This window comes from Vombatus ursinus, unplaced genomic scaffold (genome assembly GCF_900497805.2).
Source record: "Vombatus ursinus unplaced genomic scaffold, bare-nosed wombat genome assembly UNPS02010461.1, whole genome shotgun sequence".
NCBI lineage: Eukaryota > Metazoa > Chordata > Mammalia > Diprotodontia > Vombatidae > Vombatus > Vombatus ursinus.
Window position 1 is genome coordinate 6,824,658 of NW_020950239.1, and position 72,089 is coordinate 6,896,746.

Below are 72,089 nucleotides of genomic sequence, written 5' to 3' on the forward strand. Positions count from 1 at the left end.
ATTGCTGATCCATTTCACCAAGAAAATGCCTCATGTCAATCCTAACAATGGTCATCCATGCACATAACATAGCAGAAGTTGACTCTAAATGTTGTAAATTAAATTGAGTTGTGTGTGAATTTTTTCTTTTCTTTTCTACTTTAATACTATTGTTGTGAGTTTTTGCCTTGAGGTGCCAATTAAAAAAATGTCTGGCAGAGGACTGCCCTATATGAACATTGGTTGCTCCTCCTTTTAAGTATAGCACCTAAAAAAAATCCCAGAACAAGCCTTAAATTTTTTTTTTAATCCCTACACTTTAAGAAGCTTCTAATTGCTCATGGAATTGAGGTTTAAAAACTCACTGGCTGAAATTAAATCAAGGTGGTGAATAAGGTTGGGCTTCTCCAGGTTCTAGCATCATACAGGACCTAGCAAAAGCAGTCTAATACCTCTTTCACAGAACAGGCTTTCCTATAGTTTCAAAACCAGATGTATATACAGATAAGCACCTCATCCTTTAGAGGAAATCCAACATTTGAGGATGTTTATGCACAAATATCTTTCCATACTCTTTGATAGAGGGTTTTTTTTAATCTCTTCTTTTTCTTTTCTTTTTCTGTTTCCCTTCTAATCTTGGCTACATTTGTTTTATTTGTTAAAACTTTTTAATTTAATATAATCAAAATTATCCATTTTATACTTCATTCTTCTCTCTCTCATTTATTCATAAATTGTTTGCCTATCCATAATTCTGATAGGTCATGTGTTCCACATTTTTCGTTTTTTATAATATCTCTTTTTGTATCTAGGTCGTATATCCTTTTTGACCTTATCTTGGTAAATGGTATAAGATATTGCTCTATGCCCAATTCCTGCCATGCTGCTTTCCACTCTTCCCAACAATTATTGTTTTTTTAACCAAATAATGAATTCCTATCCCAAAATCTTAAGTCTTTACGCTTGTCAAATACAAAGTTACTATATTTTTTGCTGCTGTAAATTGTATGTTTACTCTGTTCCATTGATTCTAGTTCTTAGCCTATACCAGATAGTTTTGATAATTACTGCCTTACAATATAGTTTAGGATCTGGTACTGCTAAACCTCCATCTTTTATATTTTTTTCACTAATTCCTGTCACATTCTTGACTTTTTGTTCTTCCAAATGACTTTTGTTATTATTTTTTCAAATTCAGTTAAATATTTGCTTTTGGTAATTTAATAGAGATGCTGTTGAATATATAAATTAGTTTGGGTAACATTGTCATTCTTGTTATATTGGCCCTGCCCATTCATGAACAGTTAATATTTCTCCAATTATTTAAATCTTATTTTAGTTTTTAAAATATAAAAAAAATTATAAAAATATGAATATAAAAAGTTTTTAAAAAAATAATTTTGTTTATATAGTTCCTGGGTTTGTTTTGGCAGGTGTACTCCCAGGTATTTTATACTGTCTAGAGTTATTTTAAATAGGGTATTTCTTGCTATTTCTTCTTGTAGGGTTTGTTTGTGATATATGGAAATGCTGATGATTTATGTGGATTTACTTTATATTCTGCTACTTTGCTAAAATTGCTATTTCAAATAACTTTTTAGTTTAGTCTTGGGGATTTTCCAAGTATATCTTCATATCATCTGCAAAAAAAGGATACCATCATATTGTCTAAAAAAAGAGAATTTTATTACTTCATTCCCTATTGTGATTCTTCTATTTTTCTTCTCTTATTGCTATTGCTAAGATTTCCAATACAATATTGAATAATATTGGTGACAGTGGGCATCCTTGTTTCATACCTGATTTTACTGGGCAGGCTTCTAACTTATCCTCATCACAAATAATGCCTGCTGATGGTTGTAGATAAATGCTTTTTATAAATTTATGCCTATATTTGCAAACTTTTTAAAAATAGAAATGAATGTTTTATTTTATCATAAGCTTTTCCTGCATCTATTGATATAATCTATGATTTTTAAAATTTTTAATTTTGATAACATCAACTATATTAATAATTTTCTTTATGTTAAACTACCCCTGCATTCCTGATGTGAATCCCATTTCATCATAATTTAGAATCTCTGTAATATATTATTGTAATCTTTTAGCTAGTATTCAATTTAGGATTTTTGCATCCATATTCATTAATGAAATTGGTCTATAATTTTCTTTCTCTGTTTTTGTTCTTCTTTGTTTAAGTATCAGTATCATATTTGTTTCATGAAAGGAGTTTGGTAGGATCCCTTCTTTGCCTTTTATTCTAAATAACTTATGTAATGTTGTAGTTAGTTGATCTTTACTTGATAGAATTCACTTGTAAATCTACCTGGTTGTGGTGCTTTTTTTTTCTTAGGAAGTATATTTATGGCCTATTCAATTACTTTTTCTAAAATAGGTCTATTTAGATATTCTATTTCCTCTTCTGCTAATCTAGGTAATTTATATTTTTTGTAAATATTCTTCCATTTTACTTAAATTGTTGAATTTATTGGCATATAATTTGGCAAAATAACTCCTTATAATTAATTTCATCTTCATTAGTGGCATAGTCACCTTTTTCATTTTTAATACTAGTGATTTGGTTTTCTTCTCTCTTTTTAAAAATCAAATTAACTAGTGGTTTATCTATTTTATTTTTTTCATAAAACCAACCCCTAGCTTTATTTCTTAATTCAATTTTTTTACACTCAATTTTATTAATTTCACTTTAATTTTTAGGATTTCCAATTAGTGTTAAATTGGGAATTTTTAGTTCTTTTTCTAGTTTCTTAAATTGCATACCCAATTTATTGGTCTGCTCTTTATTTTATTGATGTAAGCATTTAAAGATACAAATTTTCCTCTGACCACTGCTTTTGCTGTATCCTGTAGGAATTAATATGTTTTCTCATTATGTCATTCTCTTTAATGAAATTATTGATTGATTCTGTGATTTGTTTTTCAACCCATTCATTCTTTATGATTAGGTTGTTTATCTCCAATTAATTTTTAATCTATGTTTCTGTGGTCCCTTATTAAATAAAATTTTTATCACATTGTAATAGTTCTGCTTTTAACTATAAAATTTTTATGTCCTAATATATGGTTAATCATTGTAAAGCCATCATAAACTGCCAAGAAAAAGGTATATCTCTTTCTATTTCTATTCAATTCTCTCCAGATATCTATCATATCTAGCTCATCTAAAATTCTATTTACTTCCTTGACTTCTTTCTTATTTTTTTTTGTTAGAGTTTTGTTAGAGTTTTTTATGTTAGAGTTAGTTCTGAGAAGGGAAGATTAAAGTCCCCCACTATTATGATACTATTATTTATTTCTATGTGTAATTCTAACTTTTCTTTAAAAAATTTAGATACCATAGTATTTGGTATATGTAGGTTCAGTATTGATATTGCTTCATTGTCTATGGTACCTTTTATCAAAATGTAGTTACCCTGTTTATCTCTTTTAATTAAATCCATTTTAGCCATAACTTTGTCTGATATCATACTTGCTACCCCTGCCTTTTTTGCATCGGCTGAAGTATATTAAATTCTATTCTAACCCTCTATTTTAACTCTGTGTGCATTTCTTGTTCTTAAATGTCTTTCTTGTAAACAATGTACTGTCGGATTCTGATTTTAATCCATTCTGCTATCTGTTTCTGTTTTATGGGTGAATTCATCCCATTCACATTCAGAGTTACAGTTAATATTTGTGAATTTCCATCCACCTTATTTTTACTCACTATTGTCCTTCTTAGCCTCTTTTTACATTATTCTTTTTAACTTATCCTTTCATCTTACCCTTTTATTCCTTATTCTACCCACCCCACTGAGCTCCTCCCTTATTCTCACCCCACCATGCTCCTAAATTTGATCTATATAGCCTTATAAAAGTCCCTTACCCACCCTGTCCCCATCCTCTTACCTCTCTACAAGTCCATAAGACTTCTACACCTCTCCAGATACTCTTCTGTACCTTTTCCTCCCCAATTTTGCTTTTTAGAATCAATACACAGCTCAGCCTCAACTTTTCTTTCAAACTACCTAGCAAAAATGATAGTCTTAAGAATACTTACAACATTTTCATATATAAGAAGTAAACAGTTTGATCTTAATGAGTCCCTTATAATTAGTCTTTAATGTTTTCCTTATATTTCTTTTGGATCTTTTGGTCTTTTTTTTTTTGTCACAAATGCCTGAAAGTCTTTCAGCTTGTCAAATGTCCACTTTTTCATTCAGAATCATATTATATTATATTATATTCAACTTTGATGGGTAAATTATTCTTGGTCGAACCCCAGATCTTTTGCTCATCAAAATATAATGTTCCAAGACCTACAGTCTTTTAGTATAGAAGCTGCTAGATTTTGTGAAATCCTGACTGTATCTCTGCAGTATTTAAATTATTTTTCTCTTGTTGCTTGCAATATTTTCTTCTTAACCTAGGAGTTTTGAAACTTGGCTATAACATTCTTGTAAGTATTCCTCCTGGGATCACTTTTGGTGGTAAATGTCAGATTTTTTTTTCTATGTCTACTCTATCACCTTGTTCTAGAATTTCAGGGCAATTTTCCTCAATAATTTCTTGTAATAATACATCAATATTTTTGACCATAACTTTCAGGTAGTCCAATAATTCTTATATTGTCTCTTCTCAATCTGTTCTCCAAATCAGTTGTTTTTCTAACAAGATGTTTCAGATTTTCTTCTATTTTTTCCAGTTTTATTATTTTTGGTGTCTTATAATATCATTCAATTCCTCTTGCCAAATTCTAGTTTTTAAGGAGTTGTTTTCTTCCTTAAGATTTTGAACCTCATGTCTGAATACAGATTGAAGTATACTTTTTTTTAACTTTATTTTTCTTGAGGTTTTTTTGTCTATGTTTTCTTTCACAGCATGACTATTATGGATATGTTTTACATGACCACAGATGTATAACCTATATCAAGTTGCTTGCCTTCTCAATGGGGTGGGGTGGGAGGGAGGAAGAGAAAGAAGTTGGAACTCAAGGTTTTAAAAATGAATGTTAGAAGTTGTTTTAACACGTAACTAGGGAAAAATGATACTAAAAAAGATTCTGAACCTCTTTTTCCAATTGGTTAATTTTTTTCATAATTTTCTTGGATTGATTTTATTTTTTTCCTGATTTTTCCTTGATCTCTCTTATTTGATTTTTCAATTCCTTTTTAAGTTCTTCCAAGAACTCTTTTTGAGCTTGTGACTATTTGACATTACTCTTTGGGGTAGAAGTAGCTTTTTTTTTAAACTTCATTATCTTCTTCTGAATATAAACCCAGATCTTTTAACACCACAGGAGCTATCTATTTTTGAGTTCTTTTTCTTTGCTTACTCATTTTTATTTTGTTTTATTTTATTTTTAACAGCTTATTATTGTAATCAGGTTTTAATCCAAATTGTGGTTAATGGTGCCTAAACCTCAAATCCTCCTTACTATTAATTTCCAAATTCTGTCTGGGGGATCAACCTCAGGCCCTCTTCTCCTCCCCCACATCACAGTTAGGCCCTGCCCCCCAGCTATGCTGTCCTGAAAATGTTATTGCTCCCTATGGTACCACACGCACTGGGCATGCACTTGCTCTTCCTCATCCAGAGTCACAGCCTGAGATCATGACTGGTCAGCACCACAAAGCCTGGTTTCTAGACATAGGGGAGGGGAGTGGTCCCTCAATCTTCCCCTACTCAGTCATCTTTGTGAGGTGAAAATTCTTGAGATAAAAGTTCCTGAGGCTCTGAAAGCTTGGGCATGAAGCTTAGTCCACTTCCTGCGGAAGCTGCCCACAGGGCTTGCTGTTTGTTGATTCAATGAGTTGGCCTGCAAGTGTTTACACTTCACTCAGGCCAAACTGCAGCCCCTGGAGGTTGTTTCTTTCTTGAAGTCCTCTCAAGTTGTCTTAGGAAGATAACTGATTTACCCCTTTATTTCTGCTGCTCTATGTTCATTTTTGTGGTGATATTCTGTCCATTTGCTGAAGAAATTTGGAGAGCTTGGAAATTTCTTACCTACTCTGCCACCTTCCCAGAATGCTTCATGTTAGATCTTAATGGATAATACTCACAGAAACCCCTTTCAGGGACCTTTGGCTTGGGCTGTCTGGAATCTCTTTCTCACAAAATTGTAATTTCTTTGCATGTAGGGTCCCAAACTGGTTGCTTTAGCCCAAACTGCCTTAGTTTAAACACCAGATGGACAGGCCATCACTAGCATTTTAGGTCACTCTCTTTGGGCATTTCATTGGCAATAGGTTGATATGTCAAGTATCTGGGATTTCAAATTTATGGGACCACACTCCACTGACATTACAGAGCTGATGGATACCTCAGTCTTAGTTGAGTTTAAGTGACTTGCTCATACAGAGCTGATAAGTGTCAGAGGTGGGGTACCAATCCAAATCTTGGCTCAAAGTCTGTCACTCTGTGCCCTGTGCCATGTTGCTTGGCTTATGGGCAATACTGAAGCCTGAACTTAACTCTATACCACTGGGCTGCCTTAGTCAAAGTGGTTGTTGGTCCTAGAAAAATCATCCTTCTTAGGATAGAGGCTGAAAGGGATCTGTTTTGTACTGAATCTTACTATAACTGACATGATGTAGCATTGTACTATGCACACAAGGTGGGTACATATGAAATTTGTTCAGGATTTCTCACCTCAGGAAGACAAGACTCACTTTAAATTTCAGATCTTTATGTATAACTGTTTTCTTTGTACTTGCTGAATTCATTACTGCTTTGTAGTTTTTTTTGATTCAATCAATCAATTCATTGTCATTTAAATTAGGAGAGGCCTCTTTACCAAGGAAGGGAGACTATGGGTATGGAACCTTCTATATATAATTGGACCTAGTTGATGTGTTAATTAATTAATTAATTAATTTTTGGGGAGATCCTTTTTTTTTTTTTTTTTACTTTTTAGGCATTTGAGGTTAAGTGACTTGCCCAGGGTCACACGGCTAGTAAGTGTCAAATGTTTTGGTCTGAGGCTGGATTTAAACTCAGGTCCTCTTGACTTCAGGGCTGGTGCCCTATCCACTGTGCCATCTAGCTGCCCCTGATGTGTTAATTTAGTTGAACTTTCTTCTTTCAATTACCCATATAAAGAAGATTTTTCTAGGAAGGGGTGGAGGGAGGGATATACTGGGAAATGTAGGTGATGTAAAAAGAGAAGATATCAGTATTATTTTTCAAAAGGGATGGGGGAATATCAAACTACGCTTTTTGCTTCATCACCTTTTCCCATATATATATATATAAAAATTCTATATGTATAATAATGTATATATATAAATTCTATATGTATATATATATAAATTATATATGTATATATGTATATATATAAATTCTATATATCTATTCTAAATGACCAGAGGTAGAAGATAGAGACAGAACTGAGGAAACAAAGTCATCTGTTTTGTTTTTCTGTTGGTGTCAAACTAGCAGAGTTAAGAAAACATTAATTTTGCTTTATTTTTTTTATCCTTCTCCAGTGTTGCAATAAATAACAAAGAAAAGAATAAAGTATCATGGCAGTGGTCTAGTACTGATCTTTCTATGTTGTGTGATGATCACTTGTACCAGAGGATGTTATCTTCCTAGATCTACTGGTGCCTGAATTAGACTTTCTTTCCTACCTTAAGTAGTTTTCTCCAGACCAAGATCTTCAACTTCATATTTGAGAATTCATGATCATCAGCATTAATTTTAAATGGGTTATATGGATATGGACTTTTGGGTTCCCTTTTCTCTTAAATTTTATCATATATCTGAAAAAAATATCGAGGTGAGAGTCCTGTGACCAAGATGATCAATAGGCAAGTTCTAGTCACAGGGAGAGATAAGGTTTTCCTGAATGAAGAATGCAAAGAAACAGAAGAAAACAACAGAATGGGAACGACAAAGGCTCTCTTCAAGAATAGGAGATATCAAGGGAAAGCTGCATGCAAAAAATGGGCATGATAAAAGACAAAAATGGCAGGGACTTAATAGAAGCAGAAGAGATTAAGAAAAGGTGGCAAGAATACACGAAAGAACTACACAAGAAAGATCTTAACATCACTGATACCCACTTTTGGTTACTGATCTAGAACCTGACATCCTAGAGAATGAAGTCAAGTGGGCCTTAGGAAACATTGCTAACAATAAGTATAGTGGAGATGATGGAATTCCAGCTAAGGCTATTTAAAACCTTAAAAGATGATGAATCAGAACAAAAGGGAAAAAAACCATGAGAAAGAAAAAAACAAAACAACAACAAAAAAGAAAAATTAGTATATTTCCATCTGCATGAAGACTCCAAGGTTCTTTCTCTGGATGTGGATAGCATTTTCCATCATGAGTCTTTTGGAATTGTCTTAGATCATAGTATTGCTGAGAAGAGCTAAGGTTATCACAGATGATCATTATATAATGTTATTGTTACTGTGTACAATGTTCTTCTGGTTCTGCTCCCTTCAGTCAGCATCAGTTCATGTAAGTCTTTCCAGGTTTTTCTGAAGTCTGCCTGCTCATCATATCTTATAACATAATACCCATTACATCCATATAACACAACTTGTTCAACCATCCCCCAACTAATGGGCATCCCCTCCACTTCCAATTCTTTGCCACCACAAAAAGAGCTGCTATACATATTTTTGTACATGTGAATACTTTTTCATTTTTTATGATCTCCCAAATGAATTTTGTAATGTTGTATACATAATAGCAATATTGCATTAAGGAAAACTTTGAGTGACAAAGTCATTTTGACTATTATAAACACCCATATTAACTACAAAGAACCTATGAAGGAAGATGCTATCTGTATCTGGAGAAAAAACTGATAAATAGAAGTATGTATAGAATAATTTTATGTACATACATATACACACATCTCTATATTTGTTTCTAATGGTACCCATCTCTAGGGAAGAGGGAAAGAAGAAAAAAGTTACATGATGACTTTTTTACATATTAAAAGGAATAGCAAGTTGTATATAACAGATTTGTAGTTTCATATGTAATCACCTTTTTTCCCCCTATTTGGCTATGTTATGGAAATGCTTGTTATATTTAAGTTGAGGATACAGTAAATTGAATAAGAAAAGAAAATGCCATTAAAGTGCTGCACTCAACATGCTGACAAATTTGGAAAACACACAACAGCGGCCACTGGATTGGAAAAATCAATTTATGTCCCAATCCTAAAGCATGCCAATGCCAATGAATGTTCAAATCATTGAACAATTGTGCTTATTTCACATGTTAGCAAGGTTACGCCTAAAGATTCTTTAAGCCAGACTTCAGAAATATGTGAACTGAGAAATTACCACAAGAGCAGGTAGGCTTTTGAAGAGGCAGAGGAACAAGAGACCAAATTGCCAACATCCATGAGATTATGGAGAAAGCAAGGGAGTTCCAGAAAAAAAACACATCTACTTCTGCTTTATTGACTATCCTAAAGCCTTTGATTGGGTGGATCACAACAAAATGTGGTAAGTCCTCAAAGAGATGGGAGAACCAGATCATCTTACTTACTTCCTGAGGAACCTGTACATGGGCCAAGAAGCAACCATTAGAACTGAACATGAAAGAGTTGATTGGTTTAAGATTGGAAAAGAAGTACAACAAGGCTATATATTGTCACCTTATTTATTTAGCTTATATTCAGATTACATCATGCAAAATGCCAGGCTGGATGAATCAAAAGCCAACATTAAGGTTGCCAGGAGTAATATCAGAAAGTGAAGAGGAATTAAGAAACCTCTTAATGAGGGTGAAAGAGGAGAGTGTACAAGCTGGCTTGAAACTTAACATAAAATAATAAAAAAACCAACAACCAAGATCTTGGTGACTGGTCTCATCACTTCCTAGCAAGTAGAAGGAGAAGAAATCAAAGCTGTGTCAGACTTTATATTCTTAGACTTAAAGATCACTGCAGACAGCAACTGCAGCCATGAAATTAAAAGAGGCTTGCTCCTTGGAGGGAAAGCTGTTGTTGTTTGTCCTTTGTTCTCAAAGAGGAACAATGACATCAAGAAGGTGATGTGAGGGACTGTCTGATGTTGGCAACTACCAGGTGGGTGCTGTGGCAAGATTAGGGTAAGATCTGGGTATTTTTGGAAGTCGAGGCAGGGGCTGTGGTAGGCGGAGTCGTGGTGAACTGGGATGGGCTGGGTACGGAGAAGCCCTGAGGCAGTGGGCAGTGCTATGTAAGATAAGCTGGGTGCAAGGAAATAGCTGGAGCTTGTGCTCCTGAGGCAAGGGGCGGTGCCACGTGGGAGTGGGATGGCAGAGGACTGAGTTCCCTTTGCTTAGTCCCCTCCCTATATGCAACATCAACCCCAGACGCCTCCATCTTGTGACCTTCCTGACTTCCTGGGTCCCTTTGTGTAGCACTGACCCCAGACGCCTCCTCCCAGTATCTGAGTCTGACTTCCTAGGTCACGTACTCTGTCTATGCACTAATCCCAGACGCCTCCTCCCTGTATCCGGTCCTAGCCTCTTACGTCACTCCCTCTTCCTTGGTGTGCTAAACTCAGACAGCCCCTTCCGGTATCTAACCCTACAATCATTGGTTAGTAAGCGGGCTGGGGAGGAGGGGCTAGGTAGGTATTTAGGAATGAGCGTGGTCAGATCACACGCTCTCTCTCTCGGCTCCTGCTCTGTTGCTCTGGCCTTGCTGCTTGGGCTTGCTGTGATGGCTTGCTGTGATGGCCTCTGAATAAAGCTCTGGTGTTGGCACCTCCCGATGGCTCATCTCTGTGTGTTTATCCGGCTGAGGACCGAAGACTCGAGAGTGAGTATGACTCTGGCAGCCTGCTCCTTATAGGAGGAGAGGGTACAGAGCGGCCGGCAGAAGGTCGGCGCGGCCGGTACAAGGTGATGTCTTAACTTACAAGTGAATTGAATTTAAGTGAGCCAGATCTGTGCAAAGCCATTGGCCTCACTTTCTCCTCCAGAGTCATTGGAGTCTAGCGGCAAGATATAGGTCAGGATGACTGGCAATGGTCCAAGATGCAGTGAGAGACCTCGGCTTTCTTAAGCTAACGTCTTTCTCAGAGAGGTAACACCCATTCAGTAGTTAAAAACTAGGTAAGAATTGAGGTAAAAGATGGTGCATTTTGCCTTCTCAGAAGAATCAATCAGGGAGAGGAAGACCCTCAGAGTTTCTGGCCAGAATAGAAACATTGCTATTTATTTTCACTCTAAGCCATCCAAATCCAAACAATGAGCAATTGAGGCTGAGGCTGGGGCATATTATTGGCCAGTCAGTGCAAACCACACTGGTTTGGGTTTAAAGGCATCATCAAGTTGAATCCCAATGAACTTTATGGCAACTCTGGACAGCATACTAAAAAGCAGAGATATCATCTTGTGGACAAAGGTCTATATAGTCACAGCTATAATTTTTCCAGTAGCAATGTACGACTGTGAGAATTGGACTCTAAAGAAAGCTAAGTGCCACAGAATCGATAGTTTTGAATCGTGGTGTTGGAGACTTGGACAGCAAGGAGACTAAATCAGTCAATACTTAAAGAAATTAACTCAGGCTATTCACTGGATTGTTGTTGTTTGTCCTTCATTTAAAGAGGATTTTAAAGAAGATATCAGGAAAGTGATGTCTTGACTTGCAAGTGAATTAGATTTAAGTGAGGCAGGGCTGTGCAAGGTGACTAGCCTCACTCTGTCCTCCACAGCCATCTGTGTCCAGTGGCAAGCTATAGATCATAATGACTGAAGATGGCCCCAGATGCAGTAGGAGACCTTGGCCTTTTTTTTACTTACTGGGAGGTCAAATACTGAAGCTGGAATACTTCAGCCCCATAATGAGGAGACAGGACGCATTGGAAAAGACGCTGACGTGGGGAAAGATTGAAGGAAAAAGGAAAAGGAGATGGCAGAAGATGAGATGGATGAGTAGTATCATGGAAATAATGAATATAAACTTGGACAGACTTCAAGAGACAGTGAAGGATAGAAGGGCCAAGTGTGCTGTGGTCCACAGGGTCATGAAGAGTCAGACACGACTGTATGACTGAACAGAAACAAAGTCACTTAGATATATTAATTCATATTAATGTTTAACAAGTCTCCAAATAAATGTACTTAGGACATACTTTTAAATTTAATATGCACTATTAAGAACTTCCTCATCACTTGCTTAAATCTATACTACCTCAACAAAATAATAAACCAAGCCCTTATTTACAGTGTTTGCTCATTTCCAAGGTGTCAATGTCCACACTGAGAATTTAGCAATTGGCTTTTTTGAACCCAATGTGAGCTGACTCCAGCACAAATCTAGATGGAGTGGGATGCCTGGTGAATGGCAAAGGTTGGATGGTGTCCCTGTGAAGGGAAGGTGGGGCTGAGAGGTGGGATGGGCAGCCACCCACTGTGTTGGGACAGGTCATGGGAAGAGGAGCTGCCTGGCTCTGACTTCTCCCATCCTGCAATATGGTGCTGGGCTAGTCCCAATTGTGGGGGACTCCTGCATGCTTGGATGTTGCATTATGGGTCTCCTGCTTCCCAGCCTGAGGAGGGGAGGCATTCCTCCATGCTCAACTGGGAATTTAGGTGTAGCACACTCCAGTAAAACCATGTCACAGACAGGCTAAAGCAGGTTGACAGGCCTCAAACCCATCTGTGAGTTAGGCAGATGTACTGCTTTGCAGGGTTGGGTGCATAAATAAGTGCTCAACTTTGTCAAAGGTTTCCCCCCCCCCCATATCTATTGAGATAATCATACAGTATGGGATGCTTTTGTTTTTATATGATTAAACAGGTTATTTATTTTGTAATGTACTATCTTTGCATTCCAGGTATAAATCTAGCTAAATCATAGTGAATAATTTTTTTTATAAAATGTTTTTTGCTATGATTTTATCCAAAATTTAAAAATCAATATTCATTACTGATGTTCTCTTTCTTTGCTTTAACCTTCTCTAGTTTAGGTATTATGATTATTATTATTATTTTTTTAGGCAATTGGGGTTAAGTGACTTGCCCAGGGTCACACAGCTAGTAAGTGTCAAGTGTTTGGTCCAAGGCCAGATTTGAACTCAGGTCCTCCTGACTTCAGGGCTGGTGCCCTATCCACTGCACCACCTAGCTGCTCCCTTATGATTATATTTGTAACATAAAAGGAGTTTAGTGGTGTTCGCTTTTTCGAAATTTGAGAATAATTTATGAAGTATAGGCATCATTTGATCAATAAATGTTTGATAGAATTCATGTGTAATGGAGCAGGGCCTTTCCTACCCTCCCTACCCTCCTCATTGGTCATTTCTTTGCAACTAGCCCAATTTTATTTTCTGAAATTAGATTTACATTATCATTTCATGTTCATTATGTTATCATTACATCATCATATCATCAAATTTGGGTATTTGATTTTTATAGGTAGTGATCGTCCAAATTCTTAGCTTAACTGGCATATGACTGTGTCTAGCAGATTCTTTTTTTTTACTCTAGTGTGATTTCATCTAATTATTTTCAATTTTTTGGTTATTTGATTTTCCTTCCTCTTTTTTTAATTAGCTAGTACAGAAATTATAGTATGTTTACATTTTAATTTTAATATAACATGTTTACACTTCTTTACACATCTTTAGGAAATACAGACAAATTTCTCCATCAATTCAAAGGAATGGTAGGAAAGTTAACCATTTCATGGCTGAAGAATTAGCCATGTTCCTTGATGGGTTTTCTTAATCCAGCCTGCTCTGCAGACATGGCACCCTCTAAGGAGTTATCTGAGAGAGGGTCTCTGGCAGTCAAGAAGAGAGTCCAGTTATAGAGTTGAACTATGGAAAGGAGTGGGCCGAAAGAGCCCAACAGACCAACACACCCCGCAAATACACCTTACCCCAATGGGAGGAGATGATGACATTATGGAACGATAAAAGACATTAGGGCTCTGTAGTATTGGAGGCTTGTGTTGCCCTGCTCATGTGTTTTCCCTAAGTGTTCCTCTCTACTAATATACTCTTTATATGTGCTCATTCATTCTAGTAATTCCTTTTTAAATTTTTTAATTATTTTTAAATTTAAAAACTTTTTTTCATTCTAGTAAGTCTTGCGTGTGTTCATGACAAAGTGGATCTCAGACTTGTGGGGGAGATGCTTTCTCTTACTGTTGTTCTTCCTGAACAATTCCAGTAAATAATTTTGCTTTGAGCTAATTGTGTCAGGTTAATAATTAAAAGTAAATAAACTTACTGGTGGGGGCTTATGAAATATGGTTTTAGGAGTGCATACCCACAGAGTATGGACCTGGTATAGTTATGTCCTAGGGGACCCAACCTAGGAGAGGAAGTTGGTAGGGTAGCATGAAACAGGCATTTCCCAAAGAGAAACAACTATCAAGAGAAGTCTAGATTTGGAATGGTGTAGTAAAATGGTAACCTTGGGCATATAACCTGACAAATACCGTAAGTGATCTAAAAGTAGCTAAGGTCTTACAACAGTTTTACTCATAACCAAATGCAGACTAGCAATAGATTTTTCTTTTCTGAACACACCTAAATATAAATATCCTAAACCTCGAAAAAGATGCTATTACTTATTGTGTAACAGTGTACTTATTTGAATTATCTTCCCAGAGCTAAAAACAAGATGGGGCGGTAGTAAACAAGTACCATCCCTTTCCTTCCAACATCTGGGTGGGGTACACTCTCTCCTCTACTACCTTAGTCCCTGAGCAGTTTGGGCTCAAATTTAACAGACTTTCTATATTGCATCTGCCCTACAGATTCACTTCTAAATGCACCATAGCCCAGGGAAAGCGGCAGCTTGCCATCACCAGGTTGGGTAAAGCAGGTCTCTTGAGACTTGAGTCCACACAGTCTGGCTCTGAGAAAATCCCAGCATGAACTTTGACTCCCAGATTTCTGGTGGCTTATCATTATGACCTTACAAAGCTCAACAGATATTGCTGTCTCTAATACTTCTTGCTCTAAAGGCAGGAAAGAAAAAAAGTAGGACAGAAGAGGTTAAGGATGAGGAGAAGGCAGGTAGATGGTGCAGCTCATAGAGTGCTGGGTCTGGAGTAAGGAGGACTTGAATTCAAATTTGACCTCAGACACTTACTAGCTGTGTGACTCTGGGCAAGTCACTTAAGCACAGTCCACCTCAGTTTCCTCCTCTGTAAAATGGGGGTAAAAATAGTACCTACCTCCCAGGGTTTTTGTGAGGATCAAATGAGATAATATTTGTAAAGTGCTTGGTCCAGTTCCTGGCACGTCATAGGAGCTAAATAAATCCTTTTTTTTTTTTGAAAGGGCTCTTGGGTAAAGAAACCCCATTGCTGCTCCACATGAGGCTGGACAAAGGAAGGTTAGCTCAAAATTCTTCTCGCATGAAGCTTTTCCCACTATTATTTGCCCCAAAGGCTTAACTATGTTAGGTCAAAGTTTAAGTAAGTTATGATATCTGCTTATATGCACTTTTATTTATGAGACATTTACATTTGCTTAGGGGTGTGAACATAGTATATCTCTTGCTTGTCAGAAAGCCAACAAGATCAGTGTCAACTTCTCTACCAGTCCCTTAGCTTACATCAAAGGAGGGATCATCTCTTTCTCTTTAAAACAGAGATTTTTAACCTGGGGGTCCACAGATGCCCAAGGGATATGTGGAAAGATTTCAGGGGATCCATGAACTTGAATAGAAATAAGTTGCATCTTTATTTTCATATTCTAACTAAAATTGAGCATTTCCTTCAATTATGAATTAAACAATATTCTGAGAAAGGGTCCTTAGCTTTCACTAGACTGCCAAAGGATCAAGGACACAAAAGAGTTTAAAAAGCCTTGTTTTAAAAGGTTCAAAACCTCCTCCCAAATCTCTGTCTGTGTTGCCATTAAATATACAAGTGTGCAGGTGATTTAAAAAAGCAACAACTTTGTTTTGCTTATAATCACATACAAAGACACATATGATAAAGTGAAAGGTTGGAAAGTAAAAGAATAAATGAACAGTGGCTCCCTCTGGCCAACAGTCAGCCTTCTGTTTCTCCTTTTGTCTCATCTTCTCCTAACTGAACAGGAAGTATAGTGAATGTACCCTCTGTTCCAATTACCATGGTCTTGCAACAGCAATCCACTAGAAAGCAGGAGGAAGGAGACAAGGGAGTGGGCATCCAAATGCCAGATGCAATGCTCGACTCTGCTGGCTGTACTTCCTCCCACATAGAATGCAAGATGGACAATTCCTTCCAGCTTTTCTCTCCCACAAATCTCCGAAGTCAAATTCAAGAAAAATTCCCCATGGTGAACTCTGGAACACAGTCCATTCACTATCATTTCTGGAGTCTGACTTCTTTCCTGGCATTTTCCTGGCAGCAGCCTGGGAACCATGTCTACACATTTGTCCACTGATTGATTGAACAGGAATGTAAAATGTGAATAACAAAAGGAGGCAAGAGTACAATAGCCATCCTAAGATAGAGCACCTTTGGTTTTCTAGTGAGCAGCAGACACCTCAGGCAAGCTCAAGGCATCAGGATGGTTTTTGAAGACACCAGTTTTACTTTATATTTGGGAACTGTTCTAAAAGTTTACTAGGCCTCTTACTGTTGGTTGGTCAATATTTTCTTGGAAATGGGCAAAAAGATGAGTAGTAAACATCTTTTGCTCTTCTTGGAAAACAGGTTACTTACTTGCTTTCAGATGTGGGCTTCAACGGAGGTGTACATCTTGATTCTATTTTTAGTGGGAAAGACCTTTCCTTGGTAGAAATTCATTATCAACTCATTAAAAATGATGAAAGCATTTTGTTAGGAGGAAAGGAGTGAGAGGCAAAAATTCAGAAAGAGATCCAGTACCTCAGGTGTATCAAGGAAAGTAAATGATGGCTAGCAATTGCCAAGCAAAGATCTCACATCATAGTTTATTGTCACTCATGGATGAGGGCAGAGGAGGGGAAACCTTCTACCCACAAGAGCTCTGCAGTCATGTTCAGTCCTCAGGACACCTGATCCTAAAGAGAGATTATTATGTTTTTCTCATGCTCATTGATTCTCACTTCATAGCTCCAGGGGAAAAAATCCTTAAATAAATCTTAAGTTTGCTTATATCTAGGATTTCTCCAAAAGGGATCAAATAGGGTCCCTTCTAAAAAAGTTAACCAAAGTACAAAGTAGTGGATATTAAGTAAAAGACAATTATTTATTGCCACCCTCATTAAAGAAATACCAAAATCAGGCGATTCTTAAATGCAAATTAATGCATACTTGAAATAACCTGTAATCCATCATATCTATTTTGCTCTCACAGGAGGTAGTCTCCCAGGGATTGTTTAGATCCTCGAGAAGGTGGAACTTGTGGAAAGAGGTGCCTTAAGTATTGTAGTCTGGACATAACTGGACTCTCAGGAGTCTGTGGGTCTGCCAAAGAGATTTCACTTGCGTCTCAGTCCGCATTGTCTGAGCAGTAACCCAAATTCCAGGTCTTCTGACCAGCCTGGACATGATGCCTTATTCTCCTAGCAGTGGCCATTTTCCCACTGGTGTAGCTTCAGAAACTACCATCTACTGGGAAACCAGAGCACAAGGTAGATGAATACTCTCTTCTAGGTTCTGAAAGTTGTGGCTTCTAACACAAAACTTTCAACATCTCCATTCAGACCACGTCTAAGACTTTGTTCTGGACTCGATGCCTCCCTGAGGGGTGTGACTGTTCCTTGCCTGGGGTGTTGTTTGAGTCATTGATAACATGTTTGAACCATTAGAAATGAACCATTTATGGATTGTTCCAGCATATGGGCTACTCTCTTGTACTAGGCTTTTAATAGGAGTTAGATAGATAACAATAGTTGAGAGGCACCAGGAATGGATGGCAGACTTTGACTCATATCCTATCCCTGAAGGAGAAGCATGCACTTCTTCAAAGGCCTCTCCAGGAGAGGAGAAAACGCATGGCATCAGCAGATGAGAAACCACAAGGCTCCAAAGAAAGGAGGAACCACATGATTCTAAGAGAGGAGAGTAGCCAGAGGTAGGGGTAGAGGGATGAAGCCAAGCCAAGAGCTGTAGAATGGCAATAAAGAAGGAGTTAATGGACCATATAGAATCTAGAGTCAAGGAGCATTGAGGAATGGAGTCATAATATGGAAGAGCAGTTTCATACCTTGGCTATTTCAACTCATAGGGCAATTGTGAATTGTATGGACTCTGCAGGCTGAGAAGAAAAGAGTAGACTTTCTTTCAATCCTGATTGAGGGTGGAAGGATATTGGAGCACAGACAAAGTTGTAAAATAAATCTGGAGGACTATTTAGTTACCTGGAAATATGGGGCTTATGGAAAGGAGCACCCTCAGTCAGGGTAGTACTTCAAATCTGGACACGTCTATACTCTTGGAAGTTAGGGAATACCTGGAAAGGGGATTTGCTTAACTCACTAGTAAGCCTGAGTGACTTTCCTTCTTTTAGGAAGGGGACAGGGTAGGTGAGGATCACAATCAGTGTAGTACTGTAAGTATGGAGGTAACTTGTCCCTAGGCAATGTGGATAACAGAGGGAGAGGGATCAACTCTTTAGTGAACCAAGGTGCTTTCTTCTTTTGGGGAATAATCTCAATCAGTGCAGTGATATAAGTGGGTCTCTAGAAGATTGGACAGCTCTACTAGATGTAATGATGGTGGGTGGTTGTTTTTCAATTTTCATGGGCTTGGATGTCAGTCCTCCTTATTTTTGCATTTTGCTCATAGGGTCAGTTGAAAGGAAATGTAGAAGCCATTAAGTCTAACCCTCTCATTACAAGATAGGAAACAGAGTCAAATAGAAGTGAAGTCTAGAGATAAAGTGACATGACAAAGGTTACGCAGATAATAAGTGTCCGAGGCAGGATTTAAACCAAAGGTTTCTTAGCTTCAAATCCAGGGGTCTATTTATTATACCACATAACCTCTTATATTTGATTTATTGTTATTTTGAGTGTTTGCTTTGGAGTCGAGTAGCCTTTCTTTCTTCCCTCTTTTCCTTTTCCTTTTTTTCTAAGAGATCTAGAGAAGAACCAAAATCTGCTGTTTCCAAAGGAAACCTTGTGTTTGTATAGGGGCATGAGTCAAAGAGATATTTGTTAGAGAGGCCCCCAAGTTTGAACCTTGCCTGTGTAAACACATGGTCTTCAGTTCTGGGTCATAGGTTAAATGTAAAGAAATGACAGTAAGTTGTCATTTAGGTCTTAGTTACTTGCTTTAAAATAGAAATTAGTTACTTAAACCCTGTAGATTCAAAAACTACGAGTTGAATAATTCAACTAATTAGGGGCAGATAAATTGGGTGCTTCACTTGACATCAAAAGGATGTATACTGGGTGCCTAATATTTTTGGTGTTTAGCCAATAATAACATGCTAAATGTTACTTGCTTACATTTCTCCAAGAATATGATCCATACCGACTGAACAAATGAAATGGTCCTATGGGATTCTTGGCAAGAATTTTCAGCAGGTAAAGCAATTTTGCCGTTCAGACTTTATTCACAATCTGGCATCTCCCAAACACACAATACACTATCTTTTCAGTATCTTTGCAAAAAATAAAAAAGAATTACTAAGCACTTTAGGCACGAGTCAGGTCTTCTGAGAATAGGGCCATTCCCTTTAGAAGAGAGAAATGACCAATATCTATTTGAATATTGTGTAGTGTGATAAGAATATTTGTCCATATCCTAAAAATTGAATGGATTTTTCAAGGTCTTCTTTTGCCAAGAAGAGGCCTTTGTCCTTGAAAATAACATGCAAATAATATTTAGGCTGTTAATTATTGTCATATTGTCCAATTTTCAACCAACAGGCTAAGGAAAAAAAAAGAAGTCTAGGCTAACAAATCGTTAATGATTAACAGGCATCACTTTTGAAGAGTATAAAAGGATTTCGGGTTGACTTTCAACATGAGCAGCAAGTCCTCTGGAAGGAACAATTGACATCATGAAGTGGGCAACTTCTATACTCTTGCTGGTTCTAGTAGGTTTTGCTGAATCAAAAATACTACACACAAGTGCCTCTGGTATAGGTAAGCCACCATTTTTTTTTGTATTTTTGATGAAATTTTTTTCCAGCAGAATTAGCTTCAGGTAATAATAAGGAAGCTTACCCAAGAAAGATTGTTGTAATATAAGATATCTTACAGATACAGTTACTACTCAGTTTAGAATGATGAAAATGTAATAAACCACTCTTGGAGTTAGAAAGACATTTTACATAAGAGTAGCACAGTTCGGGCATTTTGCATGTTTGTGGTCTCAGTTTTCTCCCTGTAAAATGAATAAACATCATGATAACAGGAGTAGGGGGATTTTGAGTGACATGATATAGTTGATATTGAGCTGGCCTTGAAGCCAGAGAGAGCTGGGTTTTAGTCCTGCCATGACATATATTGGCTGTGGGACCCTGGGAAAAATCACTTAACTTCTCAGTGTCCCATGTAACTCTCTAAGAATGTAAGTGGCAGAGGAGGTGCTGACCTGCATTGGTAGAGGAATTTTCCTCCCCCTGGAGTACCAATGAAATCAATGAGATCAGAGGTCTAGTCCCTATCCCTGCAAAGCAATGGAGGGGCCACTGGCCTTGACTCAGAAGATCTAATTATGAAGCTGCCACTTAACTCCCTGGGTAACCATGGCCAAGTTGTTCAATCTCTCTGAGTTTCTTCACCTGTAAAAATGAGGCTGGTAAGACTTTTGCTACTGTAATAGCTAATAACAGCTTGCATTTGTATGGTGCTTTAAGATTTGTGAAGTGCTTAACACGTATTATCCCATTTGGTTTACTAGCCTCAGGACCTCCCTCAGCCCTTTGCAAATGTTAAATTAATATAGAAATGTGAGTTCCTATCACTGTGACTATAACCTCTAAGGTCACTTGCAGCTCCAGGGTTCTGTGACTCTATTTATCCTGTGTGCAAACTGCAGACATTTAAATGTGTTAACATAACAGAAAAAATAATCATCCAGACATGAATGGACTTGGAGAACTGCTAAATTCTTTCCTTGTGTAAACTGGAAGTACATAACACACCAAACTCTGGAGAAGATTTATGATAATTATGAAGCTGGGTTCACTATAGATTCCATGTTGATCCTATTTCAAACACATAGGTTCATGGATCTCTAGTTGGTAGGGACTTTGGAAGCCATTTAAACCAATCCTCTCATTTTACAGATGAGTAAACTGAGGCCAAGGAAGTTAATTGGCTTGCCCAGGGTCATGTAGGCTATAGGTGTTAGAAGTGGAATTCGAATCCTGTTCAAAATTCTGATTCCAGATCCAGTGGTTTTTTTCCATAGTTTTCTTTTAATAGAATTCCTCTCTTCCTTCCAGAGTCAGCCCAAGTACAACTTTCTACATGAAACTTTTCAAATTACTTTCAGTGCCCTTACTCCCAAATGCCCTTGCATTTAACTACTTTGTACTGATTTGTCTTTATTCTCTTTATATCAATTCTGAATGCATTGAAATATGTACTTATTGACTCATCTGTTAGAAGTTCTTCAAAAGGAGGGATTGTTTCACTCTTTGTATCCCTAAAGCCTAGCATTTAGTGGGTGCACACAAAGGCTCACTGGTTGATTATTTGATTAACAGTACGTTTTCTCCTTGGGAAGCACATCGAAGTTGTCAATACAAAATTCCAGCTTTTTGCTGTTTTTGTTGTTGTTAATTGACTCTCCAGAACAGTACAATGAACAATAACAACAATTCTTAAATTGCATAGACCTATGGAATCCAAAACTTGGAAGGGATTTTTGAGGTTACCTTGGACAGTCCTGCACATGATATAATTTGACAAACACTTGCTACATGTCTCCTCTTCTGTGTCAGGGACTGGGGTAATTTAGGGGACAATCATACTTTGAGTTTATCCTATCCTTGACAGATCTCTGTTTGAATGCTTCTAGTGACCTTGGCCCCATGTAAATCAATTTACATATCTGGGAAAAAAACCTCCAGAGTCTCAAAAGGTTTTCTAGTTCTCTTTTGGATGAAAACTTTGGAATTCTATTTTACTATTTTTAAATTTTATATATTTCACTTTTAATTTATGAATAAAATAAGCATTTCTATAGCATAGTATAATAAAAAAGATGATTGCATATGAAGCTACAAATCTACTGTATACAACCTGTTATTCATTTTAAATATATAATGAAGTTGTCATGTAAATTTCTTTCTCCCCCTTTTTCTTCCTGCCCCCATCTAAATAAATTCCTTGGTGGCAGATGAAATTCTCTAGCTAAATATAGGGAAACCAAGAATTAAAACTAGGGGTGTGTGTTTATGGGGGGAAGGGGAGGAGAGAACACAACGAGAATAGAGAAGGGAAAACTAGAAAGAAGGGCAAAAAGAAAGAAAGAAGGCAACTAGGGAAATGCAGACTAGCCAACACCATTGTCCTATTCCTCTATTTCCTGTGGGTCTTAAAGATAAACTGAGTAGGGGTAGCAGCAGTAGGATTTGACCCTGATAGAAAAAGCTCTGTAGAGTAGATCTCGGCTCTGCCTCTCACTAGCTATTCATAGCATATTCAATAGATCTGGATATGATCAGAACCACCCAGATCTCTAACATCTTACAGAAGAGGAAACTCAGGCCAAAGGTCTTAACCAGGGTCCCTCAAGTAGTAAGTGGCCAAGATGGGATTTGAGCCCAGCTCTTCTTACCCCACAGTCACTGCTCTTTCCTCTGCCTTGTTGACTACATTAGTCAAGTTAGAACCTCTTTGGGTCTTGGTTTCTTCTTCTATTAAATGAAAGGATAGGGGTAGATGAAGCCCAGGGTCCTTTCCAGCTCTGTTTATGCTCACATTTCCTCAAAGAGCTGTGAATTCTTCTGTCCAAAAAGGCACCTGAGATTGCTCTTTGAATATCCATTCTGCATGGACATTAGGATAGCTTAGCATTGGTCTAGAACCTTGGGGACCTGGCTTCTAGACTTGACTCTTCTGCTAATTTGCCACATGCCTTTGGACAAATCCTTTAATGTCCCCAGGCCTGAGTTCCCCCATTTATAAAATGAGAAGGTTTAGACTGGATGAACTCTAACATTTTTCCACATTTGTTCATGCCCATTTGTCTATAATTAATATTGTTTTTCCAGTTGCAGTATGATGTCTAAAATGCCATTTTTTACAACATATAAATCTTGTTTTCCAGATTCAACACCAAATTCTCCCCAATGCACAACAGAAGGAAACTTACTTGATACGTGAGTTTTGTTCGTATTATTTTAAATGCAATATATCTGTGAATTATCAATACACAGAATGTCCCAAAAGTCTTGGTGCAGTTTAAATTTCCTAGAGCTTACTATGTTATGTTACTTGATGTCCCTTAAGGCTTAAAATCAGACTGAGACTTTTGAGATATCCTTTGATTGGTTTGCAAAACAACTATAGAATTCTAACTATAGAATTTCATAAGATTTTAGCACCTAGGTCAAATGAAATGATCACGTAAAGGGTAACTTGACAGTTCTTGCTTCAGATGACAGATGCAAGACTTCTTGAAACTCAAGTTCAAGGCACCCTTGAATAGGCCAAATGACCCTTGCAGTCAGTTAAATGCCATTCAATTCTTTGTTCTGTAGAAGAGTCCAATTTATTATTTTTTTTCAGGCAATTGGGGTTAAGTGACTTGCCCTGGGTCACACAGCTAGTAAATGACAAATGTTTGGTCTGAGGCTAGATTTGAACTCAGGTCCTCCTGACTTCAGGGTGCTCTATCCACTGTGCCACCTAGCTGGGCCATAAATATTTTTGTATCTGCATATACCTTACCCTTTTTTTATACAACCTAGTAGTTGTATTTTTGTTTTTTGTAGTCCAATTTAATTTTAAAAATTCAGGACCACTGAGTGTCTAATCAACTGTGACTTATTAGGTGAAAAATTAAGGGTTTTTGGCACCCGATTCAATTGGATGACAATAGCCACATTCTCTCTTTATAGACATTTAAAATTTTGCAAATAATTTTCAAAGGAAATGAGATGCCATTTCCTGTTACTTGGGATTATAAATTACTCTTTTGGTTGCTGGCCCCATTTCAGGAAGGTGTGAGCTCTGAGGTGGGGGGAGGGTGGGGACAGAACATTCCAATTATTTCCTTCGCTCTCCAGAACTTTTCTTAAGGCAATTAATGCTCTACATTTGAACCAGGAAGTTCACCTGGCGTTGAACAAGGCACTCTTCTGGAAGGCTGAATTTGGTCCTGTTCATGACAGATTTTGCCAAGGGGCCAATTTCAGAGGCCAACTGAGTCAAAGGCAGAAGGAAACTTGCTTTTCAGGGGGGCCAATAGGGCACAAAAGAGAAGCCAATCTTCACTCTCCGCTCATTTTGCATTTTAGCAAAAGGCTCATTGGGGGAAAGGGCAGTGTGGTTTCTGAAGGTTTGTTTGAAGGCCTAGAGATCCTCATTCACCTGAGTCATTAGAAATCACCTAGTCATTAGAAAGTCAGGCATCTCGAGAAAACAGAACGTTTATTCTTTTATCTCTTTGATTTTTTGTCTTTTTATTTCAGGGCCACCATATTTTTTGCCCAGTTTATTCCAGAAGCCACTTACCAGGAAATAGGCAAACTAGTTAAAGATTTCTTAGCTGATTTCAAGAAACTTGTGACTGAAAAGCCCAAAGACTGTTTAGAAAAACAGGTAGGTATGACTTACAGTGTCTTTCTGCTGTATAAAGTAGGTAAAGAATTCCGAATATCTCCTTTGTCCCTAACAAGAAAAGAGCTGCTTTCTATTTCTCTTCTATATTAATTTCCCCCCTCCACCCCCTTAGCCTCAAGTCTAGTCAAAAGTCTTTAGATTTTTTAAAATCAGAAGTCAAGGTTTTTTTGATGAAGCTGCCTTTTGGGGTGATATTACTAGTCATTTGTAAGACTGTGACACAAGATGGAAGTGAGTCATGGTTTCACATCCTGCTTCTTCCAGTTGCTTTTCTAAGTGACCTTGGAAAATCTCATTCATTCTCTGTGCCTCAGTTTCCATATAGGCAAAATGAAGAGGTTGACCTAGATGAGCAAGGTAATTTTCATCCTATGATTCTACGATCTTTGGTGCTCTCTAGTTGTCCTGTCTGCATATTCAGGTTCAGAACTATTTTTGGAACTGAGTGCCCTTCTGAATCATAGGTTTTGTGGTGGCTAAAGCTTCAATACCCATCTCTCTATTTTTTTCTGGAGTAACATTATCTTTAAAAAATATTATTGATGTCTTGTTTTTACAACACTTTCATTTCCAGATATATCTTTCTTCTACCAAATGAGCCACATTTGGTAATAAATAGAAAAAAGAAAGAGAAGAAAAAAAGAACAGTTCAGCAAAACCAATCAAAAGATCTACGTCAAGGGTGGGGGCCAGAGGCCACGTGTAGCCCTCTAAGGTCCTCAGGTGTGGCCCTTTGACTGATTCCAAACTGTGAAGCTTCCCCACCCCTGATCTACGATGTCTGAGAGTATCCACAATATTCCATGCCCATAGTTCCCAATCTCTGCAAAGAAAATAGGGAGACAGTCACATCCCTTTTCTTTTTTGATCGATTTTTAACATTCTTTTTTAAAAATTTTGATTGCCAAATTCTCTCCCTCTCTACAGCCACTCCTCCACCCATGGTGAAGGCAAGCAATACCCATTATACATCACATATCTTTTCAAAGTCAATCACAATTGTCCTTCCCTTCCCCCTCCCACTCCTTTCCGAGTCCCGGCAAAAATTGTTCACTCTTTCCACATCCTTGCTGCTCCCACCGTCTTCGGTTGGAGCTCTTTCCCATTTGACAGGAACTGGCCACGAGTGCGGAATGCTGTATGCAGGGGGCATCACAGGCATCCCTCCTAGGTCCCCAGCTTCCAGCTGGCTCAGGAGCACTGGGAGCATCACTGAAGGGGTGATTCCAGACCTATTAAAAGTCCCCCATGCCCATGCCGCCCCCGCCCCCAGCCTCCTCACCTGGGCTCCCTGAGCTCAGCCACACCTGTGCCCAAACAGGTAGAGAGGAAACCAACAGATTGGAATGACCACAACTCCTTTTTTTTTCCTCTCTATTTTCCCAGTCTCATTTGGTTGGGGGTGCGGGGTGGCAGGTGGTATCATATGTTTTTAATGAGCTTTGTAGACTCTCCACTTCAAGATGCTTCTCTCCCCATCTCCCCACCCCCTTTTAATTGTATAAGCTACCTGCCTTCTTGGAAGAAATCTGTCACGATAAAGACATCTCTGAAAAGCACGGGCTTGCGGGCTGCTGCGGCAAAGCTGGAAGGGACAGATTAGAATGTTTGCTGGCTCACAAGAGGCTGGGCAATGCAGCATCCATCCCAGAATTCCAAATTCCAGAAGCTGCCCAGAGCTGCACAGCTCACCAAGAGAACTCAGTGACTTTCATGAACAGGTGAGGAGCCAGGTTTGCTCGCTTGCAGAGATGCTGCTGAGTCCTCTGGAAAAGCACAGCCAAACGCTCTGCTTAGCGCGTAAGACTCGTCCCAAATTATTGCACGCTTCCCCAAAGGGAAGGCAGCAGGAAGGCTGTCATCTCACACTCTAAAATATTTTGGTGGTTCTTTGTTTTACCAGCCTCTGAGTAATACACCAAACATAAAAACATTAGGGAGGGCTCTTTCCTTACAGGGGCAATTTGCTTTGGAGCCGAGAAGACCTGATTCTCTACGCTTTGCTCATTTATTAGCTAAGTGACTCTGGGTAAGTTGAGTGACGTCTCTGAGACTCAGTCCCCTCATTTCTAAATGGGGATAAATCAAGTCAAGTCAACAGTCAGCTACTATGTTTCCAGCACTGTGCTAAGCACTGAGAATACAGAGAAAGTTAAAAGCAAAAGTCAAATCAGAATAAAACAAAAACCCAATCCCATTTCTTAGGAAGCTTACAGGCTAGTGGGGGAGAGAGCGTGCAAACAACCATGTGCAAACAAGACATAAGATAAATTGGAGGTAGTGTCAGAGGGAAAGCATAAAGACGAAGGAGGACTGGGAAAAATATCTTGCAGAACGTGATGTTTTTGCTGAGACTTGAAGGAGGCTGGGGAATCTAGGAGGTGGAATGAGGAGGGACAGAGATGCAGGTGTGGCAGACAGCCAGGGAAAATCCCAGAACTCAGGGATGGAGTGTCTTATGTGAGGAAGAGTTAGCAGGTCAATGTCTCAGGGTTGGTGTGAGGCTCGAGTGAAGAAAGTCCTTGCAAGTTATAAAGCATATGTAAAAGTGAGCTAAAATGGCCATCCTCTATTTTCTTCTCTTGTTTTTAGGTGCCAGATACTAAGGTGCCATAAAAATAATTCAGGCAATCAATAAGTGGTTATGAAAAGCCAACTCTATGCCAGGCACTCTCTGAGGTGCTAGAGATAATAAGGGAAACCTCCTTAAGGATTGAATCATGGATCAGCTTTGTGTTCACAAAATTGCCCACAAAAAGAAAAATATAATATGTAAATTATATATATAAACAATATAAATATAAACAATATACAATATATAAACTATATATATAAACAATAATATATACTATATAAAAATATAAATAATATAATATATAAACAATAATATAATACTAAATAATAAGCTATAATATAACATAATAAATATAAAATATAAATAAATGAAGTGCTGGAGATGTAATAGTATTAAATTAGCCTTCTGGGGCCAGTGAAATATCAGTCTGTCGACAAGCATTTATTAAGTACCTACTGTATTTCAGGCACTGTGCTAAGAACTGAGGATACAAAAAAAGGCAAAAAAAATTCCTTGTTCTCAGGGAGCCCAGAGTCTAGTGGGTGAGACAACATGCACACAAATTAGTACAAACAATATGTACACACATATGATAAATTGGAGATATTCAACAGAGGGAAGGCATTAGAATTAAGGTATATCAGGAAAGGTTTCTGGGAGCAAGTGAAGAAATGGCACTTTATTAAATTTATTCATTCAACAAATGTTTACTGACCATCTACATACAAGGCAATATGGGGGCGGGACATTACCATTAATGGATGCAAAAATTACTAAGTCAGGCTCTTTGTCCTTACACACTATTGGAGAAGATAAAATGGATTCCAATAATCGTCATGCTAAATTTAAGAGGTGAGCTGTGCCAGGGAATTCCAAGGAAAAAGAGGTTGCTTGTGGTTGGAGGCCTTTGATTTCACCGTAGTCAATTTGATGGGCATTTATTATGATGCCTTCAATAGTATAGGCCAGGCACTGTTAGGTACTGGGGACAGAAAGAAAAACAAAAACAAAACAGTTCCTGCCCTCAAGGGGCTTGAATTCTAAGTGAGGAGAGCAAGAGAACAAGCAACATGTACTATGATAGCTAAAGACACTATATATTCAAATATATATAAACATACATATTTGTACACATATATATGTGTGTATATCGATATGCATACACATATAGGGCAGCCAGGTAGTATAATGCATAGAGCCCTGGGCTTGAAGTCAGGAAGACTCATCTTTCTGAGCTCAAATCCAGCCTCAGATGCTTCTTATCTGTGTGACCTGGGCAAGTTATTTAACCCTATTTGCCTTAGTTCCTCATCTGTAAAAATGAGCTGGAGAAGGAAATGCCAAACCACTACCAGTATCTTTGCCAAGAAAACTCCAAAATGGGGTCATGAAGGGTCAGACAAAACTGAAATGACTGAACAGTAACAAAAATATGTATTTTGGAATGGAGAGGGGAGATAAGGAAGGCATGAAATAAGAGATGATACTTGAACTAAGCCTCAAACGGAGGTAGGGCTTCTAAAAAGTAGAGATGAGGAGGGAAAGGGGCCTTCCTGGAGAACTTTGGAGCCAAGCCTAGAAGGGTATGATAGGAATTCAGCAGGCTGGGCTTCATGGGCATAGGGGGTCATGTCATGTTAGGTAGGGGAATGCCATTGTGGACAAAGGGATGAGTGGGAGTTGAAGGTGAATTGGGCATGGATGGTGAATGGTAAATAGTCCAGTTGGACAGTAGTGTTGAATCATGAAGAGCAACAGTGACAGGTGGGAATGAAAAAGTAGGTTGGAACTCCTCTGTGGTGGGTCCAAAAACAAGACCAACCGTCAATTTGTGTTAAGAATTCCTAGTGCATTCAGATAAGTACTGTCAGGCTGGGTCATAACTATAACATGACATGGTTCCCCAGTCCCATTGTAGCTGGGGATTTGAGCAGCATAAACCAAGGGCTTAATTGATATAGATGACTGTGGACATCTCCTCCTGCCAGAGACCGTAAACTATGGGATAGCACAAATCCCTTTTGAGACTCTTTTTCTCAATCGGTTTTGTCTAGTTCTCCCTTTCACCCAATGCTTTCCCATTACCATCAAGACTTATCTCCTCCGGACACCAAATTACTCATGCTCTATGTCCTGGATGCTCTCTGGCATGCTCAGATTGCCTAGACGAAGGTCCTACGCCATGAATGAGTAAAGCATTTTTTAAGCACTTACGACGTATAAAGCATTGTGCTGAGGGTTGGAAATCCAAGAAGAAAAGGAAACCAATCCTTCATCCCAAGGAGCTCCCAGTCTTTAAACTCCTTCTCACTGTAGGTCTTTCCTGGCTTCAGTGTAAGTCAGGGATTCTTAACCTTTTTTTTTTTTTTTGTAATCTGGTAAAGCCTACAGACCTCTTCTTAGAATCATTTTTAAATGTATAAAATAAGATACATAGAGTAACATAAGGAAGCAAATTATACTGAAATTGTTATCAAAATATTTAGGAACCAAAAAAACCCCTAAAGCCAGTTCACAGACACAGGTTAAGAATTCTTGGGGTTAGCGTCCGAGGGGGCGAGCCTCCCCCAGCCTATGCTTTGTATTTATGCCTGCCTCCCGACTCTACAGAGTCCTATCTCTGGAAAGGCTAGATATTCATGTCCTGTACTGAATATGCCAATTCAACTCTTTATTTCTTTATCAGAAGCCTGAGCTTGGTGGACCATGAAGCATGTCCTTGATTTCCGATTCTTTGTTCCAAAGCCTTGCTAGAGAGAGTGACGTAGTTAGTGACAATCATCTTTCCTACGCAGGCTCACGTAGAATTGAATTTTACACTTCTCTATTTTACCGGTTGGCTACACTTACGCATTATTTGTTGGTGCTGCTGTCATTGTTGTTATTCAGTAGGGTCTGACTCTATGCAATCCCATGGACTTTGTGGGTTTTCTTGGAAAATATGCTGAAGTGGTTTGCTATTTCCTTCTCCAGTGTGTCTCCATTTTACAGATACAGAACTGAGGCAAATAGGAGCTAAGTGACTTGCCCAGGGTTACACAGCTAGCAAATGTTTGAGGCAGGATTTGAACTCAGATCTTCCTGACTCCAGTCCAGGTGTTCTATCTACTGTACCACTCAGCTGCCCATTATGTATTATAGTTATCTATATTAGTGTCTTATTTCCCCCTCTTCACACTAGATTGTGAACTTTATAATCCTGGCAGAGTATAACACAAATAGTAGATGCTTAATATTTATTGAATGAATAAGAAACATCATCTGAATTTTTAAGTTACTTTGCTTTCATTTAAAAAAAAAATCAGGGAACATAAACTTACCAGTGGGATCTAGAGAGAAAATAAGCTTGTTTCTTCCCTTGCTCCATGATAGGCATTAAAGTTGAAATTATCTACATTTCTGGATCAGAATCTTTAAAACAAATCCCAGAACTGACTGAATTCATCTTCCCCTTTCATATGTGATTGTTTATCTTGTTGCCATGTGTGCTTGATTACAGATATATCTATGAAATTTCCAGAAGGCACCCATTCCTCTATGCACCCACAATCCTTTCTTTGGCCTCCCGATATGACAAGATAATCTTCAATTGTTGCCAAGCTGAAAATGCAGTTGAATGCTTTCATAACAAGGTATGGCTTTGTTGTGTCTACATGACTCGATATTGTGGTTGATGAATGCCCCTGGCTTGATACTTATCAAAGAGAAGTTTAAAGATAAAATGAGAATACTCCTTTTGAATCATCAGTACCTTTCCAGGAGTCATGCTTGTTCCAGCATTTGGATCTTTTTTTTACTAAATGACTGAGAGGGTTTGAGAAATTAGAGAAAATGGAAGGGATAAGTAAGAAAGGGGAAAGAAGGAAAATGGAGCCTGAAAGGAGAGGGTGAAGGAGAGGGAAAAGAAGATTTAGGGGAAAAGGGAGAAAGATAGACAGAGGGAGGGATAGAGAGAGAGGGAGGGAGGAAGAGAGAGAGACAAAGAGGAGAGAGAGCCAAAGGGAGAGAAAGACACAGAGAGAGAGAGACAGAGGGGAGAGAGGGAGACAGAGAAGAGAGGGAGAGGGAGAGGGAGAGGGAGAGAGAGAGAAAGAGAGAGAGAGAGAGAGAGAGAGGATAATAGGGACAAAAAGATGGAAGGAAGAGATGGGGGAAGATGAGATGGAGGGCACAAGTGGATGGGTTGCCATTGGCAACCTCATCCTCTGAGCCTGAGGCAAAGCAGGAAAAGATGGGGGGTATGATGCTTCAATGATTCAAAGTATGGAACTGGGGAGTAGAGGGAGCTGACATTGGGGTGTCTTGAGACTTTTTCAGTGAAGTATGAAGTAAGATCCAGGGCTGAGAGCCAGATCAGGACCAGGAATAGGAAGGGCTTGCACAGGTTAGTGCTTTCAGCACTGAATGGCTGGGAAAAAATTCCCCAGAGATTCTCTCCTTTCAGCTTTCCCTATGTTTTATTCCTGCTAAAACCTGTTGTCACTGCAACCTCTAATCATTTCTACTCTGGGCAACTTTCTTCCTTCCAAAGTCTTGAACCCTTGGTTAACCAGTTCAATTGTATACTGTCCTTAACCCTCGAATTCCTCATCTCTTTGTCCTACCACTGCCCATTCCTTTCAAACACCAACTCTGTCTGATTTCCACCATTCACCTTATTGACCTCTGCTTCTCTTCAGCCAAACACAGTTGGAAAAAAATCATCGAAGAAGTCAGACACCACAATTCTCCATTATCCAGTCTCAGTTGGACCCTCAGTGTTGAACATCAACGTGTTTCCTCTTCCCTGACTATCGCTCTATAGCACATCTCAACTGCTGTTCCAAACCTTCTCTTTTCTCAGGACACCCACACCACCTCTCTCTATTCTTGGTCCTTACCTCATACTTCATTAAAAAAAAATCTGAAACCATCCCAATATCCCTCTCTTCCCTAGTTCCATGTTTTGAATGATCTAAGCATCACTAACCCCCTCCCCCTAATCCTTTTCTGCTTTGCTCCAGTCTCAGAGGGTAAAGTTGCCAGTAGTAACCTATCTACTTCTGATCTCCATGCCATATTCTCTCATTTCTTCCAGGAACTTGTCCCTTCTGTTATCCCTTATCTATCCCCAATTTATTGGCTCCTCTGCTGCCCACAGACATGCCCAGATCTTCCCAACCTTTAAAAAAAACCTTTGCTTGACTCTTCTTGCCTTCACAAGTAAACTTGAAAAATCTCTCTACACTCATTGCTTCCATTTCATTCCCTCCCACTCTCTTCTCAATTCATTGCAATCTAGATTCTGTCCCCCATCACTTGACTGAACCTCTCCTCTCTAAAATCACCTTGGATCTTTACTGCTAAATCCTATGGCATTTTCTTAGTCTTCCTTCTTAACTTTTCTATAATACTTAACCATTATTATTTTCTTCCTGGTTTTTTTTGTTTTGTTTTGTTTTTTTCTTTATAAAACTTCTCTCTTATGGTTCACTTTCTGTTTGTCAGACCTATTTTTCTTGGTCACTTTCGAGGTTCAGGAGAACTCTTGTCCAACCCTCTTGTATGTAGCCCATGGCTCTGCTGGGTCCTCTCTTCTCCTTTTTCTCTAGTCTCTCTCTCTCTCTGTGATCTCATCAGCTTCCATGGGTTCAATTATCATCTCTGTGCAGATGAATCCAAGATCTATATACCCAGCCCTCATCTCTCTCCTGAGCAACAGCCCAGCTCCACTGACTCTCTGCTAGACATGTCCACTTGCATATCTGGTAGACAATCTCAACGTATCCAAAACAGGATCCCTGATCATTTCTCCTAAACCCATTGCTGCTCCTAACATACCTATCTCTGTTGAGGACATCCCCATTCTTCCAGTCTCTTGGGTTCACAACCGAGAATCATCCTCATATCTTCACTCTCACTATGGTCAATCAGCTGGCAAGTTTTGTCAATCCCTCCTCCTCAATATCTTCTATTATCTGTCTCCTCCACTCACACTCGCTCCCTTCACCTCAGCTCTCACCACCCCTCACCTTGACAATTGTAATTGTCTTCTAATCAGTCTCCCTGTCTCGGCCCCCTCCTGTCTCCAAACCTCTGCCAAAGTGATATTCATAAAGCACAGGACTTATCATGCCACTCCCCTCCTCAAGAAGATTCAGTGGCTTCCCATTGTCTTCAGGAACAAATCCAAACTTCTCCGACTGTCATTAAGAACCCTTCCCAGTTTGGTTCCATCTCCTTTGAGGCTGATCCCACCTTCCTTCCCCTCCTCTAGGTATTCCATCCAAACCTGTCCATGACGTTCTATATCTCCAGTCTTTGTATCTTTGTACAGGCTGGCTCCCATGCCATGGTTATGCTGCCTTCTTATCATCTACATCTTGGAAGCTCTAGCTCCCTTCAAGACTCAGTCAAGTCCCATTTCTTTCTTTCAATAGGCTTTTTCCAATTCTTTTCGGTTGTTGGTCCTTCCCTTTCCTCTCTTCCCCCTCCATCACTATGCATTTATTTTGTATATATTTTTTATTAACTGTAACTTTATTTTCTCATCTCATAAGAGGTAGGACCTCAGAGGGCTGTCATAAAGAGGGCTGTCATGTATATATTTTTTATTAGCTGTAACTTTATTTTCTCATCTCTAGAAGGGGAAGAATAAGAGCTAGGACCTCAGAGGGCTGTCATAAAGAGGGCTGTCATGTATATGTTTTTTATTAGCTGTAACTTTATTTTCTCAACTCTAGAATGGGGAGAATAAGAGCTCGGACCTCAGAGGGCTGTCATCAAATGAGATAAAATATAAAAAGCATTTTACAAAACTTTAAGCACTATATACATGCAAGTTATGATTACTGTATTGTTGTTGTTGTTGTTAGAATGTGAGCTCATTGAGGGCAAGTTTTATCTCACTCTTGATAGGCCCTTAATAAATGTTTAGTGATTGATTGAATGACACCTCCAAAGGAGACTTGGCAATGGGCAGGGCAGGGATAAAAACAGGTATGTTCTCAGACCTGGTTCTCTCACATTGGTACAGTGCTCTTCAGGCCATGGCAGAGGGGTGTAGGGAGAGTGTGATGATCTTTTAAGAGGGTACTCCCAACACTCTGTGCATGGTCACTCCCAGCTCTTCCTGGGGCTTCTGGGCTCATGCTCCAGGGCAGCTCAAGTGTTAGATTGGGAAGGCTGGGTTCTTGCTCAGATGGGCCCGAGTGACCTTCCATCTCTGAGATCAAAAACATGGAAATAGCAATCAGCTCTGGAGCTGAGACAGGAGGGAGAACAGATGAGAAGGATCTGACGCACAAGGGAGAATTACCATCAGAGCATGGACAGTTTGTCGAAATGAGACAGATTGGGCCTGAAAGAAAACATGGGATTTAGTCAAAATACATTCTGATTGAGTGATTGATGACAATTGACCCACTAGGGGCATGTATCATGAGTCAGAAATGCTTATTAAAGGATTAATCTTATCCTCATGACCATTCTATAGTGGATTTTTACTTTAGGTCATTAGCTTATAAGGGGCAGCTAGGTGGTGTAGTGGTTGGAGTACCAGGCTTGGAGTCAGGAAGACTCATCTTTCTGGGTTCAAATTCAGCCTCAGACACTTATTAGCTGTGTGGCCCTGGGCAAATCACTTCACCCAGTTTGCCTCAGTTTCTTTATCTATAAAATGAGTTGGAGAAGGAAACGGCAAACTACTCCAGTATCTTTGCCAGTCACAAAGAGTTGCACTCGACTGAACAACAAAAAAAAAACATGAGCTTATAAGTGCTCAGTTTATTATTGCAATTCAGAGCTAGTAGGGACCTTAGAGAGGATCTGATCCAACCCCCAATCTTTACTGGGGAGTAATCTGATGCCTAGAGGGCAGTGTCACCTTATTCCAGAGCCAGCACTTTCTTGGGAAGGGGGTAGAGTGGGACTAGTTTTATATAGCATTCTGAGATTTGCAAAGCACTTTACAAATATTATCCCATTCAATCCTCACAACCTGTGAGGTAGGTACTATTAGTATCCCCATTTTAGGGATGAGGAAATTGAGGAAAACCAAGGTTAAGTGACTTGACCAGGGTCACAGAGCTAGTAAATATCTGAGGCTGGATTTGAACTTGGAGTTTCTTGAATGTCCACTGAGCCACTTAGTTTTCCCTCTCCACTCTCCCCACTGTGCCATGCTACATTCCTATAACATTGGTATTTCAATTTAAAAAGTAACTTGCAAAAAGGACATACTGGCTATTTTTCTACATAGACATTCCATATTTTAAAATGTGACTTTTTGTTTGCTCATTATTCTTGTCCTTGAAAGTATATTCTTTTGATATCCCGTGTCTTTCGAATCCAGGCAGCACCGGTCACAAAAGAATTAAGAGAAAGCAGTTCAGTCAGCCAACACATATGTGGGGTCCTGAGGAAGTTTGGAGAACGGACTTTTAAGGCCATGTGAGTATCTAGCTCAGGGTTCTGGATAGCAAAGAGTGGATTCTTCACTGACTGCATGCTGAAAGCATTAGCTTTGGTCGTCACAATGTGTAGGAGCTCTGGTTACTCTGATGACTGCCAATTTCTTAGACTAGAATCATTCCCTTCATTTTTCACTCAGTTGTTTTCGGTCATGTCTGACTCTTCTTGACCCCATTTGGGGTTTTCATGGCAAAGATAATGAAGTGGTTTGCCATTTCCTTCTCCAGCTGGTTTGATAGATGAGGAAACTGAGGCAAACAGAATTAAGTGACTTTCCCAGGGTCATACAGCTAATAAGTGTCTAAGGCCAGATTCCAACTCAATTCTTCCTGAATCCAGGGCCAGTGTTCTATGCACTGCACCATATAGCTTTCTCTGGAATAAGGAAGAACTAAGTTCAAATCTGCCTCAGTTACGAGTTGTGTGACTCTGAGTGAGTTACTTACCCATATCTGTCTCAGTTTCCTAAACCATAATATGGGGATAACATCTACCTCCTAAGGTTGTTGTGAGGGTCAAAAGATCATATTTGTAAAGTGGCACATTCCAGACTCTTAACAAACGCTTATTTCTTTTTTTCTCTCCCTTTGCCTTACCAAAGTGGGGGACACATTATATGCATTTCATAAATGCTTGTGAATTGATTGGTTGATTGATGATAATTAACTAGCTGGTAATACACACACATATATAAAATCAGAAATATTTATCAGTCCTGTTCCTATACCCATTCTATAAGGAAATTTTAATTTAGAGAGGAAAAAATGGCATAATAAGCTTGTAAGCATGCAATTAAATATTATTACTACTAGTGGCACAACTAGGTGGTGCAGTGGGTAGAGTGTCATGCCTGTCATCTTCCTGAGTTCAAATATGGGCTCAGACACTAGCTGTGTGACCCTGGGCAAATCATTTAAACCCTGTTTGCCTCAGTTTCCTCATCTATCAAATAAGTTGGAGAAGGAAATGGCAAACCACTCCAGTATCTTTGCCAAGAAAACACCCAAAAAGTTGGACATGACTGAAATGACTCACCGCCAATTACTACTGATAGCTATCATTTATATAGCCCTGTAAGGCTATATAAGGCTGTGTGTGTGTGTGTGTGTGTGTGTGTGTGTGTGTGTGTGTGTGTAAAATCTCATTTGATCCTCCCTATAAACCTAAGAGATAGGGGCTGTTATCTCCATTTGACGGTGCCATGATACTACTTCAGGGAGGTCCAAAAAGAAACACTTAAGAATAGAGAGATGATTTATGGTGAGGAGAATCAGGGAATGCTTTATGGTAGAAGGGGTGCCTAAGCTGGGCTTCACAGAGTGGGTTTCAGTCAGCAGAGATGGGAAAGAAATGCATACCAGGCAAAGGGGATCAGAGGAACAAATATCCATTGGTGGGAAAACATTGGACCAGTTCAGGAAAAGGAAAACTACTCCATTTTTGGTGGAGTCAATTAATAAGCATTTCTTTCTTATCTATATTCTTGGTGCTGTACTAAGTGCTGGGGATATAAAAAGAGGTAAGACAGTCACTGCCCTCAAGGAGCTTAATTCTAATGGGAGAGACAACCTGAAAGCAAATATATACAGAGCGAGTTATATGCAGGATAAATAGGAAACAATTAACAGAGGGAAGGCACTAGAATTAAGAGGGATTGGAAAGAGCTTCCTGTAGAAGGTGAAATTTTATCTGGGACTTTAAGGAAGGCAGAGAAAAGGAGGAGGTACAGATGAAGAGGTAGAGCATTTCCTGAATGAGGGGACCACCAGAAAAAATGCCTGAAGTTCAGAGATGGTGTGTCTTGTCCAAGGAGGAACATTAAAGGGGGCAGTGTCACCAGATCACATAGTGGTGAGATGTAAGGTGTAAGATTAGAAGGTGTATGGATTTGTGTGGGGGGAATATTGATTATGAATAGCTTTGAACGCCGGAGGATTTCGTATTTGATCCTGGAATCCATAGGGAGCCATTGGAGTTTATTGCTGGGGTGGGATGGTGGAGTGGTGATGTGGTTGGACATTCAATTTAAGAAAATCACTTTGAAGGCTGAGTGGAGGATGAGCTGGAGTGGAGAGAGACTAGTATTGTAGCAGGCAGACTCCAAGAGCAGCTATAGCAGTAGTCCAGGTGAGAAGTGATAAGGAACTGCACAAAAGTGGTGGCCATATCTGAGGACTGAAGCGGGTATTTGAGAGCTGTTATAAAGTCAAATTTGCAGACCTTGGCAACAGATTAAATGTGGGTATGAGGTAATGAGAAAATAGGGTTTGGAGGATGACATCTAGGTTCCAAGTCTGGGGAGTATGAGAATAATAATTTCCTCAACTGAAATAGGGAAGTTTGGAAGGGGGAAGAGATTTTTGGGGAAAGGTGATGGGTTCAATTTTGGACATGTTGAGTTTCAGATTACTATAGGACATGAGGTGTCTAATGTAGCTGGAGATGTGAGACTGGAGGGCAGCCAAGAGGTAAGAGCTTGGGAAGAACATAAAATAAGAAAGAAAAGATAAATTAGATCCAGATCGAGAAGACTGATGCGTTGATGTCTGTTCATGAAGATGATAAATCTGATGGTGGGGTGTGGGCTGGACTGGAGAAGAGAGAGGCTACACATAAGGAGATCACTTAGCAGCCTCTTGTTTGCACATAGTAACTTTCTGAAGCAGCTTGCCCTCCAAGGGCAGATGTGGTTATCATCCCCCTCTCCTTTCCTTTCTTTGTTGCCCTTTCTTCATTTTAAGTTTCTCAGTTCGTTTCAGTCACATGCTACAGTTGGCCCAGATCCTCTGCATTAGAAGTGAGGATTGGAGAGACAGGGTGTACGGATAGTCTTTCTTATTCTAGGGAATGATGGTAGGAAGTGACATAGACATCATAAATGATTTCAGGGCCATCAGGGAGTTTCAGATTAGAGTTGATGGAAAAATCCTATAAGATATGTGTATACCCATATAGGGTGGCTAGATGATGCGGTGGATAGAATGCCAGGTCTCAAATCAGGAAGAATCATCTTCCTTTGTTCAAACCTGGCCTCAGACATTTCCTGGAGTATCACCTTGGGCAAGTCACTTATCCCTGTTTGCTTCAGTTTCCTCGTCTGTAAAATGGGATGGGGAAGGAAATGGCAAACCGGTATCTGTGCCAAGAAAATCTCAAATGGGGTCACGAAGACTTGGACACAACCAAAAATGATCCAACAATGCCAACAAAAATACCCATATTGATGTCCACGAGGGTGATCGAAATGCAGCTCTGGGCAGCATGGATAGAGTTCTTTGGGATCTGGCCCACCCCTCTCCAAGGGAGATTACGATTTCTCTCCTGAGGAGAATATGAAAAGGGTTCCTTCCCCATCTATTTCTAAGAAGGATATCAGGTTAAATTTGTATCTATTTCACCTCTCAAATATTACATATCTAGGGGTACAATTTTTAGGGATTCATATGGAAAGCTATTTCTCCAATTGCTCTTAGGGGGCTTGGCCCCTTCCAATCAAATCACGATTACACAAAACACCATCACAAGTAGCAAACAGCAAATAAACTCAGTTTATAATGATAACATTACCTAAAATTTATATAGCATTCTAAAGGTTTGCAAAGTGCTATACATGTAATTTCATTTAATCTTCAAAACAACCCTGTGAGGTAGATACTGTTATTGTTGCCATTTTACAGATGAGGAAACGGAAGCACAAAGAGGTTATATGGCTCTCTCAGGGTCACACAACTAGTAAGCGTCTGTGTCAGGATCCAAACTCTTCCCCACTGCACCACCTATAGAAACAAATAGCAAATAGATATTGGAGACATGAGACAGATTAGAATATACCAGATAATGCACGGTGTGGATCCCCCTAAACGTGCACGAGGCATTTCATTTTACATTTTTTTAGGCTATGGAGATACTTAACTGCAAATACCATTGGATTCTGAGGAGTGAATGTTCGTTGTTGATTCTCTTTCTTTCCAGAATGCTTACCAAGTTGAGTCAAAAGTTCCCGAAGGCCAACTTTACTGTAATTCAGAATCTGGTGTTGGATGGTGCCCATGCCCACGTGGAATGTTGTGATGGCAATGGCCCAGAGTGCGTGCAGGACATGGTAGGTAGCCACATTGTCCATGGATGACAGTAGGAAGATCCACAATTTCCCCATTGAGGGGGAATTCCACATTTACAATCTACCAACTGACAACTTGTCTATGATTGAGGGGAATCAATGTTAGGGACTGTCTGAAGTCCACGTAGTCACAAGAATGGAATAGTAAGGAGCAGAAGAACTGGATTTCTAAACCTAACTCATTACAAGATGACTGAATTTTGGAACTAAGTTCAGAGACAAAGAATAATGACTTAGGACAAAATCAATCAGCTATAAATAGTATCAATAAAAAAAATGACCCAGAATCAATCTTATTATTCCACTGAAGAATACTTAACCAAAGGTTGGAGTGACTTGCCCAGAGACATATAGTTAGTATCAGAGGCAGGATTCAAACTCTTGTCTTTTTGGCTTTAAGACCAGCAATCTAGCCTTTACACCATCTTGCCTCAGAGGCAGCCAGGTGGTGCGACGGACAGCATACTCTGCCTGGAGGCAGGAAGCTGATTTGGTCTATATTATTTCGGAAAAGAGAATGTTCAAGAACGAGCAGAATGAGGGTAGTCTAATTATATTGTGGGACCTGAGTTTGAATCCAGCCTCAGGTATTCATGAGCCATGTAACTGGGCAAATCACTTCACCTTTGTCTGCCTCAGTTTTCTCAATTGTAAAATGGAGATGATAATAGCACCTACCTCAAAGGGTTTTTATAAAGATTGAATGAGATAATATTCGCAAAATGTTTAGCATAGTGAGTGAATTCCTCCATTAGATGTGGGCTCCTTGAGGGCAGGGATTGTCTTTTGCCTCTTTTTTTTTTTTGTCCCCGGTACTTAGTTCAGGGTCTGGCACTTAATAAATATTTATTGACTGATTGACACATAGTAGGCTCTTAATAAATGTTAGTTTCTTTTCTGTTTCTCTCTCCATTATCTAAGCACCACGCCTATATTTTTGACTAAACTGATTCCTTCAGTGGCCACTACAAATTTTGCTGATGTCTCTAAGAGGAGAGATAAGTTCTGGGACACCTAGTCTGAAGTTAGTGAGAAACAGAGTGATGCAGTGGAAAGGTGCTAGGTTAATAATCAGAGGACTTTGTTTCAAATCCTGGCATGGTCATCTAGGACTCATATATCCTTGGGTTAGTCACTCAATCTCTGGTTAATTTGCTCATCAGTAAAGTGAGGTTTTTGGATCAGATGATGGCTTGTTTCCACCTCCGACTATAGTCAGTCAGTAACCACTCATTAAGTGCTAACTATATGCCAGGCACTGTATTAAAAAAGTGGGGATACAAAGGAAGGCAAAGAAAAACCCAGTCCCTGCTCTCAAGGAGCTTACAATTGAATGGGGAAGACAACATACAAACAACTATGTACAAACAAGATATAGACAGGACAAATTGGACATAATCGACAGAGGGAAGGCAGTAGTTGTAAGGGCACCTATGGGGCTTTTACATAATTAGATTATTTTCATTCATCCAATTTTTGACCATATTCTTTTCAGTAATAATTTAGGCCAAGTCACTTTTACTTGCTTATAGCCAGCTTCCATTTGGGGACAGTAAGAGATAATTTCTCTCAAATCTTTCAATCTTATGTCATCATACAGCCTATTGGAGAGAACCACTGGATCTGTGGTTCCGGGCATGGAGCAGGGTTTATTTCCAGGCAGTCCTAGTCATTAACTGAGGCCCATTGGGTCATTTACTTTGTCCCTTTGGAATTTCTCACCTGTAAAACGAGAAGGTGAGTCTGCTGGAGCTCCAAATCCTAAAATCTTCTCTGGGTCTTAGCTTGAATGGAGCTTTGTCATGTGGTGGACTTGTCCACCAGCATGTTAGGATGACTTGGTGTGTCAGACTAGCTAGTGGATAGCTTGGGGCCAGATGGAAGACAAGTCAAGTCCCATGGGAACTGGGTATGTGAGTGGGTCACACATAATGTGTTTAGCCTGAGGGAACCAACCAGAGCAGGCAGGCCTAGGCAACTGCAGCTGGTTGCACTGGGGACGAACCAGGCAACTGTAAAATGAGGTGAAAACACACAAGGCAAACTCTGTCACTTTTTAGCTTTGCCCAAGACTGGTCTTGTCCCATTTTTACAATTCAGGAATTTAAAAAGTAAGCTGTCCCTGTGAGTATTGCTTCATTATTTCTTGGGGACTAGGGAGAGAAAATTAAGTCAAGTCAACAAGCAATTATTAAGGGCTTACTATGTGCCAGGGAATGTGCTAAGCACTGGGGATACAAATGCTAACAGAAAGAAAGACATTCCCTGCCCTCAAAGAACTTACCCTCTAACGTAGGGAGAACCCTACACTATGGAAACTAAAAAAGCCCTATGTATGGAAGCTGAAAACATGGAGTGGAGTGAGTGGTGGGTGAGGAAAAGATGAAGGTATCTGATATGGAGGGCATTGTAGAAATGGTCCAGGAAGAGTCAAGAGTGAAGCCCGGAAAGGAATGAAGACATGGTTATCCTAGTTCTCTTCAAAATGGAGGTTTTAGGAGGAACCAACCAATCACAGGGTGAGGCCCCCAGGAACGGGGCTGCTTCCAGAGTGTGAAGTCCAGGACTGGAGCAGAGTGCATTGTTTTATTCTATTTTCTACTCAGATGTGTACCTCATGTCCTGACTTGATATCATGGATATTTTTGTACTTTTTCCAATTTTTGTGAATATAGTAGTGAATGCAGTGAAATTGTTATTTTCATATCTTCCAGGTATTAGTCTATCTTCCAGGTTGTGAATTTCTTTTCAAGACATACCCATTTCAAATTGGTTCCATTTCTTGCTCTGTAAACTTGCTTAGTTCACCACATGAAGCAACAAATGTTCATTTATTGCGCATACCTCAGGTGCCCAGCGCTGGGCACTCTTGTGGCCAAAGAGGGTCACTGCAATTTTTTCTACATCACCAAAGCAAAGCCTAAAATCGACTATGGTAGTTTTCTGATGCTAGGGACAAAGAAGGGTTGTTGTAATTGTGATTTTGAGGTTAACTAAGCTACTTTCTATCTATCTATCTATCTATCTGTCTGTCTGTCTGTCTGTCTGTCTGTCTATCTGTCTGTCTATCTGTCTATCCATATATCTCCGTAATCTGAGGAATTAATGGGTAGGGATTCCAAATCCTCTCTTCCCTTTATGTTGCTTGAAATTCTACAATTAGAGTTACATTTGTTGGGGCTCAATGACTTTGTTAATACTAACACTTAATAATGATCTTATGAAATTTCAAATAGCCATATGAGGGGGTCACCCCTTGGGTTCTCAATCAATACTTTTACAAGGTTAATTGATTGCCAGATAAGAGAAAGAAGAAGACAAAATACAAATTCCTAGTGGAGGGGGACCAAAAAGAAGGAAAGAGGAAGAGAGGGTATACCAAAACTGATTCGGAATCACAGAATATTAGCACTACAAGGCATCACAGAGACCAACTAGACAGACTCCCCCATTTTACAGATGAGTAAACTGGAGTCCAAAGAGTTATTCTCTAGCTAGCATCTATATAGAACTTTTTGAAAAGGTTTGTATTATTTCATTTGATTCTCACAACCACCCTGGGAAGTAGGTGCTATTATCATCCCCATTTTGCAGATGAGGAAATGGAGGTTGAGAAAAATTAAGTGACTGGCCCAGGGTCACATACTTATTGAACGTCTAATATGGAATTTGAAGGGAGCTCTTCCTGCCTCTAAGACCAGTGTCGCCTATTTACTTCATGAGTATAACACAGGTCTCCTGATTTCTGATGTAGTGCCTGCTAGCCACACTGACTCCTTCCTCAGGCTGACCTAGAGAATAGATATTGCCAACTAAAATGTGAAAGCTGATGTCATTTTATCTTTTACAGAATGAAATTATGTCCTACATCTGTTCTCAAAAAGATAGCCTGTCAAGTAAAATCCAAGAATGCTGTACATTGCCTTTACGAGATCAGGGCTCATGCATAGTTACTGCGGAAAATGATGACCGACCAGAAGGCTTATCTCCTGACCTGAGAAGATTTTTAGGAGAAAGGAAGTTCCACCTATACTCTTCAGAGGAAAAAGATCTCTTCCTGGCAAGGTAGCGTGCTTTATAAATATATGTTTATATTAGGTAAATTTGATTTGATGACCTTGAATCCATGGTATTGGGGAACAAGCATTGAACTTCATATATTCATAGCTCCAGCCAACATTGCTGTTCTTCACAAGAGCTTTGACATTCAAGTGTTCTATGAAATGGATGCATGGTGACTGCAATTTTAGGCCGAAGCACCAGGAGGTGCTGTTAGAATGCACTTTGTCCAAGTGGATGTGGGTAGGAGCTCTGAGACAAAGGAAGAATATGGTTTTTGTTGCTTTCTCTGTTGTGATTAGAGAGTTATGGAGCTTATGAAAGACCATTACTTTGGTTTCTTTTCCACTGGAAGCAAGGGGCGTTAGCAACAGTTTCATACTTGGTATTTAGATTGTAAGCTCCTCTATTAGACTATAAGCTCCTGGAAGGCAGGAACTTTGCCTCTTTTTACATCCCTAGCACTTAGCACAGTTCCTGGAACATAGTAGGTGCTTGATAAATGTTTATTGATAGCAGAGTGCCTGGCACATAGTAGGTACTTAATAAATGTTTATTGATTGATAGAAGGAGGGGGCTCACAAATTTGCCTATCAATCAAGCAACTGATCAATTTTTATTAAGTACCTATTGGACACCGTGCTAGGCTCTGAGGAATGCAAATCCAAAAGGCAAAACACAATGTCTTTACAGACATTCTACAGACAGTACTCTGTTATAAATCTAGTTGGGCCAAATTCTTGCTGTATAATTTTCATTTGATTTCTCATATCATACAACTTAACAAGAACATTGGTACAAGATCTAGCAACCCTTCTCTATTATTACAATATAAATAGGCATTCACACATTTTGCACACTCTTAAATATAATTTAATAACATGTATTGAGCTTAACAGGAACAAAGTCTAGAATTAATATTAGTAAAAGTAATAGGTCACATTTCTGTCTTGCTTTACAAAGCACTTTTGTCAGAATATCTTGTTGTTATATGTAATTTAAATACTGCCATCCTAGTATTATAGATGGGATAGAGTTCAGAGACATCAGATGTTTATCTGAGATTACATAGTAAGTGGTCAAGTTGAGAACCCTGGTTTCTGAATTCAAGTTCAGTGATGTTCCTATGACACCAGGTTTCTGACCAGTTAGACTTAACAAACATTCACAATCAGTATACTAGTATGAAAAGTGACAATATAGTGCCAAACTGAAAAATGAATAATTAGTTCCTTAAATGGGGAAAAACAATTAGCAAATCTGACAATCAATCAGCAAGTACTTATTAAACCCCTACTATGTGCCAGGCGCTATACTAGTCATTGAGGAATACAAAGTCAAAAATGAAATGGTGTTTACCCTCAAGGAGTTTGCATTCCGTGGAGTGAGACAAGATTTACATATAGAAATACACTAGACATGTTAAAGGGAGCAGCTAGGTGGCACAGTGGATCAAGCTAGGCCTTGAGTCAGGAAGACTGATCTTCATGAGTTCAAATCTGACCTCAGACACTTACTAGCTGTGTGACTCTGGACAAGTCATTTAACCCTGTTTCCCTCAATTGCACATCTATAAACATGATCTGGAAAAGAAAATGGCAAACCACTCCAGTATCTTTTCCAAGAAAATCCCAAATGAAGTCACAAAAAGTCAGACATGACAGAAACAACTCAATGATAACAAGAAGACATATGAAAAGCAAACACAAGGGAATGATTCTTGTTCTGTTTACACTTTAATTTCCAAAGTTGATTATTTAATTTGAAGCACCTGTCTAGGTCATAAGCCTTTAGTGGCAATGAATATGTGGAAGACCATTTGGGTTTCCCACATATATTTGCATTCACAGGTTACACATTTTATACCAGGAAGTCAAGTTTAATCAACACTTCCATATCCTAAAGCCTGTGATCAAGGCATAAAGCATGGCAGACAAATATCTTTGAACAGAAAAGTGAAAGTTATTTAGTTTAATAAATTTAATATTTATATAATAAATGCATGAAGTAGTCAATCCAGGAATAATTATTAAGGATGTGTGATGGTTCCATCCTAGGCATTAAGGGTTCTTGCCTTTAAGACACTCATAATATGGATGGGAAGAGAAGATACACATATTTGAAAGGATAACTAACAAAGAAATAAATCATAAATCTTAAGATAGTGGCTACCCAGGATGTGTTAGAGTGAGAAATCACTTTGGAATAGTATTTGGGAGATAGTTAGATGGTGTGGTAGTTAGGGTGCTGGACTTGAAGTCAGGGAGACCTACATACAAATTCTGCCTCTTCCTTGTGTGACTCTGGGCAAGTGACTTTCCCTTTTTAGTCTCAGCTTCCCCATTTGTAAAATGGGTATTATAATAATAACACCTACCTTACGGGGTTGTTGTATCAAGTGAGATATTTTTAAGTGCTTTGCAAGCCTAGAAGCGCTGTGTAACTTAATGGTGATGACCATGATGATGATGATGAAGATAGAAAGGGAAGGCTTCCTAGAAGTGATAGAATTTGAGTTGGGCCTTGAAGGAAGAGGTAAGTTCATGGACATCTGTGAGAACCAATGTAGCACACTGACTGTCCATCTGTACCCCCTTACTCTTACCTCAAGGGTGAGAAACAAGGTTTGCAGACTATTCTATATGAAGAATCATCTCACATTATATTTTCATTACTTGAAAGGGATCATGTATGACCAAGTTGATTGTCCTTCTCTTATATGCTTGGTGTGAATGCCCCTCATTTCTGAAAGTATAGCCAGTATTAGGTCATGTGTAAATGCCTCTCTCAAGTGGATGCATTGCTTGTTAGAAGACTATTTAGGGCTGATCTCAACATACCCCTCAATAAACAGTTTCCAGGAGACATCACTGTGCTCCATTTGTATTCTAGTGGGTTCCTAAGTTTCCTATGAGATCCTCTCCCATGCTGCTCATTAAAATGCACAGAAGAAACATGATGGGAAACAGTTGTAAATCAACTACAAGCTAATGTCACTTTTGGGCATTTAGGTTTGTGTATGAATATTCAAGGCGACACCAGGAGCTTGCTGTCCCAGTGATTTTGAGGGTTGCGAAAGGGTACCAGGAAGCGTTGGAAAAGTGCTCCAAAACTGAGAATCCTTTGGAGTGTCAGGACAAAGAGGTATGGTCTTTGGATGCAGTAACAAAAATGTTCTTTATGCTTTCATTAGATCATAAACTCCTTAAGGATAGGGGCTGTCTTTTGCCTCTTTTTATATCCCCAGCACTTAGCGAAGTGTTTGGCAAATAGTAGGCACTTAATAAATGCTTATTTATTGATTGATTCCAGTGACTGAGTCTGTTTATGCATGTATGCCATTTTTCTCATGTTCTTTTTCAAAATTTTGAATTTCTGGTGCTCACCTCTGCAGCATATTGGCCAGGAGTGGGAACTTGTGGCATCAATGTCACATGTGGCCCTCTAAGTCCTCAAGTGTGGCCCTTTGACTGAATCCAAATGTCACAGAACAAATCTTTTTAATAAAAAATTTGTTCTCTAAAACTTGGACTCAGTCAAAAGACCGCACCCAAGGACCTAGAGGCCTCATGTGACCTTGAGGTCACAGGTTTCCCACCCCTGATACTGGCCAAGGCATGTTGGGTTTATGTAGACTGAGGCACTCAGCACCCTTAAGACAGCAATATTGATGTGCAGAATGAGTACAACAATTATCACAATGCCTGGTACATTCTAAGTGCTTAATAAATGCTTCTTGACTGATTGACTTGTTGTAAACTAAATATTGAGTTTTATATTGAAAACGATTTTTGACTCCTGAAGTTTAAACATAATCCCCATATATTTCAATTTGCTTTTCAGTCTCTGAGATCAGATGTAAGCAGGTAGTGTAGTGTAATAATGGAAAAAGGCCTGGATTTGAGGTCTAGAGAGACCTAGATTGGTACCTCTCCTTTGGCTCCTTATTGTGTGACCTTGGGCAAGTCACCACCTTGGTTTTCTCATCTAAAATGGAGATTAAAAAATGCCTGTAAAGCTAACCTCATAGTTGTGAGGATTGTGAAGATCAATTTGTATACTCTTTGCAAACTTTAAGACAGTCTATACATGTCAGTAAAAGAAGTCTTGGGTACCCTCGGCAAGTCACAACCTCTTAGTACTTTGGACAGCTCCCCACTATTCTAGACAACTATAGGAGGGAGTTAGGTAGTACAGTGGTTAGAGTGTTGGGTCTGGAGACAGGAAAAATCTGAATTCAAATCCATCCTCAGACACTTACGAGCTGTGTGAAGTTGTGCAAGTCGTTTAACCTCTATCTGCCTCAGTTTCCTCAACTATAAAATGGGGATAATGATAGTGCTGCCTTCCAGTGTTGTGAGGCCTAAATAAGAAAATAGTTGTAAAATTATATAGTGCCCAGCTTGTACTAGGCACTTAATAAATGCTAGCTATTTTTACTATATGCTGATGAGAAGGTGCTGGCCTACATTGGTGGATGGTTTCCTCATCCATGATTCCTTAGCTTCAGACCCTATCTCTATCTCCTATTCCTAAGGTGATTTTCACAGTAGTATGGAATAGAATTGTTTGATGGTGTATGAAAGGTGAAATATCCAAGGAGAAAAAAATAATCCAGATGATATTTTTTACTTTTTCAGGAGGAAGAACTAAACAAACACATTCAGGACAGCCAAGCACTGGCCAAGCGGAGCTGTGGGCTCTTCCAGAAATTAGGAGAGTATCACTTGCAAAACGTGTATGTATTTTCGGAGTCTGACAGTAACATGAGAGATGAAAGTAAAGCTCACCTTATTAATCAGAATCCAACTCTAAGGTTGGCAAATCTGGGGACCATAGTTCAGGATGAAAATGTTGCCTACTCCTTCTACGTATCTTCTATCTGATTAAGAGCCAACTATGTGCCAGTTCTGTGCTAAACACTTACAAATATTATCTCTCCACTCTTCCTTCTCTTCCTTTCTGGTCCCCTTCTTTCAGGGATATTAGGAGGACAAAAAGATTTAAGATTTGTAAAGCACTAGATAAATGTTAACTATTCTTATTGTTATCATTATTATTCTTCTCCCCATTCTCTTTGACCTGTCTGCAGCCTTTGACATTGTTGATCACCCTCTCCTCCTTGATACTCTCTTCTCCCTAGGTTTTTGGGACACCACTCTCTCCTGGGTCTTCTCCTACCTATAGGATTGCTCCTTCTTAGTCTTTGTTGGATTGAGATCCAAACTATGGCTTCTAACCATAGGTGTCCCACAGGGCTCTATCCTGGGTCCTCTTTTCTTCTCCCCCTATACTACTTCATTTGGTTATTTCATCAGCTCTCATGGATTTAATCACCATTTCTGTGCTGATGATTCTCAGATCTACCTTATCCTGCTCCCACCTCTCTGCTGACCTCTAATCTCACACCTCCAACTGTCTTTCAGACATCTTGAATTGAATGTCCCATAGATGTCTTAAACTAAACATGTCCCAAACTGAATTCATTATTTTCCTCCCTAAGGTAGGTTCCTTCCTACCTTCCCTATTACTGTAGAGGACAACACCATTCTCCCAGTTCTTCAGGCTCACACCCTAGGAATCATCCTGGACTCCTCACTATCTCTCAACCTTCCATGTCTAATCTGTGGCCAAGTTCTGTTTTTTTCTCTGCACCATCTTTCATCTATGCCCCATTCTCTCCTCTGACACTGCCCCTTCTCTGGGGCAGGCCCTCATTACCTCACACCTGGATTATTGTAGCAGCCTGTTGGTGGATCTGCTTGCTTCAAGTCTCTCCCCACTCCAATTCAACCACCACAATGATTTTCCTAAAGCACGTCTATGTCACTCAACTTACTGAATAAACTTCTGTGGCTCCCTATCATCTCTAGAGATCACATACAAAATGCTATTTGGCATTCAAAACTTTTCATAATTTAGCCCCTTCCTATCTTTCTAATCTTTTTACATCTTACTCCCTGATACATTTTCTTTGATCCAGTGATACTGACCTTCTGGCTATTCCACCAAGACACTCCATTTCTCAGCTCAGGGCATTTTCTCTGTCTGTCCCTCATACTTGAAATGCTCTACCTCTTCAAATTCACCTACTAACTTCCATGGATTCCTGTCCCAACAAAAATCTCACTTTCTACAGGAACCTTTCCTCACCCAACCCCCTTTTCAGGCAATCAGGGTTAACTGACTTGCCCAGGGGCATACAGCTAGTAAGTATCTGAGGTCAAATTTGAACTTGGGTCCTTCTGACTCCAGGGTGGGTGCTCTATCTACTATACCACATAAGTGCTCCACTCCCAATCTTTCTTAATTCTAGTGCCCTCCCTCTGTTAATTATTTCCTATCCATCCTGTATTTAGTTTGCTTGGTATATATTTGTTTGCATATTGTTTCCTCCGTTAGATTGCGAGCTCCTTCAGGTCAGGAATTGCCTTTTGACTCTTTTTGTATCCCCACCACTTAGCTCAGTGTGGCATATAGTAGGTGCTTAGTAAATATTTATTGATTGATTATTTATAATGGTACCCATAGTTCAAATGTTACCATTGTTTCAGTTGGCCTGGAGGGTCTTTGAAGAAGAGTAAGTCACAGAATGATCCATGAATAAACAGGGTTATCATTGGGAATTCTTTTTTCCCTCCAGATTTCTTGTGGCTTACACCAAGAAAGCCCCACAGTTGACCCCTCAAGAGCTGATTGGCTACACTAAGAAAATGGCAGCTACTGCATCTTTATGCTGCCAGCTCAGCGAAGATAAACAACTGGCCTGTGGAGAGGGGGCGGTGAGTGGCTGATTTCATTGCTCTATCATTTCTGATCTGACTTTTTTTTTTATTCCTTCAACAGGCAGACAGTTATGTAATTTACATGTAGGGAATTTTAAGGTTTACAGAAGTAGCAAAACCAGAAAACCTTTGCCCAAGTTGGCCCACACAGGAGGCACAAAGTCAGAGCTAGAGGCCAGCCTCCTCTGTCCCTTCCCCAAGTCTTCTGCTTGAGACCCTGATTTCATTTCTTCAAGGTGGAGGCTTTGGTTTACGTATGTATACCCTGCCATGTACCCACCGGTTCTCCATTCAGGAACGGCAGTGTGGTCTAACAGATTAGCCAACAAAATGTTCATTTCATGACCTCTTTTTTATGTTCACCAAATATTTATTTTAACATTTGAAAGAAATCCTGTTTTGTCCTGACAGAAGGAAAGTGATTCTTGTGTTTTCAGCTATACTCACTTTCTTTTTTTTTCTTCGGGGCTTTAGGTCTTAATCACCTTTATTTTCTAATGCTATTACAAGTGCATCGGATCCCTTGACATTAACTCTGAGATTCAGCAAGATGCACATTGTTGAGAGCCCTGTGCTCTTCTATAGTAACAACTAATCAGAGCGAGCATTTTGATAGCCCCTTAGGGTTTGTAGAACACTTTATCCCATGTCATCGACAATCCTGTGAGTTAGGTGCTTTACAAACAATCCTAGTTTTGCAGATGAGGACCCTGAGCCTGAGGGAGCTGAAGTGACTTGCTCAGGGTCACATATTTGTTGGGTGTCTGAAGCAGGATTTGAACTCAAGTCTTCCTGACTCCAGGTCCAACGTTATCCACTGTGCCACCTAACTATCTCCATTTAGAGATGCATAGTCATAGTTGCATAAACTGAGGTAATTCTGAAACACGTGAAGTAATGGAATGGAAAGACATGAGGACATAGCAAGAAATCCAAATGGATTTTCTTTAATTTCAATAGACATTTATTAAACAACTTCTGTATACAGAGCATTAGTCTGGGGGCTGGAAATGATTAAAATTTAGATAAAACATAGTCCCTGCCCACATGGGGCTCATAGTCTACTAGTAGAAATAAGACATAAACATAAATTGCTGTATCACACACATATGCAAATATGTTACATATTTAGGTATAATTCTTAGAAATTAAGCAGAAAATTTAAGTTCTGGTTACTATTTTCTGAAAAATGGCATCACTTTTGAGACTAATGCACAATCTCTTATTGCTTTTCTTATCTTTCCTTTTTCTCTCATTCTCCCTTCCAGGCTGACCTGATTATTGGACAGTTATGTGCAAGGCATGAAGTCCAACCAATAAATGATGGCGTGGGCCATTGCTGTGATTCTTCCTATGCCCACAGGAGACCCTGTTTCAGCAACTTGGTGAAGGATGAAAAATACGTTCCTCCCCCATTCTCTCATGAACAATTCAAGTTCGGTCAAGAACTTTGCCAGACTAAAGGGGAAGAGCTTCAGAGGAAGAAACAAGAGTAAGCAATTACTAAGGGCTTGTGTAGGGAAAAACCCCAACCCAAGTGATGAAGCACAGATCAGTCTTCATGGACGTCTCTCATCCCCCCCTTAGAATCGTTGGAGCATTTGTCCTCAAAAGTGCTCAAAAATCCCTTCTTTATATGTGTTCAGTTGTCTTCACAGCATCCTTGTGAAGAGACCATTTTTTTTTTGTATGGGAAAGGCAGTCAACTCTGGTTCCTGGTATTCATGTTGCTGCCCACTTTATACCAGATCTAAAGCTATCCATCCATTCTGGTATAGGGTATAGAAAAAGGGACACAGTTTTTCACTCTGGGTTCACAGTCAGTGCTGAGATCAAGAGGGCCATATACTACCTTCTTCTATAAGGCTAAAGGAATGCCCTGACTAATGCAATAAGGTAGTAATGTAGGTAAGAAAGCCTAATCCTGGGATGGCCACACCATCATCAGCATGATTTATTGAGGCCATGAAAGCCCTGCCTAATGTACCAAGGATATCAAGATGCATCAGACATATTTTTTGCTCTCAGAGATTTGGGTGGGAAGAAAGAATCTCTGTGCACAAAGTCATTAAGAATATAAGTTAGCTTATGGGAGGAATAGCTCACATTTGGATTGCACTGTAGGGTTTACAAAATATATCCCTCATACCTCCCTTGTGAGGTAGATGGTATAGATCTGACCCTTGACTGGGTGACCATTGTAGTATAGGTATTATTGTCCTCATTTTACAGATGAAGGAACAGTGGCTCCATTTGGTTAAGTGACTTGTTCAGGGTCACATAGCTAGTAAAGGTCAGGATTGGAATGCAGGCTTGGCTACCTAGGTAGTGTGGTGGATAGAGTGCCAGCCCTGGAGTCAGGAAGACTCCTCTTTCTGAGTTCAAATCTGGCCTCAGACATTACTAGTTGTGTGACTCTGGGCAAGTCACTTCACCCTTTTTGCCTCAGTTCCCCATCTGTGAAATGAGCTGGAGAAGGAAATGGCAAACCACTCCAGTATCTTTGCCAAGAAAACCCCAAATGGGTCATGAAGAGTCAGATGTGACTGAACAACAACAACAACAACAAAAAATTGGAATCCAAAGCCAGACTTGTTGATCCAAAGTCCAGTGTGCTTTCTCCTATACCCATGACCGAGATGGATAATACCCTTCTCCTTGGAAGTCTTAAAATGGAGGCTGCAGGACCACTGGTTGAGGAAGTTGTAGAGGGCATGAATATTTTGGGAATGGGCTGGAACCAGATGACTTGTGAATTTCCTTCCGACTTTGAGATTCTATAATTTTCTGGTTCTGAGTGCTGCAGCGTTTCAGAGGAAGGGAATTAGGATGATTTGGGAAGGCTTCACAGAGGACACTGGACTTGAATTGTGTCCTTCATGTATGGGAAAATCTTAGAAGGGAAGAAGAGGAAGGGCATTTCAGTTGGGAAAGGGGACAGAGCATCTGTTCCTCAAAGTGCCCACCAGGCAAAGCAGGAGGATCAATGATGTTCATAATAAGACCAGAGGATGTAAGTGCTTTTAAATAATCAACCAATTATAGTGAGCACTTGGCCAAGTCAGTGGTTTTTTGGGTGTTATTTGTACTTAGAGCTATCTAGGTAGGCTCAAAGTTACTGATTTAGATCCAAGATCCGAAGTCAGACAAAGACAGAAGAAAGTTGATCATATACAAATATTACCTACTATTATCTAGGGAGATTTCAGAAAAGGAAATAATTCCTACATGTGGGTGGATTTGTTTTGGTCGTAGGTTTCTGATTAATCTTGTCAAGCAAAAGCCACACATAACAGAGGAACAGTTGAAAGCAGTCACTGCAGACTTCACGGGTCTACTGGAGAAGTGCTGCAAAGGAAAACCGGAAATCTGTTTTGCAGAAGAGGTATGTATATGTGGCTCCCCCTTATCCTTAGCATGACTGGTTGGATGTTTTCTGATATGAAAATAGAGGCATGATTGCAGAACAGGGAGGTGTGAAAGCAGATCAGGTGGCTTTTTGCAATGCCTTGTATTTTATTTTCAATTAAAACAAAGACTGATGATTTTGTTTCTTACTAACTACAAATTTTCCCCTGGGAAAATTTAAAAAATAGGAAGAAATAGGAAGTAAAAGTAGGAAGAACAATTTAAAATGATCAGTTACTGAATCAGTATTATCATTATTATTTTAGTGGAAAGTATCACATATATATATGTAATATGCTTATGATATGTATACATAGTGGTTTCTCATACACATCATACCGGGTGTTTGGACATTTTTCATTCTCTGAGCTGGCTCCATTACTCCAAACTGCCCTTATGTTGACAGGGATAGGTCCCAGAGAAGGATCACTACCACTCAGTTCTGCTCAAACTCTCAGCATTCTAGGGGTAACCCTGTTGAGGGACAATGCATTTTCCCTTATTTGTTACTTTTGCTCTTCAGCCCTTAAACACAACCAGACCCTTACAATGGTGATTCTTTTTGATCTTGCACATGACCATTTCCCTACAAATAAGGCAAAAAAGCATCCCAGGTACTCATTTGGGATCACACTGTCCCACCAATACACTCAGTTTTCAAGGAGGAAAATTGGCTCACATTTACAGTAACCTGGCAGGGATGTACCTGAGGGAAGAAAACTTATTCGCTCAAAGTAATGCACAATTCTGGGCTACAGATCCATTCATGAACATTTGTACCACATGAAAACTATTTTTCTGCTAACTACTTGGCTTCTAATCCTCATCATTCCCCAGCTGGGTAAACCTCTCTTCTCTTCTCAAACTGAAGTAGGATTTTCAAATGCTTTCAACTTATAATCACCGTTAAAAGGATGTTGCCTCTTAATTTGGAAAGTAGTGCCCTTTAAGTTAGAAAAGCAAAAAGTTCCGCAGGCTGGGCAGTACAGAACAGACCAGCCAGTGATTCACTCACTAGGATCCTGTGCTGGCCAATCAGATTATAGGAAACAGAGCTTTCAGCATAACGGCTCAGGTTGACTCTTTGGGCAAGGCAAACTAACCTAGACTTCATTCACATATTTTACATCATTCAGTTAGACCTTAGCATCTCTTCCTATTAAGCAAAATAAGTGCAAAACCCCTTTCCTCTTTCTGCTTTTTCCTGTCATACCAGAAGGGGACAGCAAAGAGCAAGAGGAATTTCTCAAAAGCTTTCCCTCTCTTAAACTCTAGGTGGTGCTAAAGGGCAATGGCTGGAACCAAAGCTATATTCCATTGAGCTTCAATCTTTATTCAGCCCATCAGGAATTAGCAGCTGTAGGCATCATGTTAATCTAATGGTTTCTTCCAGAAAGGGGCAGCAAAATTGCTTTTTGAATTTCTTCAATTTCTCTACCATTACATCTTTTTAGCTTGAGACTCTGCACACTCAATGCCTTAAATTAGGGCCTCCTGGGATTCACGAACTCATCTTTCACTTCTAAATGGAGGCACCTAGTTTAGATGGCTTTCTCAGGAGTCTATAGAAAAGAAATAGTAGATGATAGTAGGAGTGGTAGGGTCAAGTGAAGATTTTTTAGGGATGAGGGAGATATGGACCTGTTCATAATCTCCGTGAAAAAGGAGATGGCACATAGGGAAATGTAGAAAATGTGTGTGTTTTGTGTGTGTGTGTGTGTGTGTGTGTGTGTGTGTGTGTGAAAGAGAGAGAGAGAGAGAGAGAGAGAGAGAGAGAGAGAGAGAGGAAGAGAGAGGAAGAGAGAGTGCCTAGAGGTCCCACTATGGAATGACAATGGGCACTTCTTATCTCTTTTCTGGAGTTGTTCCATTCAGGCTGACATGTTTTAGGACCAGCATCATTCAACAATCCCCACCATAGTACAGATATCTACTGTGCTAGTCATAAATTCCCAGTTTGAACATACCATACATTCTTCCCAGCTAATAAAAATGAGATAATACACCAGCCAAAACCACTCATTGCTTATTGCCATTTTGAAAGCACAGACCTGCTCTCCCACACAGTCATGTGAGAATCAGCAGATTTAAAGACATTGGGACAATAGAAAGAAAACACCAGTGGCTTATAGTCCTGCCCCTAAGAAATGAGAACCCTGTATACTCCAGATATTGGGGAGGAACGTGGCACTATGGGGAAAGACAAGGCTCTGTACTGGGCCCTCTTTTCTCACCTGGTGCTCTTCTCAGCTCCCATGGATGCAATGATCATCTTTATGCAGATAATTTCTACATATGTAGAGCAAGCTCTGTTCTCCCTTCTGAGCCCTAGTCCTATATCACTGCCTGTCATTAGGACATTTTGATTAGGATACACCGTAGATATCTCAAACTCGATACGTCCCAAATTGAACGCATTATTTTTTGCCCTAAACCAGGGGTGGGGAGCCTTTGGCCTCGAGGTCACGTGTAGCCCTCTAGGTTCTTAAGTGCAGATTCAGTCAAAGGGCAGTCCTTGAGGACCTAGAGGGCCACATGTGACCTCAAAGCTGCTGATTCCCCACTCCCTGTCCTAAACCCTTCCTTTTTTCTCAACTTTCCTATTGCTATCAAAGGAACCACCTTCCTCTTAGCCAACCAAGCTTACAACATAGGTACCCCCTTTATCTCCTCATTCTCACTCCTCCCACTCATCAGTCTGTTGTCAGCTTGTTGTTTTTATCTACATAATATGTTACTGAACATCCCCTTCTCTCCTCTGACACTGCCACCACTCTAGTGCACACCTGAATTCTTTCAGTAGCTTTCTAGTGGGTCTGCCTGCCTCAAGTCTCTCCCTACTTCACTCTGTCTTCCACTTAGCTGCCAATGTGATTTTCTGAAAGTACATGCCCAGTCATGTTGCCCTTATCCCCCAGCTCAGTAAACTCCAGTGGTTCCCTTTGACCTCGAGGATCAAATATAAAATCCTTTGGCATATCAAGTTTTTTCACAAGCTGTAGCCTTCTTACCTTTTTAATTTTCTTATAATTTTTTCCTCTCTCCACACTCCTCCTGTACAGGTCTTTCCTGGTTCCTTCCTTTTTGGTTACTGTGTCTTCGACCTACATATTTATTTACATATTATCTCCCTGCTTCAAATGTAAGCTCTTTGAGGGCAGAGACCTTATTTTTGCCTTTCTTGGTCTCCCCAGTTGTTACCACAATGCTAGGCACATAATCGGGGCTTAATGAATGCTTGTTGAGTTACTGACATGAAATGAGGAATCACACCCTCTATATCTTGTACAAGGTGATTTAAACTTACATATTTATACCCTAGTTCATTTTTTATTCCAAAGGGCCAACTCTCATCTGAAAACTGTGGCTTTTATAAATATATTTTAATTTTTTAAAATTAGACCAAGGTTCTTTTCCTGCTCTTTCTAGGCATCAATCTGTCCTCTATAAAAGAAGCAATTGCTGACATCTTTTAGTAGTTGATATAACTTTTTCTTTATACAAAAGTAATTTTTAAGGTTTTTTCCAACTGCAACTTCTCCTTTTGAAAAGGCAGTACCTTAAAGATATACAATAAAAGGTCATTTATTTGAATTTTGAATATTCAAATAATTGTAATTATTCAGCTGATGTACAGGAGTTGACCTTTGTAAGACTCTGGAGAAGAATTTGCTAAACAAATGAATACTGTAACCAGGGTTATTATGGGGAGGAGTGTGGTAGATGTTCATCTTGCCTCAGGCAATAAAAGTTCTCTAGCTTTTCTGGAGAATACTTTCCTATGCAAAAAGCTTGCTAACTGCCAGTGACCACAGACTGTTAAAACTTGAAATTTCTAATCTGAGCACTGGATCTGGAGTCAGAAGACCTGGGTTTGAATCTCACTTATGGTACTTCCTAGGTATGTGATCTGGATTAAGTCACTTTTCTTCAGTTTCCCCATCTGTAAAAGAAAATGACTGATCATTCAGTCAAACTATAAGACTGTTTCTACTCCAGATCTTTAAACCTTTGATGATTCTATGAAGACACTCAAAAGTAATTAAGTATGTCTTTAAAAATAGCATATAATTAATTTTTTTCCAATCAGATTTTAATGGGTGCAGCTTAGGAAACCTTAATAATTAGAAATTGTGGCTCTAGAGCTGGAAAGAAAACTAGGCACCATGTGGTCTAACACTGTCACTTTACAGATGAGGAAAGTCCCAAAGGGATTAAGTGAGTTTACTGTGTTGTTTGTCCTTCATTCTTGACAAGGACTATGACATCAGGAAGATGATGTCATGACTTTCAAGTGAATTGGATTTGAATGAGGGAGGGCTGTGCAAAGTCACCAGCCTCATTTTCTCCTCTGGAGCTATCTGGGTCCAGTGGCCAGATATAGATCAGGACAACTGGAGATGGCCCAGGATGCAGTGGGAGACCTTGGCCCTTTTAAGCTAAGGTCTTTCTGAAGTATTAAGGGTCAAGAGTAGAAATTGAACCCAGGTCTTTTGTCACTCTAAAACCTGCATCCACCAATTAACAAACATTTATTAAGCACCTACTATGGACCATGTATTGTACTGGGAACTAGAAATACAAATATAAAGAAAGATAATCCCTACCCTTATTACATTGTACATATGAACTAAAAATATACACAAATTTCTCTCTGTGTACTTCAAAGGGAACACTTTTCAGCCTTATATTGTTGACAAAATCACTCATTCCTTTCTATGATTCCTTTTCATATACATTTGTGTTCTTTTTTTGCAGGGTCCAAAATTGATTGCAAAAACCCAAGGGACTTTGGGAGCTTAAGCTACTTCAGGTAATTTCAACTTTGATAGTAAGAGAAGAAGACAAGAGAAAGCTCCTGATACTCCACAAATGTTAATTAGTTAATCAAGATCTCCATTATCACTTAGTGCATACAGGGCTGGTCTTGAAGTCAGAAAGACCTGGATTTAAATCCTGCCTGGGATACTAGTTGTGGGATGCTGAGAAAGTTATCTTGCCTTTCTGAGCCTTAGTTCCCTCATCTATAAAATGAAGGAGTGGCCTACCATCCCTCATACTTCTAAATCCATTATTTGTAAATAGACAGAGAAACCAAATTATTCCCAGGGTGCTAAATGGAATGAGTTATCTAACTCCTTATGTCTCTAAGGAATTGGTAGAGCCACTGAATCTCATTATTTTAAAAAAATCTATCTTGGATTCTATCAGATCCACTCAGAACTTATTCTTTGAGTGACTCTGGTGTTCTTGGTGTTTTTGCTTTTTACAAAATCTGTTGGTTTTTTTCTAATAGTTCACAGAAAATTCTAAACTCTCCACAGTATGCTTAGAGAGAAAATAATAAGTTTCTTCAGTTGTCTATCTGTTTGGTGTTAATTATTTTGCTAATTTTGCCTCTTTGTTGCAGGGGGAAGAGATGAAGATGAAATGGGATCACTAAGATGTGCTGTTTCTCTCTCTATATCTTATATAGTCATGGTTATTTTAGTGATATTTCCATATTGTCAGTTAAAGAAGCAGAGTCTTTTTTTTCCATGAAATTTCTGTATGGAAATAAAGCATGCTCAAATCCTCTCTTCTCCTAGTCTACTCTATTTAAAAAACAAAAACACAACCCTTTACATTTGCCTAGAGACAATTTTCTACCCTTATGTTAACAGGTTTTCTTAGAATAAAAATGACAGAATGGCATTGGGCCATTCATCAAAATGGTATTAGAATTAAAGATTAAGTTTACAACTGGGATAGCTAATTCTATCAACAGTGATATAGAAGGGACTGGAGTTTTGGTTTCTTTGAAATAGAGACCTCCTGGATGAGGAAACTTTTTCCTAAACCAGGTTGACGCTTTCTCTGTAACTTATAATCTTGAATAGTTATGGAGGACACTGAAAAGTTAAGTGACTTGCCCCCGGGGAGCAGGGGGGGTTACTTGTAGTTAACTCAGGACTAATTTAGACAGCATTGAAGAAATTTCAGTGATTCTCATGGTTGTAGCAGCACAGGTGAAAAGGACAGCAGGATAACAGCTCTAAGGGCTTGGAAATGATACTCATCGGGATGTGGAAGTTTGAAATGGAACACTGATAAAATTACCCAGAGGATCCCCTGGATTGGAACTGACAGAGTGTTACCAGTATGAAGAGACACCATATTGAAGTAGTGGATGTAATATGGGGTCAGGAAGACTGGGTTCAAATCTTATTTCTGATATTTACTAACTATATGACCCTGGACAAGTCATCTCACCTCTTTCATCCTCAGTTTTCCCATCTGTAAAATGATGTTTGGACTTGATGGCTTCTAAGGGACTTTTCAACTCCAAAACTAAGATCCTATGTCTAATGTCATCAATGTCTAATCTAACCTATGTCTAATCCCATCAAAGGGGAGTGGGGAGAGGAGGCAGGTCTCCTGGGACCATTGTTTCCTCTCCTGCCATTTGGGCAGCCATCACACAACTTTCAAAAGGAATGCTAACCTCACTATATTTATTTAAATGGGCCACCAGCCCCCCAACATTTCTGCAAACACTTTGAATAGGCATCTCTCAGTGACAGACATCCCCTGGGCCCCTGCTCTGGTGCAATATGATTGCCTCAAGTTTAACCTTAGAGACAAACCCTAAGGACATAGTTGAGTGAACCAAATGGAATTTCCTTTTCAGCTCCACTGTTCAGTATTTCCCATTTGCCTTCCTATTCCACGACTCTCTCATGCACCTGATGATTCTGAATATGTTAGATATAATAATAGAAAGTGATAAAAACACATAAGTTTCAGTTTATGGTTTGGTCCATCATGTTGAAATATAATAACTTGTTACACTTTAGGAGATTATTGTTTTTGTTGTTATAGTTATTATTATTATCATATCACTAACTTAGTTATCATCAAGAAAAGCCAACATTTAAGTCAGCATAGACTTAAAAATAAAAGGATACCATACATAAGCCAGAAATTCCAAACTGCTATTTGATCTGAAGAATGTATATATAATAGGGGTTCTCTATGGAAAATGTGTGGGTGGATATAGGCCTGTATCCTGGCCTCCTGATAAAGGATATGAGAGACCAGTGGCTCCTAACAAGAAGTCCCCCAGTCCCTATGAAAGAAAGTGTGTGTGTGGGGATGATGGTGGGCACCTGTGTTAAAGATGATTGGAGAGTGGGCCAGGAAGAGTCACTGACTCAGTAGTCCTTAAAAATAGAGGACAAAGTCTCCACATCTCTTTCTTCTTCTATTTCATGCTCATTTAGATGAGATCCTAGCCATGAATTCTGCCTACATTTTATTTAAGAGATTTTTCCTGAAATTCCATGGTAAAGATGTGATGAGCTAGAGAATATGAGAAAAAAGCTCAAATCCCTTATAGTAGAAATTAGGTTCCTCCAAGGCTAAACACAGTCCATGTGGATCCAGAGATAGAACCTTTTTGAAAAAGGGTTCCCTTGGCACTGCTAGTGCAGTCTTGAAGGAGTGGGTGACACTTAGGAACTTGCCTCTTGGGGGAAAGGCTTACTACATTTTCCCCTTGAGTTACAAAATTTGCAGTCCTATCCTTTGCAAAATCAGCCAAGGTATACTTGAAATGTACAAATACACGCCATAATTATCCAAAGACTCATTAGCACTTAAAAGGAAAGGAGTGATTATCCCAACAAAACAAGTAAAACATGGTACCATTCATAGTAAATACACATTAATAGTATATGTATCAGATGTACCAAAATGCAGAGCATCACTTGACATTGTACTTCAGTCATTAAATGTCTAAATTACATTCAGGACTTAGAATATGTATATCCTAATGGTACATGCATATCAGTAGTAGTAGTAGTAGTAGTAGTAGTAGTAGTAGTAGTAGTAGTAGTAGTAGTAGTAGTAGTAGTAGTAGAAATAGCATCTGTATTATGCCTATTGTGTTCCAGGCACTGTGCTAAGCACTTCATAAATATTTGATTTGATCCTCACAACAATCTAGGCTGGTGGGTGCCATTATTATCTCTATTCTGTAGATGAAGAAATGGACATAAACAGACATTAAGTGACTTGTCCAGAATCACACAGCTAGTAAATGTATAAGACAAGACTTAGACTCAGGTCTTCCTGTCTCTAAGTCTGTCACTTTGCCCACAGTACCACCTAGCTGCCCCTGGCAATAGTAGTAACAATAATAATAATAGTCAGTCTTTATTTAGTGCTTTACAAATATTTAATTTCATCTTCAAAACAACCCTGGTGGATAAATGTGATTATTATCCCTCATTTACAGATGAAGAAACTGAGACAGACACAGGCTAGCTGACTTGCCCAGGGTCACACAGCTGGTAAGAATTTGAGGCAGAATTTGACTTGGGTTTTCCTGACTTCAGGACCATTGCACCATCCACCTGCCTAGATGATACACAAGAAAATAACCATAATCAGAAAAAAAATTCAAAGCTAGCAGTAACAGTATTCACAGACATTTGACAAACACACAAAAGCGTTAGCATTTGTGCATCTAACAGTTGGAGCCACTCCTAGGTCCAGGGGATTATGGCTCTGTCTCCATCTCCACTAAGGGACCTCTCTCAGCACTTGACCCATGCATAAAGAGTCCGGGTTCAGTCCTGACCACCTAAAACAGGGGTCAAACTTTTTCCTCTCAAACTCTTTGGTTCTTTGCACTCCAATACTGAAAACCTGGGGGAAATTGTTTAAAGTATTACCTTTCATTCACATTCTATCAATTTAAAATGTTAGTTGGGGGAAAGTACTCCAGGGAGACTGTGGATAAGGTATAGGATAGCGACTTACTTTCTCTTAATAAAAGACCCACGAGTGTGCATTTATAAAATACAGCAGGACAGAGTCATTTGGAATGAACGTTGGATTCCCAGAAAGTTGATAGTTAAATTTCAAAGCATGAAGCAGCTTGTGGGACTGTCCAGATAATTCCCTTCAACTCTTCTTCTGCAAGCCAACCCAGAAGTGGTGTTCCTCACCCTGTCAGTGATCCTTCTCCCTGATGCAGAAACTCTCCCATCAACTCACCTCTGACCAAGGTACCCAGGGTCTCTAGATGTCTTAAACATAGGATGGCCTTCAAGGCTGGGCAGGTTTGTCTCAGGAACATCATACTTAGGAAATAAATGGAACAGAAAAGGTAGCCAGGGGTTACAGGTCATCATTTCTCCCAGGGTCTGAATAAAGGCACATCCTGACAAGAAGTCTATTGAGGAAGTGATAGTTGCCACATGGGAGAGTTGAAGGAAGAGAGAGAAATTGGAAGTGGGGTTGTCAATTTTATTGGCGTGTAACGGAGCTTAGAAAGTAACATTTCAAGCAAAGTTGGCGAGGAGAAGGGAACAAGCATTTGTTAAGTGCCTACTATATGTCAGGCACTGTGCTAAGTGCTTTTATTAGTATTATCTCTTTGGATCCTCACACAGACCCTAGGAGGTAGGTGCTATTATTATTTATATTTTACAGTTGAGGAAACTGAGTCAAACAGAAATTGAGTCACTTGCTTGGAGACACATAGCCAGTGAGTGTTTGAGGCCAGATTTGGATTTAGGTCTGCCTGGCTTCCTGACCAAGGGGCAGCTGGTGGCTCAGTAGAAAGAACAGAGTCAGGAAGACTTGAATTCAAATCCAGCCCCAAAGATTTTTTTAGTGTGACCCTGGGCAAGTCACTTAATCTCTGATTGCCTAACAAAATGGATCCTGGAGAAGAAAATGGCAAACCACTCCAGTATTCTTGCCAAGAAAATCCCAAATGAGGTCAGGAAGGGTTAAACGTGACTGAACTGACTAAACGATACCAACAGCAACAATGTCCTGGCTCCAGGTTCTAGCATTCTATGGTGACCTATCAATGTTGCCTTAAACTGAGAAGAAACAGTAGAGACACAGAAGGAGAGGACTGAACCCAGTGGAAGCAGTGTTCATGCCTAGAATTTTAGCTATGGAGATTCCTGCAGTATGAAGATAATTCATGGAACTTGGGAAGCTGAGAGCTGAGCTGAGCCTTCTACAAGTTCAGGTCTAGGGATATAGCTAAAAAGTTCAATGCATAAAAAAGTCAGAAAATATATGTATTGTTCCATATCTGTGAACCTTTCACCTCTACAAAGGAGAAGGGCCAGAGCGTCTCCTCATATTTCTCCTTAGGGGACGTGTTTGTTCTTTGTAATTTTGCAACACTCACTGTTCATTGTTTTATGGTTGTTCTTTGCATTGACATTGTTGCAGTCATTGTAAATATTGTTTGCTCGGTTCTGCTGACTTTACTCGCATCAGTTCATGTAAATCTTTCCATGCTTCTCTAAATTCATCATATTTGGTTTTTTTTTTCTTGTAGCACAATAATATTCTATTACATTCATGCACCACAATTTGCTTGGCCATTCCCTAATGAGTTGGTTCTTAAAGGAAGAGACAAACTCTGTGAAGCAAAAGTAAGGAGAGAATTCATTCTGGGAATATTGGAGAGCCAGTGCAAAGTCATGGAGACAGGACATAGAATGTTGTATATGAGAAACAGAGAGAAGACCAGCTTGACTAGATTGCAGAATTCATGCAGAATAATGTTTAATGAGCCCATAAAAGCAGGTTGGAGGGGCAGCAAGGGGGTGCAGTGGATAGAGCTCCAGTCTTGGCATCAGGAGGACCTGGGTTCAAATCTGGCCTCAGACATGAGACTCACTAGCTATGTGACCCTGGGCAAGTCACTTTACCCCAATTGTCTCGGGAAAAAGAAAAAAAAAAAGCAGATTGGAGTCAAGTCATGTAGGTCTTCAAATGATAAACAGAGGATTTTTATTTTATTCTCAAGGTAAATTGATTAAGAATATTCAGAATATTTACTAAATAGGAGATAAAAGCAAGAATTATTTAAAAAATATTTTTTGCTCAGTTGCTTTAGTCATGTCTGACTCTTCATGACCCCATTTAGGGTATTTTTGGCAAAGATACTGGAGTGGTTTGACATTTTCTTCTCCAGCTCATTTTACAGATGAAGAACTGAGGCAAACAGGGTTAAATGACTTCCCCAGGGTCCCATAATTAATAAGTATCTGAGTCTAGATTTGAATTCAGGAACATGAATCTTCCTAACTCCAGTCCCCACGCTCTATCCATTGTACCACACAACTGCCTATTAAAAGCATGATAATCCATTTATAAGGATCAGAGAAGTCCTGGAGTGACATGGTCTCACATCTGCTATTGATCGTTAATTAGCTGGGCCCTCATTTCCTCCTTAGTGTTCCATTGACACATTGATCTCAATGTATTCAAACGTGAACTCTTTACCTTTTCCCTCCAATCTGATTCTCCTTCTAACTTCTCTATTGGTTGATTAAACCCAGTCAGGCTTGAAATCTCAGAAGTATCTTTGTCTTTTGTCCTCTTTTTCCTCAACTCCCTCCAGCACCCAGTCAGTTTCCAACTCTTACTGATTCTACAATGCAGCATCTCTCCCAGTCAGGTCCACATTTCTTCTCTAATATAGCTGCCTTCTTAGTCCAGGTCTCCTTCCCAGAGGCTATTTCAATGGCCTCCAAATTGGTTCCCCTTCTTTTAGAATCTCCCTTTTTCTGCCTATCCTTCTTATAGTTGCTAAATTACTCTTTACAAAATCAGCTGAGGTTGGAAGGGATCTCAGAGACCATCTAGTTCAACCTATGCCTGTATAAGAATCTAATTTATAACATCCTCAACAAGAGCTTTTCTCTTTGTGACTCTCTATTGAAAAGGAACCTGCCACCTCCTGAGGCAATCCCTTCCACTTTTGGACAGCTCCACAAAAAAAAAATCCAATTTATTTTCACTGCCTCTGTGAAACTTCTACCCATTGTTTCTATTTCTCCCCTCAAGAAAGAAGCTAAATAAGGCTAAGTAATACTTTCACAAGACAGCCCATCAAATATTTGAAGATTTTTATTTATCATTACCTTTTTCCCTTTCTCTCACACACCACCACAAACATCCAGACTTTGATTTTCCAGGTTACCCACAGTTTCTTCAAACAACCCTTGTATGATATGTCATTGAGGCCCCTAAACATCCTTGTCCACCCACTCTGAATATTCTTCACCATTCTTCCTAAAATATGGTGTACAGAACTGAATACAGACTTCTAAGTGTAGTCAAACACAACAGAGGACAATGGGACAATCATGGTTCTCTTTCTGGATATAATTTATGCCTCTCAATTATAGTTCATACTTGATTTCACTTTTATGGTTGCCATATTCTACTGCTAATTCATTTGGAGCTTTCAGTCCACTAGAACTCCTATATCTTTTCCCTATAAATGATTGTCTAGCCCCCCATTTTGTCATTATCAAGCTGATTTTTTTCTACCCAAGTAGAAGATTTATTTATCTCTATTGAATTACTTGTGTTAAATTTCATCTTCTTTGATTCTTCCCATTGTTTTAGTCAGGATCAAATGAAATGAAATTTATATAGAGTGCCTGAAGAACTATAAACAGGGGTTCAAAATATTTTATAGGAGGCAGCAACAACCACAACAAAAAAATACCAAAGAAAAAGAAGAGTAAGAAAGCAAAATTGCTGTTTGATAAGGCTTTACAAGAAGCTGAGGAAAGAAAAAAAAGTGAAAGGGAAAGGAGAAAGGGAAAGATATACCTGACTGAATGTAGAACTCCAGAAAATAGAAGGAGGGATAAGAAGATTTTCTTTAATGGACAATGCAAAGAAATGGAAGAAAATAACAGAACAGGAAAGACAAGATTTCTTCAAGAGAATTAAAGATGTCAAGGGAAGGTTTCATGCAAAAATGGGCATAATAAAAGACAAAAATGGTAGGGACTTAACAGAAGTAGAAGAGATCAAGAAGAGATGGCAAGAATACACAGAACTATATTAGAAAGCTCTTATCATTGATAACCATGATGGGGTGGTTACTGATCTAGAGCCAAACATGTCAGAGAGTGAAATCAATTGGGCCTTAAGAAGCATTGATAACAAAAAAGCTAGCGGAAGTGATGGAATTCTACCTGGTCTATTTAAGATCCTAAAAGATGATGCTGTTAAAGTATTGCACTCAATATGCCAGGAAATTTGAAAAACCCAATAGTGGCCACTGGATTGGAAAAGATCGGTTTATGTCCCAATCCTAAAAAAGGAAAATGCCAAGGAACGTTCAAATTACTGAACAATTATGCTTATTTTGCAGGTCAGCAAGTTTATACTTAAGATTCTGCAAGCTAAGCTTTAGCAATATGTGAACTGAGAATTATCAGAAGAGGAGGCTAGTTTTTGAAGAGGCAGAGGAACCAGAGACCAAATTGCCAACATTCATTTGATTATGGAGAAAGCAAGGGAGTTCCAGAACGAACATCTACTTCTGCTCCATTGACTATCCAAGTCTTTGATTGTGCAGATCACAACAAAATGTGGCAAGTCCTCAAAGATATGGGAGTACCAGATCATCTTACTTGTCTCCTGAGGAACTTGTATGCATACCAAGAAGCAACAGATAAAACTGAACACAAAACAACTGATTGGTTTAAGATGGAAAAAGGAGTACTACAAGGCTGTATATTGTCACCTTATATATTTAGCTTATATTCAGAGTACATTACACAAAATGCCAGACTGTATGAATTAAAAGCTGGAATTAAGGTTGCCAGGAGAAATATCAACCATCTCAGATATGCAGATGATACCACTGTGATGACAGAAAGTGAAGAAGAATTAAGAAGCCTCTTGATGGGAATGAAAGAAGACAGTGTAAAAGCTGGCTTGAGGCATAAAAAAAGAACAACTAAGATCTTGGCAACTGGTCCCATCAATTACTGGCAAATAGAGGGAGAAGAAATGTAGTCAGTGTCAGATTTTATATTCTTGGACTCAGGGATCACTGCAGACAGCAACTGCGGTCATGAAATTAAAAGATACTTGCTTCTTGGAAGGAAAGCTATGACAAATCTGGACAGTGTACTCAAAAGCAGAGTACCTTGCTGACAAAGGTCCATATAATCACAGCTATGGTTTTCCCAGTGGCAAGGTATGGCTGTGAAAGTTGGACTATAAGGAAAGCTGAGCACCACAGAATCAATGTTTTCAAATTGTGGTGCTTGAGAAGACTTTTGTGAGTCTCTTGGATAGCAAGGAGATCAAATCAGTCAATACTTAAAGAAATTAATTCAGACTACTCATTGGAAGGTCAAATATTGAATTTGAAGCTTAAATACTTTGGCCATCTAATAAGAAGACAAGGCTCATTGGAAAAGATATTGATGTTGGGAAAGATTGAAGGCAAAAGGAAAAGGTAGTGGCAAAGGATAAGATGGATAGATAGTATCATAGAAGCAATGAACATGAACTTGGGCAGACTTTGGGAGATAGTGGAGAATAGAAGTGCCTGGTGTACTATGGTCTATGAGGTCATGAAGAGCCGGACATGGCTGAATGAATGTACAATAGTAACAATTGTTCTAGGTTGTCAAGATAGTTTTTTAAGAGGCAGTCAGGGTTAAGTGATTTGTCCAGGGTCACACAGCCAGTGTCTGAGATCAGATCTGAACTCAGGTCATCCTGACTCCAGGGCTGGTGCTCTGTCCAGTATGCCACCTAGCTGCCCTGTCAAGATCATTTTGGCTTCTAATTCTTCCATCCTATGTATTAGTCATCCCTCTATGCTTGTCACCATCTACAAATTTGGCAAGCATTTTCCCAATGCAAAGGCCTCACCGTGGTACATCCCTGGGGAAAAGCAAGCAAATGAAAAAACAACTTTCAGTGTTTTCCTATTGCCCACAACACAAAAATGCAGAGCTTGTATTACCTAGTATGACTTTTGAGATCTTCCATATCCTGGATCCAAGCTACCTTTGTAGGCTTATGTAGTGAGAATACTCTGGCTTCACTTGCCCATCATTATACTCACTTCACATTACTTCCCTTCATACATTTTCCATTCCAACAAAACCAGACTATTAGATGTGCCCAGTTGCATCCTGCAATTCCCTACATTTTCATGAACCTTCTTCCAGGCTGATAATATACTGCCTTTCCTTATATTATCTGTGCATGTTCCATGGAATGTTGCATTCATTCCCTCTTCCTTGAGAGCAGAGAATGTCTCTTCCTTCAGATTGGTCTGGCCACAACTTAACCCAATACCCTTGGAGTACCCTTTCAGTACAGTGCTTGGGCTTCAAAATAATGAAACTGAGCAGCAGACGCACAAAGGATTGTGGCTTTTTTTTAGACTTGCATTTTCAGTAGTTTTTTTTTTTTTAAACAAAGTCTATTTGATTTAAACATTGTACAACATTAACTTGTGAGATTTTACAGACATCAGTGTTGATTTCTTCAACAAGATTTAGAGATAGTTTTCAGCTAGTTAATAATTCGCAAAAAGATTATCTCATTCTTTTATTTTTATTGGTGGACCAGATGGAAATAATACAATATACTGGGAACAGGTTATTTTTTTTAACAGGCACTATTAGAGAAAGGTATAAAAGTTTCCTTCTTCCTCACTATATTTCTTCCTCTAATGAAAGCCAACACTGGAGCCACGGTGTCAATAAGGTCCATTGGTCCTGTCATTTTGTTCTCCTTGATTGAATCCCTAACACTACCGAAAGCACCTCAGCAGGAAGGTAAGGTTGTAACATTCTTACATATTAGCTATGGCATGAATGTACCATGGATATGGCAGAGAAATATACCACTGTGACCTTAGGTAATAGTAAGAGAGACACAATGTCCAGGACATTGCCCACCCTTTGGCAGCTGACAACTAGTGTGGGGTCATGAATTTGGAAAGACACTCACAAACTGGAAAGAATTCAGAGGAAGGTAAACAGAATGGTGAAGGGCCTTGAGATCATGCCAAATGAAGATTGCAATGGGGTTAGTTGGTCTGAAGGAAGACTAGGCTTAAAGGGGCAGTTAGGTGGTGCAGAGGATAGAGCACCGGCCCTGAAGTCAGGAGGATCTGAGTTCAAATCCGACCTCAGAACAAATGCTTGACACTTACTAGCTGTGTGACCCTGGGCAAGTCACTTAACCCCAATTGCATTAAGAATAAGACTAGGCTTAAAGCAGAGTGTGTGTATGAGGGAATGGTACCTATTATCAGGTGTCTGAAGGGCTGTCACATGGAAGATGGACAGGTTTGTGGTCTTTGGCTCCAGAGGTGAGACTCAGGACCATTGGATAGAAGTTGTAGCATAGCCAGAATTAGGTTTGATATAAGAAAAATATGTGATTAAGTATGAGGTGTACATAGCAGTATGCTGTAAAGGTTTAACAACCAGCTGTATGGGGAAAAATTACTTATGACATACTTTCAAGTTTAACCTGAATTATTAATATCTTATGTATTACTTTCTTAAGTCTAGACAAACAGCAAAACAAGAAATCATGTCCTGATTTCTAGTGATTGCTGATCCTGAGGTTTAAATGCTCACACTGAAAATTTTACAATTGGCTCTTTTGAACTGGTGTGAGCTACCTTCAGGGCCTCCATGGGTACACACCGGAAAGAAGGACATATGATATGTTTTCTGATGTCCATCATCTCACTGTTCTCTCTGATCCCTATGGAGTATGGCATCTCAACAGGTCATGTTTTTCTGTTGGCTCCTTGTGTTAACTATTGGGTATGTAGTCTCAGGAGAGTATAACTCTGGTGGCTGCTGGGTATACATTCTCTTCTAGGAATTGTTCCCTGCTTCAGGGTTCTTCCCTTCAAAGACACTCAAGCCATCTCAACTACAGTGTTTTAGGTCACAATGGCTAGAACCCCTCCCTGATCAGGGAAAACTTGACAGATCTTTAGCCATAGACATTTCACCTAGCTAAGAAAAGTCAGGCAAAGTACTACCAGGGCAAGATTAATTCTCTCTCTCTTTCCCCATCCTATAGATGGCAGAAATCAAAACCTTCTGTGTCACAGAAAACTGTCTAATTTTGGGTTAGCTACTCCCAAGATCCTTTCTGGCTTAGGTGAGGTAAAAGAAGCAAGCTCCATGTTCTTCACTGTCCTAACCAGTACTCCTGCCTATATTATCAATATCCATCAATAGCAAAACTCGGTGATGAACACCAAGGTCTTTATATTGGCCTACAATTAGACTATGAGCACCTAGAGGGGAGGGACCGTCTTTTGCTTCTTTTTTGTATCCCCCGCACTTAGCACAACATCTGGCACATGGTGGACACTTAATAAATGTTTATTGACTGACTGGTTGGCTTATGAGCATCTGTATTTGACCAGTATCACACACCTGATATGGTAACCAGAAGTAGTTCAATTTGATCAATATTAAATGCCTACTATGCGTAATATACTCTGCTAGGTACTGGGATAAAACACAAAGATAAAAAGCAAAACATTCCCTTATAAGAAGCTTATAAATGGAGAGAGGAAAGAAGAACAACTTATAAGTATGAAGGAAATTAAATGTGTCAGGTGCAAAGGAGATAATGCAGCCAAAGCACTCAGAAAATTTGAAGAATTTTAATTAAATTAAAATTAAAAAATTGAGAGCACTTTTAACTGGAGTGGTCAGGGAAACTTTCATGGAGTTGTGTCTTGAAGGAAGAGAAGAATTTTAATAGGCAAATATGAAGAGGGAATGTGTACCTGGTGTAGGGGAGCTGATGCAAATATTCCCTCATAGATTGAGAGGTAGGAGGCAGCTTAAAGGTCACTTGAGTCCAAACACTCACTTTAAAGAAACTTCACAGGGCTTGGAGACTCTAGGTTAAGGTCAGGGAGTAGCCTGAAGGGAACAGAGAGTGTTTAGAGGGGGTGACATGAAATAACCCTGTGAAGGGAGGTTAGAGAGATTTAGATACCAGGTTACGAAGTTCATATTCCACCCTATAGTCAATAGGGAAGACATAGGCAGACATGCTTTAGGAAGATTATTTTGACAGCTGAATGAAAGAAAATGGGAGACAGAGAGAAGAGACCAGGGACAGGAAGATGAGTTAGGAGGCTATTACAACAGTCTAGGCAAGAGATGATGCGGGTCTGAACAAGTGAGAGTGGGAGTGGAAAAGAGGTGGTAGAATA

At 39.3% G+C, this 72,089-nt stretch overlaps 1 protein-coding gene and 1 pseudogene across 1 annotated transcript; both read left to right on the forward strand.

Moving 5' to 3' along the window:
- Window positions 1–19,872: 19,872 nt before the first annotated feature.
- Window positions 19,873–59,550, forward strand: AFP (alpha fetoprotein). The gene is made up of 15 exons (XM_027854586.1): window positions 19,873–19,977; window positions 23,117–23,168; window positions 24,483–24,612; window positions 26,140–26,354; window positions 30,708–30,840; window positions 35,541–35,638; window positions 39,632–39,761; window positions 43,630–43,844; window positions 46,850–46,982; window positions 48,479–48,576; window positions 50,482–50,620; window positions 51,892–52,115; window positions 53,879–54,008; window positions 58,790–58,844; window positions 59,442–59,550. Exons 1-14 carry the CDS (start codon window positions 19,893–19,895, stop codon window positions 58,832–58,834), a joined length of 1,827 nt encoding a protein of 608 aa, XP_027710387.1. The 5' UTR covers window positions 19,873–19,892; the 3' UTR covers window positions 58,835–58,844; window positions 59,442–59,550.
- A 10,007-nt stretch (window positions 59,551–69,557) lies between these two features.
- The window catches only part of LOC114037619, a 29,638-nt pseudogene continuing 27,106 nt past the window's right edge, over window positions 69,558–72,089 (forward strand).

Bases quoted from the DNA above. Each gene is read 5' to 3' on its own strand.
- AFP (XM_027854586.1), top strand. From the start codon at position 19,893: ATGAAGTGGGCAACTTCTATACTCTTGCTGGTTCTAGTAGGTTTTGCT. The intron at 35,639-39,631 runs GTGAGTATCTAG...CTTTCTTTCCAG, and splicing joins GAACGGACTTTTAAGGCCAT to AATGCTTACCAAGTTGAGTC. The intron at 50,621-51,891 runs GTGAGTGGCTGA...TCTCCCTTCCAG, and splicing joins TGGCCTGTGGAGAGGGGGCG to GCTGACCTGATTATTGGACA.